We start from the raw sequence: 72089 nt of genomic DNA, 5'->3' as shown, positions 1-72089 counted from the left end.
GCAGGTTTCTCAATCGGCCTTTCTGCTACTTTTGTGCAAAGGAAGTTTAAGACTGTTTGAGGGCTCTAAACATCATAAAAGAGTCAGAGATAAAGTATGAAATATTCCTAGTAAAATCTTCTGAAAAAGAGTGTCTTGATAGGTCAGCTCTAACCACTTTTACAGATTTGACAGAAGTCGCAGTTTGGAATAACTGAAGTCAGGAGATCTGGTTTGAATCTTAGTGTTATTGCTTATCATCTTTGTGACTTTGTAAAATATTCCTCAATCTGTCTGACTCCTTCTTTTTCTAATTGGAGTAATGTTGTTTGTGAGCATCAAATATGTTAATGCTTGCACTCATTCCTAGATTTAGTTAATATTTTTTGAGTCAAGTCCTAAACTAATTGCTGGGAACACAACAGGAAGAAGATGCCATAGTCTTGCCTTATGAAAGTAGAAATGTTTGAGAAACTATAAAGCAATCCACATATGCTGGACACTATGGTAAGACTACATGTGTGTTTGAGATAAACAGAAAAGACCAATTCCATTTCAGACAATAAATAACAAAAAGGGTTTTTCAACATTGAGTTAATTAAAAGAAAAATGCATATAGACATAAGCTTAAGAGGCTTTTTTAAAAAATATATGAGATTCACATATAAAGTAAAATTCTAGGTGATAGAGAAATTTTCTTGATTCCACCTGCTAGACTTTGATCCATCCTTTTCAGTTTGGGTTGCTATCTGCTTCAGTGCAAAGACACAGTTAAGACAATGGCCTTACTAGCAGTAAAATTTGGATAGGACTTCAAAAGCCTGATGCTGAAACTCCATCATGCATCAAATTAGATTGCTGATGAAGTATGCCAAAACATATTCAAGGAAACAGTATAGCAAAACTTAATCATATATCAAATATTTTAAAATTATTCCTACCAAAAAAGTAAAGGAACAGTTTATCTATTAAAGAAATGTGGAATTGAGATATTTTAAGCCTTAATTTAAATCATCAATTACTTTTCAAAATCATAAACAATACAGATTGTTACATTTGGATTTATATATTTATATCAAACCCAGTGTGAACACCTTATTTTTTGTCCTCTTTTGACTTAACAGATTTATTCACTAACATGATTTAAACGTGTTCCATATTCCTGTGTTGGAAATTTAATCCCTGAACCTTTGGAAGGTGACTTGAGTCATGGGAGTTCTGACCTCTAAATGGATCCATCCGTCATAGGTTAATGTATTAATAGGTTATTATGGGAGCAGCTTTGATATACACGTGAACTCTCTCTGTGGATGTCTTGTCCTCTGCGCAACTATGGTGTAGCAAGCAAACTTCATCAAATGAAGATGTCAGGTCCATGCTCTCAGACTCCCCAGACTCCAGGATTGTGAACTATATAAGTCTCTATTCTTTATAATTCACCCCTTCTGTGACATTCAGTTTTAGCAGTAGAAAATAGACTAAGATACCCAGGATGGGCCCACAGTAGTGCCAATTTTTCCCCCCTGGGGATTGACCCTAGGGCTTTATGCATGGTAAGCAAGTGCTCTACCACTCAGCTAGATCTCCAGCCCCTTTCTTTAAATTTTATTTTGAGACAGGGTCTCACCAAGCTGCGCAGGCTGGCCTTGACCTTGCAATCCTCCTGTTTCAGCCTTCCAAGTAGCTAGGATTACAGGCATGCTCCACCATGTCCAGCTAGTACTGCCTTATTCTGTGCCCAAATTAGACTTGTATATCCTGATCCTTTTGTTTCCTATTATTAATATTACATGGGTAGGATGAAGTCTTAGGTTACCTTGTTCAGTATCTGCCATCTTTTTTAATGTATATTTTTAGATGTTTATGGGCTTCATTTTATTCATTTATTTATATGTGGTGCTGAGATAGAACCGAATACCTCACACATGCTGGGCAAGTGCCTTAACACTGAGCCACAACCCCAGCCCCATGTGCTACATGTTTTATTGCTGATAATTATATTGATTTTCTTTCAAATTGAGAAAAAAAAACTATATCATGATTCTGTGATTTAAAAATATGCAAACATGGACTAGGGGCATAGATCAATAGTAGAGTGTGAGCCTATCAAATTAGAGGCCCTGTGTTCAGTCCCTACCACCACGCTACACATACACACCAATATGCAAAGAATTTGATGTTAATTCCCATGTATTTTTTAAATAGCTATTGCTATTTGACTATTTCTTTATATTAAGTTTTGTTTTCCTTTTTTAATGTAACCCTAATTTTTCTTCATTCAATCTATTTGTTTCATAAGTACTTTTGGATGTGTTTTTCTAGTTTTGGTCTCTATCAGATTACTTACATACCTGACCATTTTTTCTAATAACCATATAATCATAGGAAAGTACATGTGCCAAAATATTACATTATTAAATATTTTTTCTTGCCAAAGTCAATGCCTAAATGTCAAGACAGTATGAGGTTAATGAAAAAAGCTTTGAAAGCTTCAAACATGAGGTATATCTCATGTCACCAGGAGGGAAATGTGGATTAAAGGCCAGGGAGTGTGGGATAAGAAGCAGGAGAGATTAATGAAACATATTTGGGCTTTAGTTTTTAATATAAATACTTTCCATTACTGAGAACAGATAAGAAAAGAGCAGTTCATTTACACTAAATTCTTTTTTTAAAAAAGAACACACACAAAAGGTATTCTAATTTCTTTCAGTTTTAATAAAGTTTAAAATCATTATAGGTAAAAGTACTAGAAATAAAATTCATACAAATGAAATAGAAGGCACAATTATGTTATATAGCTATTATATTCTGAAATGTTCAAGTTCTTAGTGAATCATTTAAGTGTGAACATCAAGGTTTAACAAGTATAGACACTGACAAAATAAGCATGCTATAGAAAAGCCATTTGCAATTGTAAAATACAGAGAGAAGACAGAGGACTCTAAAACATACTCAGAAAAAAAAAGTGTGCAGTTAGTAATACTCAGAAATAATGCAAAAGAAAAATGAGGCTGATGTGAAAATTATGAAAGCTTTTGGACAAAAGAAAGCAAGCATGTATCAAATACAACATCACACTAGAAACTGCTACCAGAACAGAGAGTTAAGAGCAAGGATAAACTATTCAAAAAAACTATTAATATGATGGAGGACTCATAAAGTAAGCAAGCTGAATAAAGATGTAAATATGTTCAGGGGAAATAAGCTATAGTGAACAAGAATATAATGTGATTTTAGTTCCACTATATTAAGAAAACACAGTACATTATATACTTTGAGAAAATAACATACCTTATTCCTGAATTCTGTTAGAGTTTTTAAGTACCTACGTTTACCTTGTGAAAGCACCTATTCTCCTTGCATAAAACCACTGCTGTCAATAAAAGGTGTGTCTTTTTAGATTACTTTAAGCTTAACTGAGTTCACTAATGAGGGTTGAGTTTTGCAGCCTCATGGTGAAATATTACAACATTTATTCAAGGTAGGACACTGTAGTTGAAAGATAAGTTAGAACCTAGGTTCTTAGGGCTGATATATACTTGCTTTTGCTTTTTCCGCCAGATCCTGTAGGATTTACTTTTACTCCACAATTTCATCACTGGGCTACATAATAAACAAAACAGCACTTAGTAGTATGTATGGTGAGTAAATATGTTAATGACAAAAAAACTTAGCCAAAAAGTGGTAATATCATTTTTCATCAGTTTCCTTCAGGGACTGTTCACAGAAAAAAAAAAAACTCTAACCTTAGTTAGCTGGCAGCAATGGACAGTATTGCTTGCAATCAGAGATAAGCTCAGTGTGAACAAAAACTTGTAATGATTTGGAAGCAGAAATAGGACAGTAAACATTATGCAGAGTACAGCGCCATGCCCCCTGTGGCCACTCAAAAATATAATCCATGGTGATTATGACAATGATGAACAAGACCAGGGCCTGCAATCAGTGTCTAGAGCCATTAACAAAATGCCATGCACTTTGGAGGAGGGTGGCTGCTTCGCCTTTGTGGCACTGACTGAGTAGTTTCCACACACTGGGTTACAGGGCAGTGATTTGAGAAGTGTAGGGCTTTGAGAAGACAGGAAATAGCCTGTTTTGTGACCCAAATAAAATGCTGACAGTCTGTCATGAAACCATTTTCAATTTCTGCTCTGAAATCTTATTTACATTTTTTTTCTTAAAGATTCTGTCTTATAGATACTAAATTCTCCTAGGAAAAATATTTTCTGCAATTTATTTGTATCAGAAAGCTTGAATGTAAAAACATAGAAGTTGTTTTATGTACATGAGATATGCCCAATACAGGTTCTATTTTCAAATAAGGTATTGACTACAAGAAAGATGGGGCTGCTGCTATAACAAAAAGGATAATTTATAAACAACAGAAATTCATTGCATATAGCTCTGAAGGCTGAGTAGTCCAAGATTAAGATATCTGTAGATTTGATGTCTGGTGAAGGCCTGTTCCTCATAGATGGTACTTTCTAAAATCTTCACATAGCAGAACAAACAAACAAACATTCTTGAGTGGGAATTAAGTTTCTACATTTGCAAATAAAATGTGGGATGTATACACAATGAAGTTTTATTCAACCATAAAGAAAACTTAAATTATGTCATTTGCAGGAAAATGGATGGAACCATTTTGTTAAGCAAAATAAGCCAAACTCAGAAAGCCAAGGGTTGTATGTTTTCTCTCATTTGTGAAAGCTAGAGAGGAAAAAGGAAAAGAAAAGTGATGTGGGGACTCAAAAAACTTAACATGAAGAAAACAAATAACTCAATCAATTAATGGGCACATTAATTGAACAGGCACTTCACAGAAGAAGAAATACTATCAGTCAACAAATGTATGAAAAAAATTTTCAACATAATTTGGCAATTAGAGAAATGCAAATGAAAACTATAGTCCAAATGGCAATTATCAAGAATACAAGTAACAATAAATCTTAGCAAGGATGTAAGGAATAAGGTACACTCATCCATTGCTGGTAGGACTGCAAATTGGTAAAACCACTTTTGAAATCAGTATGGAGATCCCTCAGAAAACTTGGAATGGAACCACCATTTTACCTAGCTATCCCACTCTTCAGCATATACCCAAAGGACTTAAAATCAGCATACTGTAGTGACATAGCCACATCAATGTTTATAGCAGCTCAATTCACAATAGATAACCTATGGAAACAACCTAGGACCCTTTGACAGATAAATGGATAAAGAAAATGTAGTATAAATACATAATGAAACATTACTTACCGATAAAGAGGAATGAAATTATGGCATTTGCCAGTAAATGGATGGAATTAGAGACTATCATACTAAGTGAAATAAGCCAGAAAAACCAAAGGTTGATTGTTCTGATATGCAGATGCTAACACATAATAAGGAGGGGGGACAGAAATTACTTGAATTATAGAAAGGGGAATGAAAGGAAGAAAGTGCAAATGAGAATAGGAAAGACAGTAGAATGAATCAGACATAACTTTGCTATGTTTATATATGAATACACGACCAGTGTAACTCCACATCATGTACAGCCACAAGAATGAGAAGTTATACTCTATTTATGTACACTATGTCAAAATACATTCTACTGTCATGTGCAACTAAAAAGAACAAATAAAAATGTTTTTAAAAATTAAAAAGAAGGGGGCCGGTCATTGTGAAAATCAAAGGGAGATCAGTAGAGGAAAGGAACCAAGGGATTGAGGTAGAAGGGTAGCAGGGGTGAGTCCTGGTAATGATATTGGTCAAATTATATTATTATATTGTATGCACTTTTGAATGTGTAACAACAAATCGTATCATTATGTACAACTATGAACCAAGTAAAAAATGTGGAAAGAAAGAAAGAAGTTTCTACATATGAATTTGGTGATGCCACAAATATTCAGACCCTAGCAACCACAAAGTCTACATACTGAGGAAGATAGAGAGGTAGAAGAAATTTGATTTCTTGATGACTTTCAGCCACAGCAGCTCTCAACTAACTATTGACACAACACTCCATTCATGAGAAAAATTATCACTTTCTGTGTTTATGCCACTGTTTGCCAGATTTTCTATAGCTCAAAGACATGATGTTATGTACAATATATATTACTGGCAGAATGTGTATAAGTTTAAACTATAAGAGACTTAGTAACCTGACAGGGATTGGTTAAACCCTTAAAGGAGCTTTTATTTTGTCAAGAATCTGGTGAAAGGAGACTGCTCAGCAAGAACAAGATAAAGAGAAGTTTAAGGACCCCAGGAATCCACCCTTACTTATCCCAGAAGTAACTCTGGGTTCAAATTTTACCTAAAGGAGAGTGTTGCCTGCTCAGGCAGATTGCCTTGAAAATGCTGTCTCGTAAATAAATAAATAAATAAATAAATAAATAAATAAATAAAGTCTTCCTGGACCTCACTGGAGAAAAACATTTTTGAAACACCAATTAGAAAAAGAAGAGGCTTTGCTTCAATAACAAAGCAGAATATTAAGACTCAGATTGTCCCTGGAGTTGGGTGCTGAAACCCATGTGTGATTCAAGTCCTACTATGATTAAATGTATGTCAACCCTGCCATATGTACTCATCTTGCCTTGACATTCCTCCTGGAAAAGTCTGCACTGATGATTTTCTCCACTAGCCTTGATCCTTGCCTGTGTATCTCCTACTCAACCACTTAACCATTTAAACCTCGCTGTGCCTCTAAGGCTTCAAGCTCCCAATTAGGTAATCTTATCTTCCCTGCCTTATTCAGCTAAATGAGGAAAAAAATACAGTACAGCCAAGGCAACACAATTGTCTTAGTAGATAAATATGGAAAAGGACAAATTAAGAGCTTTTGAAAAATTAGGTAGATATTCTGCTAACTGCATTAAATAATCACAAGGCTTAATGCTTATGATTCCAAAATAGTTTTTCCAGAATGTGTTTCCTGACACAATTTTCAGTGATCAAAGAGAACTGGGAAACAGAATTTCATGTTTCTCCTGTGGAGGTCCACAAAGAACAACAGCTTAGTAAGACCCTTATTACTACACACAGAATAAATAAATCAATTTTATCTTTATTTAACTCAGTGTTTCCTAAAAATTTGTTTATTGTAGAATGCTATTTTCAAAGAGCAATTGTGGAACATGATTTGGGAAATGCTAACCTAAAGAATATGTTCAAATCTTTAGGCTAACTGAAGGGAGGGTATATCTTAATTGCAAGTGGGAGTCAAAATATCTTAACGCCACAGTGTAATGCCAAACAATGCCTAGATTGGACTAAATAAATTCAAAGTTTATAATAAATATTCTGAACTAGACCAGAGGTACTTGTTTTCCTTATACTTTAAAAACTTGAGGCTTAAAACAAAGTATTATTTGATGCCATTTAATTCTAATGAGTTAAATATCATTTTTATTGTCGGATTAAGAAAATTCAATGCTTACAAATCTCTTTTTCAGAAGACTAGTAGCTTTGTCCTTATAGTGAATATTTCTCTGTAACCTGACATTATTCTAATAGCAAAAGTAGTTATAAAGAAAACGTCAGCTTTTTCAGAAGGAAGCTATACAAAATCTGTCAAAAAAAAGTTACATTATTACCCTAGTAATATTTGTCAGTCTATACACATGCACACATATATTTATATACACATACTACATATTTACATTTATGTGTACATATTTCTAGATATTTGCTAGACACTTGCATATGCATAAACACTTAGGTTTATTGATTTGTTTTCACTATAAAGAGATTATTTTTAAAATAAGAAAAGAACACTGTAAGATTAGCAATGCAAATATGAAACATTAAATAAAAACATCAAGAAGTTAGAGATCCATAGATAACATGTGAATCATAAAATAGAGGGTAACTGGGTTTTTTTAAGATCAAAAGCTTGCCAAACAAACTCACTGTCTTTAATTTCATGCTCTTAATTCCATTACATAGAATAATTTAAGGCTATATTTGTCAAACCTCTTTAGTTCATGGTAATAGACATTTAAAGTCATAGAGTTCTATGGGGCCTGAGAAATAACCTTTTCCAAACCCTCTGATTTCATGGATAATGAACTAGAGACTCCAAAATACAGGTGACTTATCCTGTGCTGAGATCAATAACTGACTAGAATCAAAACCATTTTTTCATATTTCTCAGTCAGGGCTCTTGGTTACCATACAGACACAAATCAGTGGATTTTCCAGGCTCAGAATCCCTCTCCTGTAATGCGGTTCATTGCATGTGTTGGCACCCACATGGGCCCTTTGGGTCACCCCTATAGGATTTGAGATGGAGGGGAATAAAACAAACATGTTGATTATCTTGTTGCTTGCTACCTATAAGTAATAAAAATCCTTTATCTGTGATCCAGGAGTCTCAAGACTTCTGCCAGACTTTATGAAACAGTACAGGCTAGTATATTAGTTTGTAAGTAGGGTAAATCAAATCCTAGGTTTGACATACAAGGCCTCATAGAAAAAGCTGGAAATTATTTCCTCTTCCATTTTATGTGAAAATATTTGTAAGAGTTACACTGTTTCTTTCTTAAATATTTGGGTCTGGGGCTTGGGCTCACCAGTAATGCACTTGCCTGGCATGTGTGAGGCACTGGGTTCTATTCTCAGCATCACATATAAATAAAGGCATATCAGCAACTAAAAAATATTTTTAAAAAATGTTTAAATATTTGACAGAATTTACCACTAAAGTCATTTGAGACTCAAGTTCTTTTTGTGGAACAATTATGATGATAAATACAACTTAGTTATTATGAGGTTATTCAGATTTTCTGTTTTGGTAACTTGTGTTTTTTAAAGATCTTTAATACCCACACTATTGAAAAAAAGATCCTCATTTACTCCTGAAAGTAACATTTTTATATTTTTAAACTATTTTGTCCTTGTCAATATAGCTATAATTTTATCAATTTTATTAATGTTTTCAGAGAATCAACTGTTCCCTTTGTTAATTTTTCCATTGTTTGTTTTATATTTCTTCTTTTACACTCTTAATCTTTATTTTTTTCCTTTTATATATGAGTTTATATGTTTGCTTCTTTCTACCTTCTGAAGGTAAATGGTAGGTAATCTTAAGTCTTTTTTCTAATTTTAGAATCATTCTTTGAGTACTGCATTAGCAACATGGGTTGTGTTTTCATTATAATTTTACTCAAATTAAGTCTCATTTCTCTGTGATTTTTTTCTTTGATTCATTTGATATTTAGAAGGGAGTTCTTAAATTTCCAATGTTTGGGATTTTCTAAGTAAGTTAGTAATTTCTAATTTATTTCTGTATTACCAGTTAACACTTGTTAACATCCAGTCTTTTAAATTTATTGAATATTTCCCAACATATAGTTTATCTTGGAAATGAATCATATTCACTTGATTAAAGGTGTTAAAAATCTCCATTGGATTTGTCTATTTCTTTTCCAGTTCTTCTACCACTTTTTACTTTGGTATTTGGGGTATCAACATATCATATCCATTAGGCTTCCTAGCCTTTCTGCATGTAATAATTAGATTTTCATTATTGTTCTGGGCACTTCAGAGAAAGTAACTCTTCAGCAACAAGCTCTCAGGATGACATTATTCCTTGATATCATCAAATCTGTGCACTAAAGCTATTTTGCACAAAATCTAATTCTAACCAAGCAAAACATGGATAAGAAGGTATGAATTATGAAACTAAAAACAATTAATATGTTACAGGTGCCTGCCAAAATTCATAATGGATACTGGATAATATATTGAAGTAATAGTGGTAGAATATGTTGAGTCCCTAGTCAATATCCATTCTCATCTTATTTTTATTTTATTTTTAATGGCAATACAACCAAAACCAACACAAAACCCAACACATATTTATCAGGTTGTACTAAGCAAAGGTTACCCATATGCCATGGTTTGGGTAATGAAATTAGCCGAAATTTGTTAGGAACTCCTATATAATCTTGCTTTCCTGACATAGGCAATAGCCTACCTCATAACATCCTTTATTCCTCCTGTGTGAAACTGAGAAAAGAGGCTAGTGTTAGGTAGAGGATTCTATCTTATAACCATGAAGAAAACTCTAGGATTAAAGAGTAAAAAACAAATTATATTCAGGATGTTTTTGTTCTTTTTTTTTTTTTTTTTGGTACTAAGATATGAACTCAGGGACATTCAACCACTGAGCCACATCCCAACCCTATTTTGTATTTTATTTAGAGATAGGGTCTCACTGAGTTGCTTAGCACCTCACTAAATTGCTGAGGCTGGCTTTGAACTCGCAATCCTCCTGCCTCAGAGACTCCCAAACTTCTGGGATTATGTTCAGGATGTTGATACCATGAAACCACTACACCAACCTTGACTACCCATGTCGCAACTTAATATATGAGAAAATGGTTTTAAAATATTTTTTAAAGACACCATCGTCATTTTTTACAATATATTAAGTTGAACATAACCCCTAGTCCTAAAAGTCAGGAAATTCATAAGTCTCTGAGAAACTAGATTCAATCTTCTGCCCAAGAGTTACCATTTCACCCTTCTACAAGTTTCCATAAAGAATAAACTTTAAAAGTTTCTGTGTTATCATGCAAAGAACTCATTGTGGAACTTTCTCCCATTATGCACTATTTTGGTAATCAGGAATCCTCCCAAGTAGTGGTTTTCTCTCTTTGAAATATCACTACTTTTTCTAAAATGAAACATTAAGTCCAGGCTTTACTGAGGGAGATTGTTGACTGCCCTTCTGTAAAACAATTCAACTTCCTACAGAGTTTGAAAGACATTACCAAGGTGAAATTTGTACAAAATTATTTTCATATCTGAAATCTCTGTAAATGTGTTTCTGTAAATGCCTTGGCCTTTTCTGAGTTGATGTTATGCTTAACCCTTCTCTTAGAGGGAGTTTCGAATTCCCAATGTGCGGTGCTAATCCCTTTCACATCAGCACTCAACCTCAGAAGCAAGTTCTAACATGCGTGTGCTGAGGAATTAATCAAAACCATTTATAATCAAGCTGTCACATAAATGTCTACTGACACAAACTTCCACATCTAAGATAGACAGTAATTCCAGCCGGCATTTAGGATATGCCTCACGATGCCCTATTTGAGAGTTAATACACGAATAGGATGAAGTATTTCTCCACTTTGCTAATCTAAATTAGAATATTTTGCAAAGGTAAGTGCTTATCCCTTAAGGACTCCAAAGCATGTGTGTACCTACAGGTAGGCACGCAAACACATACACGCTACCATTTCCAATTGCTTCACAAATGAAATCAGTGGAACAGAAAAAACCCAGGTGTTAAGATTTAGCAAATAGGCAAAAAGTCCAGAATTTTGAAATACTACAAAAGTTTGAGTCTGATAAACTTGTCAAGCACCAGAGATTAATAATGGAAAATAAAACTTATTGTGGTTTAATCACTAGTTCAAATTAGGCCCAAGCTAATCATAATTAGATAAGAAATTCCAAGGAATCCTTGTTGAGGTTTAGCAAATGAACCCTGAACCCTTTCTGCATAGGATCAGAAATTTCAAAATATTGTTTGTCTTTTTTGGAATAACTGCCAAGACATCTATAAATTACATATGACTGAGTTTTTCTGTTGACTTTGGTCACTGATTAAAATTGTATGCTCAAAGTTTAAACAAGGAGTGATCTTTTCTTTGGCTGCTGAAACTGACCCTTTTATTAGGAATATAAATCCACTTTACTATATTCTAACAACTACATTCTCATTAAGACAACACAATAGATTGGACCTGATTGCCACCTCTTAAGATTTCTACTTGTGCTAATACATAGGTAAAGATGGATACACATATAGCTGACAAGTTATCTCCCAGGTATAGAAATGTGATTGAGAAGGAAACAAGCTCACTACATTTATATCTGACCTCTAGTTAATGATATAACCTGCTATTATATGGTCTGTCAAGCTCAGGATGGAGTATTTTTGCTTAAACTTTTCACATCCCTTTGATCACTTCATGCTAGGAAGGTCCATCTGTTGCTGTCATTTCACCGCTATCAATTTCAGTGCTACCTTGCCTCAAACAATACCTCAGTACAATCAAGCTGAACTTAGAATGTCCACAGAGTTGATAATGTGGCATAATGATATGATTCAAGAATTTCTGGTTTAAAAACCCCAGGCCCATTCCTAGATACAAGACCTTTTCTGCATGTTTTCTTCTTTGTAGTATCCAGAAGGAATTAACTTAGTTTCTACCCTTCCTGCTATCTATCACCTCCTACTGTGTCCCTTGCTTCCACTTCTGCAAATGCATTGCTGTCTCTAACAACCAGCACACAGGTTGTTTATGTCTTCAGAGCTTTCTAGCTATTTGTTATATCAAAGTAGCAATCATTAAAAATGGCAATGGGTGTGCACGTAAAAAAGATTTCAGGACTGGGGGTGTGAGGTTAAGTGGTAGAATGCTTGCTTAGCATGCACAAGGCCCTGTGTTCAATCCACAATACAAAAAAAAAAAAAAAAAATTGCAAACCTCTTGCAGTTTTGGTCCTTGGTCTAAAGTGATTATGACCCTGACTAAAATGCTAGCTGAAATCTAGTAAGATTTCTGTTTTCAGCCTCATTTCTTAAGGGGAGCTATTCATGAAAATTAAGCACTTCCCCCCACATTCAGACTTAATTAAGGAAGATAACACTTGCCCCTTTGCCTCAAGTGGGAATTCTCATTTTTAAAGAATGATTATTTTCATGTATCTTCTAAGTGTAACAATTGTGGCCCCCACCAGAAATCTAATCTTCATAGTAATTGCCTTCTGGGTCCTGACCCCTTTTAGTCTTTCAATTCCACCCCCACTTGGCCCCAAAATATAGCTTGTATTGACATTGTTATTTAAATTCTTTGCATTAATAATTTGACAGGAATTGTGGGGGAAACTGTCATCTAAAATGGCTGGCAACCAAAACAACAATGTCAAAGGGGGCAAGTACACAAAAACACTAATGTTCTTAATCTCTTCCCAAATTGCCAAATACTATGAATTTTAAAGTTCTGTTGTGAAATTTTAAAGCTCATTTATCTTATGATGAATTACAGAAAATATTTAACTGACTAAATCAGCTTCCACAAGAAAATGCCACAACGTATTTGGTATGCCTCATTTTTGTCCTTGCTAATTAAATACCTTATACTTAAGTTAAAATAGGGTCCTTTAAAGGTTCATAAGTCAAACATTTAGAAGCAGACAATATTTATCTTATAAAAGCTCTTTTTATGAGCCTAGTACCTTGATATTAAAATTGGATAAGAACAATTTAAAAAAGAAAGAAAAAACAGTCTTAGTTCACTTTTGAACACAGATAAAAAAGTACTAAATAAAATATTAGCCAAATAAATTAAAAATATATTAATAATACAACATGAATAGGTAGGAATTATTGCAGAAATGTTACAATGGTTTACTGATCAAAATTTCACTCGTTATAATACAGGTTAAATTATCTCAACAGATGTAGAAAGTTTTAATAAAATTGTACATTTATTTAATTATGAAAACTGGAAATATATGTGAATTTCTTTTCTTGTGATCTGAATTCATACATAGAACACTTCTGACACCAAATGGGGGGTGGGGGCATGGGGGTTGTTGTTTTTCTCACACCAATGAATAATCTGAATCTCTGAACACCAACTGAGTGTTCAAATTTCAATTCAATTCTGACACTTATCTGGAGTTAGTTGTGTACCCCACAGCTTAAGACTTGGTTCTATAAGACTGCCCCTGACTCCAGATGCCAGTTGCAAGTCCCAGGCCTCATGTACTTTCAACAGCAGTAAGAAGGGAGTTCTTTTTCTTTTTTCTTTTTCTTTCTTTCTTTTCTTTTTTTTTTTTTTTTTTTTTGTGTGTGTGTGTGTGCGTGTGTGGTCCTGGGGTTTGAACCCAGAACGTTGTGCATGCAAAACAAGCACTGTACCAACTGAGCTGTATCGCCAGCCCCAAGAAGGGAGTTCTTATAACCTACCTCCTAATGTTCAATATTTGCTAGAAGGGCTCACAGAACTGAGCAAGACAGTCTACTTGTATTAACTGATTTAGTACAAAAGATACAACTCTGGAATAGCTAAAGGACTGCATAAGCAATTAACATAGACCAATGAAACAGAAGAGACAAAACAGATTTATGTGAAAGTGTGAACTTTGCAAATGATAGCAATTGTCAAATCTTTTTAGTTATGCTACATGATAGACCATCCCAAGTTTCAGTGGCTTCTAACAATAAAGATATTATTTCTCACTTGCAAACTCATCACCAGACAAAAGAATTCACATTCATTGACCGAAGGTAGTCAAAGAGCCTGTCCTGACAATAGTATGGTCAAGTCTATCCTTTAAAGGAAGACATGGCAAAGATGGAGTTAATAACACTGCTATAACAAAGCAAGTAGATAAGTGAAAAACAAAACTCAGACTAGCACAATAAAACTATAAGTTCACAGAAAAAAAGTCAGAAGATATTTTATGATATTGGGAAGACCATGGATTTTGGAAGAAATTATAAATCATAATATAAAATACTAATATGTTTAAATAAACCAAATTAAAAATTTTTATTCAGGACAGAAAAAGGTTGTTAATATATGATGATGGATTTGGAAAGAAAATTAGCATTACAAAAATAACTATTTTCTAGAATATAACAAAAACTCATAAACAAATTGCTAGATTATAAATTTTGAGAGTGATAATTTTTTTTTTTCTGTCTTGGTCATATTGTGTTTCCAGTGTTCAGATAAGTGCCTGGCAACACTGTTAAATTCTCTCTGGTCAACCTCTTTCATGTTTATCCCTGTCAATATTTGCTTCCTGTCTATTCATCCTCCAAACCAGATAAATTAGTTTCCTATTGCTGCTGTAAAAAATTACCACAAATCCAGTACCCTAAAGAAAATGCATTTATTCTGTAACTGTTCTGGGGGTCAAAAGTCCAAAATCAGGGTCACTAAACAGAAGTTAAGGTGGCAGCTGGGCTGATTCCTTCTGTCAGCTATATTGAAGACTCTGTCACCTTGCCCTTTCTAGCTTCTAGAGGTCTCTGACATTTCTCAGATCAGGGCTCCTTCCACCATTTTCAAAGGTATCATTATAGCATCTCACATCTCTACTTACTCTGATCTGTCCTTACATTACCTTTTCTGCCATTGACCATCCTGCCTCCTTCTTTAAAAGACTCTTATCTTTTGGGCCCAACTACATAATGCAAGATAACCCCCTCATTTAAAAATTCTTAATTTAACTATACCTGCACAGTCCCTTTTATAATGCAAGGAAATATGTTCAAGGATTCCAGGGATTAGAACACAAACACATTTTGGGAGGCCACTGCTTAGCATACAACATTAGGGTTTCTCAATGTAGGTCAATTGATGTTTTTGGCCTGATAATTCTTGGCTATGGTGGTTTGTCCAGTGCACTGTATGATACTTAACAGCATCCCTGCCCTTGGCCCTTTAGATTAAGTAGCAGATTTCCTTCCCCTAGTTGGAATCAAATGTCACATGAGAGGCAAAATTGCCCCAAGCTGAGAATATTCATTCTATTCTGGTGATCTTTTCAAAAACCAATCTCTTTCAGGAAGAATTGGTTTATTGCATAGAATTTGTATTCATTTCCCATTATTTTTAAAATTATGACCACACCTCTTGGTATATCAGATTTCTCATCATCTGGCTGTACTTATGTCTCTTGGTTATTTCCCTGTCTTGCTTATTCTTCTATCCGACATCTGTCCCTGTTCTACTGTCCTCCAGATATACTTTTAGTTCCCCCCAAAGAAGAGGCTCTCACACCCTCCTTGTTTTATAAACATTTTTCTGCCTTCTACCTAGATACTCAAAATCTAGCTTTAATGTCTGGGAATGTACACTTAGAGCACTTGAAAAGTTACCTCTATTAAATTTAGTTGGTGTTTTTTTCCCTCTTTTCCTTGCATTAGTCTGTGAGTTGTATAGAACTTTGACCATTTTCTTCATCTAGGGTGTCTAGTGTTCTTCCTAGAATATACTATTATCCACAAATGTCCTTTGAATGACCAAGTTAATGATGGAATTCAGTCCTCAACCTGAATACATTCTCCAGTGTCTGAGGCTGATGAAGACCGTTGCTCTGAGATCATGACAGAAAATAACTCCCTTGCTTTCTATTTCAAACAGAAAAGAAATTAATTCTTCCATTCTTTGTCCTGAACAGAATCTCGCAAAGAGATTATATCAGCTGTTTTGTATTTAATAATTTTTCAGTTATTTGATTCAAAATTAAGGTTGATACTCAGAAACTATTTACTTATTTAATATGTTTAAACTTTAAATTAGAAAAAAAAACAATTCCTTTCATGAGAATTTGGCAAAACAAAGCTAAAATTAAAACACACACAACAATCATTGGTTTTACAACACTACGGAAAGGCTAAGTATGTCAAAGCAGTTTCCTTATCAGAAGAGCATGGTTGATTTTGCAATTTCAATTTTGACTTTGCAGGTAGAAAACTGTCACCTGGGTATTCCCAGCCTTCACACTGTAACAAAACCAACTGATTTGCAAAGTTCCAACATTAGGTATATGTTTCAAACAATAAAAGTGTTAAAATGGTTTCTGTTGCTGTGCATTTTATTATTCTTCTGGTAGTCTAATGTTAAAAGTTTCTCTTAATGTTTAGAAAATGGAGACGCTTTAGTAAGTACTACTGAAAACACCTGCATGTAATGCTCACTGAAGACACTTTCCTTGATCCAAAGCTCAAATTAAGAGGGCTTTGTGAGAGACTGGATCTCTGTACTTGTTAAAAATATTCAGGTAATTTATGTAAAACACAGAAATTAAAGAAATTCCTCCTATAGTATACTTTTATCATTCCAACTAAATATCATCTGCCCACAGACCTTATAAGGAAAGGGTACCAACAAAGTTTTATAATCCAAAGTATGTCATAATATACTGGGTTGAAGGAAGACTTTTAATCCCCATACAAGGCTAAAAGGTTTTCTTTTCCTCTAATCCATAATTTCTTAAACTTTTTAAAATACTTGGATGAGAGTCAGTGTAACATGATTGATCTTGGTGAAAATATTTGACAAAGGCTGTGTCTTCCTTAGTTGACTCCTGTATCTATAACCTTGAGCAAGTTACCCATCCTCTCTGTGCCTCAGTTCCTTCACTGAAAAAATGAGAATAACAATAGTTTCAACCTCAGAGGATTGCTATGAGGATGAAGAGTCAGTATTTGTAAAGCACCTTGAGCAATGCCTGGCACAGAGAAGCACTAGTATCTGGGATAATTACTACATTTTGTAAGAAGGACTTTTTGAAGCAATATCAACTTGGCATCCTGCAGGAAACTCTACCCGACAACCATCAGTAACTACCCTTAATGAATAATAAACAAATAGGGATGCAAACTACCCTTGAGTTCTTCTCCACAGCCGGAATGGACCTCTGAATTTCAGTTTAGCAACTTTAATAAAAGTCATTTACCAAATTTGGTTTTGATATCCGGTAAATAAGTTTTGTGAATTCATGACTCAGATCCCTATACTTGTTCAAAAACTTCATTCAGCTGCCTACTATCCCAAGAAAATGAATTCTACTTTTCCTTACCCTTTATTTTTTTGCAATATAGTTCCTAGGAATGTTTTCAATATTGTCTACCATTGTTTCCCAGCTTGACACTGTATCATTAATCATTGTCTCTCAAATCACATATCTTCTCATATTTGCCTTACAAAAATTTCCCTTAATTTTCCTTTCTATTGGTCTAGCACCCCTAAATCTTAAGGTAGCCACTCAATTCCCATTTCTTTCTGAACATATTCTAAACTACTATTTTTTTCACTGAATTTCCCTACGATCTATGTCTTTTTTTGTACCAAGCATGAGATTTGTTTGTTATATTTTAAAATACCAGTATCTCTAACTACATTGTAATATCTATGTGCACAAAGATTCCTTTGTGTCACTGTGTACCCCAGAGCCTGAATTTGTGCCTCAGAGAGAATAATCATTATGTTTATTACTAATGAGAAGCTTTGGAAGTAAAATTCACACTTATTTTTAGTTCCTATCACATCCTTTTGGCAATTTCTTCCACTCATCAATAATTTTCCTTAGTATTATGTACCTATATACTGTATATTGGCTACTTGAGGACATAAAGAAAGCTGTTTTATCTAATGTTTTGGACATTTCTGTTTCATTAACACTTAACTATGTTGTTAGTGAAAATAATACTGATAAGGAGTTAGAAAACTTGGGTTTTTTGATATTTGTGTTAGTCCCTACATGTAATCATAAAAAACTCTGTTTCTTCATCTATAAAATATTAATAAAAAATGTCTTCTAACTACAAGATGATAAATATATATAAAATTTACACAAATGATACCCATACACATATATATAGTTGGTCCAATTTCCTCAGGAAAACACAGGTTACTAAAAAAGAAATTTAACAAATTACCCAATTTTGATAACATTTATTTTAGAAGGGTCTTCTAAAAGCATTTAATTTTAATTCAAAAGAATTATATATGTACATATATATGTATGTATTACATACTCATATATGTAACTAACAGAAAAGGTATTTAAGGACTAAAATGTCCAACCTTTTCAATTTCAGTCAATATTTGTTGAATATATTATGTGCAAAAAGAGCACCCTGGGAGCTATGGAAAGTAGTGTCATATATTTATATGTGTATTCGTCTTTGCTGTGGGTAAATCTGAAAAGCTATGCATTGCTTTCAAATTTACAGTCTTACCCTTTACAAAACAATTTTAAACAGCATTCACCTCAGGACATCCAGGAACAAAATGGATGCATGGATTTGGGTAAGGCTCACTTCACTATATGAAGGTTTTAAAAACAGATACAAATATATATTTGACATATAAAGCTGTTTTTTTTTTTTTTCTAAAACATAATAAACCTATAGGAGAAAAAAAAAATCAAAACTGTCTGCCCTATGAACTCCCCTCAGTTCTTCTTATCCCACTTACATTAGGACAGGTATACAACAACACAGGCCTGCCAGACAGTGACAGCTTTGGATTTTAGGGCAGATTATAGGGTCAGGCCAGAAAATGTGTGTCAACAGGACAGTTCAAACACAGGGGCAAAACCTTAAAGAAAAAAAGGTAAGTGTGGAGGTTCTCAAGTCCTGATTTCCGCTGTTCTTTCGGTTCATTCAGCCTAGTTCCACAGTACACACTCACCTCACTGGCATTTCCTCAAAAATGCACAGGGCGAGCCTGGGGCGCATGCGCCACAAGGGACCGTCTCGCGCCCAACCGCGAGGGGGTGCCCTCCGCGGGGCCTGGCGGGGCCGGGGCCTGGGCGGGGCTTGGGCCGGGGCCTGGGCGGGGCTTGGGCCGGGGCCTGGGCGGGGCTTGGGCCGGGGCCTGGGGCGGGGCCGGGCCGGGGGCTGGATGTGCGCGGGAGATTTGAACTTCCTTTCCAAGCAGTCAGGCCCCGCGCGGAAATAAAGTTGCGCAGCTGTTTTCTCTTCAGGCCCTACAATAGGGGCCAAAGTGCAGACTACAGAGATGGTGGAAGGACCAGGATGTACTCTGAACGGAGAGAAAATTCGGGCGCGAGTGCTCCCAGGCCAGGCGGTGATAGATGTGCGGGGAAGTGCTGTGCCGAACCTGGAGAGCCCCGCATTGTTACAGGTAGCCTCAAGGGTCCAGATCTCTTCACAGGTGAGCTACTCCAATTACTGACCATGGAGCATGCAGAGAGAAATGGAATAAAATCCCTCCCAGGTTTCCAGCATCAGTAGTGCCGTATCTTTTTCTCCTGGTCCAAGTTCCCTGGAGACTCGCGTTTTCCAACGTTTATCTTTATGGGAAGGAGAAGTTGGTCCTAGCTAGAGCGCCCAGACTGTTATGCCTGAGCGGATAGAATCGATTTGAAGGTGTTTTATTCAAAGTCACCTTGCGTAACTTTTTAACAACCCAGGAAAAAAAATGGTTTATTTAGGTCTACAGCTGCCTTTTCCACTATTAATACTATTCAGCAACCTCTCATGCTTTTTCTTCACATTTTTAAGATAATAAGCTTTTAACATAAAATCCGAGCTTCTTACCTGACTAATATTCTGCAGTTGGTTCATAATGTGACAAATAACAAATAATTATAAAATTACACATAGGAAATTTAGCACTAACTTGTTACTCAATATTGCCATCTAATGAAGGAGCAGTCAAACCCAGTTCTGGATCCCTTAAATGAATTTTTTTTTTTCTTCTTAAAGTAAATTGTAGCACAACTTCTTGCCACTCAGGTATTCATTGCAGATGGTGGAGTATTCATTTGGTAAGAACTTAGAACTGTACTGAAAACATTCTGATTAAGCCATCATACTTTTAAAGCCCTTCAGATGTGTGGATGATTGTATTTCATGGATACATGCATATTGTGCTGTACTTCAATTTCTCCTGCAAAGCTTCCCCATAGCCTTTGGTCCTAGAAAGAAAAAAGTTGCCAGCTATGAAATTAGCATATGCTTCTGACTTGAAAAAAAATGAGATTTTAAAACTGAGGAAATACTTTTTCAAACTTTGAAAAAGTTTTGCATCTTCTTCCAGTTCCCCTTCTATTTACTCTGACTTGTTATATCAGTAAGTACTCTGTACTTTTTTTTTTTTTTAATTATCACGTTTCTCAAAATCATTTCAGGATGCTGTAGAGATGAAATTTCATGGTTCTTAAAAATATTAATGTTTATAAAAATCATTCAACAAAATTTTGAATACTGAAGGCACATTGGAGAGTGAAAACAAACACTTCCCCTGTGTATCATGTATTTTAGTTGGGAAGATACATAAATGTTCATTGAAGAACAGCATAAAGAAATATATGTTGATAAGTTCTCTGTAGGAGAGAGACATGCTTCTAAAAGGACTTAGTTCATGGAAGGCTTTCTTGGGAATGAAACCAAGTTGAGGCATGAAGGGGTGAGTGGAAGATAGACAGCACCTTTGCTGAAGGGAGGCCTCAGAACAAAGAAAAAGAGCTTCTAGCATATGAAGCAATAAAAGAAAACCAGTGTGGATGGAAAAAGGAGAATGAAGCAGGGATAGTGGTTTGATATAATATTGATTGGTGGGTAGAAGGCAGACCACAGAGAACACTATAGATGAGACTAGGGACTCTGTGTTTGTCCTAAGAGCCATTGGAGTCCTTGAAGTGTGACAAGATTCATTTACACTTTGAAAAGAAAGAAAAAAAACTGGAGAAAAGCCAGAGCAGACAATGCAGTAGTCTACTGCAGTGATTCAGGTGAGGAACTGGGACTGGGTGCTGATGGTAAAGATTAAATGAGAGGAAAAAAAAATCACTCTTTCAAAAGTACAGGCCATAATGCTTAGCAATGAATATGATATGAATATTCTTATCAATGTCATAATTTACATGATTCAACATTTTGTATTTTGTGTTAGGCCTTATGCTAGCTCATGGGGATTTAAGTATGAATAAGATAAGGTTCCTACTGTAAGAGTCTAATGTAATGTTTTAAATAATCACCTCATTATAATTTAGGCAAAAAGAAAGAACATTTCCTTTTAAATTTATTATGAATTTTTCTGGTTGCAAGGCATGAGGTGCTTTTAAATATCATTTAGTCATGAGAAAGAATACCTAAAAGGATTAACCTGATTCTACTGAGAAGAATTGTGAGGCTCCGAGTAAGTTTAAACCCATTGCCCAAGATCACATGAGTAGTAAAGGAATGAGCCAGGGTTTGATCTTTCTCACTCCAAAACCTGTACTCTTAATTATGCTGCAGACTTGCATTTGTAGCTATTATATTTTATACTTTAATAGAGGAATCTACAAATTGGAAGAGATCTTTGTGATTAGAATTAGAAGTCTGGTTCTATTAAATGGAATTAATAATATCCTTATGAGTCTTGATAAACTTCTAAGTATTCTGCCATCGCTTCACATTCTAGGACTTTGATCTAAAAAATAATAGCCAGGCACAGTGACAGGCCTATAGTGCCAGCTACTCAAGAAGATGAGGCAGAAGGACTACAAGTTCCAGATCAGTCTGGGCAACTTAGACCCTGTCCCAAAATGAAAAAAAAAGGGAAGAGGGTAGAAGTGTAGCTCAGTGGAGAGCTCTCCAGGTTCAATCTCTAATACCCCAAATAACAATGATAGTAATAACCCTTGTAAATCTGAAGAGTCTTTTGCATTTGAGAGGGATGTTGGATCCATTCATTAAAACATGGTAGGTTGTCACAAACTTCTTGCAAGATCATTATTGTACAGATGAGCCTGTTTTCTATGCATATATGCCAAAAAATTAAAGCTATTAAATGTTTTCTGCTACTGGCTTGGAATGATTCATTTTCTCAAACATCGTTTTAAAATAACAACTATATGCTATATTTTTTACAGTGAACATGAAAAACTTACAAATTGAGTACTTAAAATCAAATATTTAAATTTTAGATAATCATCACTCCAAAACCCCACCAAACAATAAAATGCAAACCCTGTACCACAGTAGATAACTGTCATCATGACCAGTTACTATTTGTCTTATAGCATTTCTCTTTGTTCTAATTTAAAGTTCATAGAAAACACACTTTAATGTATCTCTGCCTATGACAACTATTCCTCATTTTGAAGAAGAAAGCCTAGCTATACAAGATCCCAGCATCTGCCAGTCATGTATGTACTCTATTATTCTCTGAGTTTTGATCCACTGTCTTGTCAGCATAAAAATTATGCAACTGTGTAAGCACATTGCATAAAACTCTGCTGGAGCTTGTAGAACCGTATGGTAAGAAACAATCTTGGAATGTAAATGAATGTGTTTGGCTAATGAGCTTTGAAGAGTCAATCCTCCTATTTTAATTGTTGGGTGGATACAATATTTTAGTGAAATCAGTGTGTAATCTGCATGTGTTTTCAATCTCCTTTCACAAAGTAGGATATGAAACAGTTTATTTATAAGCATTCATTTCATTTGAAACATGATTTCCTGGTTATTCCTATGACTTCTTAACATTTGATGCATGCATTTAACATTCTATCTATTTTCATCTTTATACATCAGAGTATCATGAACAGATTAAGATTTAATAAAAGTGAATATATGGAGAAGAACAAAGTTTTTAATAGTGCAAAATGATTACAGATTTAAAAATAAATTTCATATTCCTTATGAGTATGTTTTTGTTTTGGGAATGCCTACTACATGAAAATAATGAAACCTCATAATAAGTTTTTCTCCTACCTTTCCCTTCTCCAAAGTGGAAAAAAAATCATAGCCCATTCTACTGCCATTATTTAAAGGAATGAATTAATTCACAGAAATTCATTTTCCAGCTAAATGAAGCTAATTTTTTTAAGTAGCCAAAGGAATTTCCAAATATTGTCTATATACATTTTGCCTTCTTAGGGGGATTATTGGTAATTATTTCTCCTTGGTGACTTAGAATCATCATTATCAGTATCCAGAATTATAATGGATCATGAAATGGGGGATAACAGAGAGCACATATCATCGCATTATTTCACAGATAAGCAATCTAAAGGAGTCATTTTCTGAGGTCATTGTAGCTTTTTATCCAATATTGTTCAGTGTGCTGTAGAGAAACAAACATCTGATCAACTTGGTTTTTAATTTATACTCTTTTTTACTTCCAATTTGAAGATTCGTATAGCCCCATCTTAGTTTTTGTGGTTGGGATTAAATTAGAGGACATATTAAACTCTTAGTGCCTTGCAAAGTAAATATCCTGGAACTTGTTCCTTTCTCAGCTACATCAGGGCTTCCCACCAGACCCATTTACCTCAGGAACACCTTCTACCCTTATAAAGGGTCTGTACTCAGTTGATGTCTCTGGATAAGTGCTCAAAGGACCTGGTCTTTAAAAACTATAGAGTATACAGACCTAATGACCTTCAGTTTGGAGCTTAGAGACCATTTTAAAATTAGGTTTTCTGATGGTTTAGATTGGCAGATAATCGATCTCTGATTAAAAGAATTGTTATATTATGGGAGAAAAGATCATGTGAGGAAGGACGAGGAGAGAATATGAAATTATATGACATTTTCTTCTCTGTGGGGAAAATATGTAACTGTAGTAAAGTTGAAACATTTATCTCTGAAAAAGTCTTATTCTGCTCTGAAAAGTTCATCTTCCTTGTTCACCCATGGATAGGCAGGATAAATGGTAATCAGCGCAATAAATCATGTGCTGTCTCTGAAAATATATGTTGTTTTGAAGATTTCATATTATTAAGCCACTTGAAAATGGGAAGGTGAACCCTACTCAATCATACTTAAAATTGTGGCAAAGGATTTTCATCTCTTTCAGAAAATAAAAAGGTTGAAATGTTCAAATAATACAGTAACAAGATTATAAGGGTCAACATGAGAAAGTCAAGTATATATTGGGCAATTGTGTATAGTTACAGAAAAGATAATAGGCTTGTGGAAATTAATTTTTGAATTTGTCTAGGCATCAGGAGCTTGTAGAATGAGGTGATAACCCTAGATTCCATAGTAGGACAAGGGAATAGCCTGTAAATCTTAGGTTTATTGTAAAAGCCTCACCCTGTTTGTACACAGTAGCTCACAAAATAAGTGAAACAAGCCATCACTGATATATCAGAATTTTCCATTAAAATGGAATTTTTTTAAAGTGAAGAGTATATTGATTGGCAAAATTTTTATTTTGTCCCAAGTGGTATGTGGAACTCATTTTAGAAATAATAGTATCTAAGTGAAGCTCCTGAATAATGGACAACTAAATTAAATAATCTTTACCTGTAATTTTCCAGTTTTTCTCCAAACAAAAATGTAGTATTAAAAACATTGTTTTTAAAGCAGCTGTTTAGTGCTAAATAAACATCTCTCTCTCTCTCTTACACACACACACACACACACACACACACACACACACACACACAGCGGGTGCTTTGAGACTCATTGCTGCACATGCCTCAATCTCTTTTCATTAAACATTTTAATTTATGGGAAATTCTGGTAAATGCAGTATTTTACTTCCATGTAGCATTCAACAGTTATGAGAATTTTGTCCTCTTACATTTAAATCTTACTCCATTGCAGATCACGTGAAAATAAGGGACTGAGAGATGTTAATAGATTTTTTTTAAAGGACGAAACGCAAACGCATGGTTCCAGTAGAATTTTTTTTTTGCTGTGAAGTCTTAGAACAGGTCAAGCAAGATGGGTATGGTAGGGGGAGACAGTGAGCCTGTTTTTTAAAGCTACACTGAGTTTTAGGAGAGAAGAGAGAAGGGATCTGTTTAATCCTACATACATTTGCTGACCCCCAGGCATTGTGTAAAGCCCTTGAAGATACTAGCTAAACATAAGTTGCAGCCCCCAATGTGCTTTTACAGATAGGGAAGAAATACAAGTCACACACAAATAATAATTCAGAGTAGTAAATACCATGACCATGGTTTAGAAAATGCTATGCTAAGAGTGACGAGTAGAATGTCTCAATATTATTCAGCTGCCCAGGAGGGAAAACCCTAGAACCAGAGAGAATTACAAACTATATATGTAAGCAAGGATGAGGTTATACCAGCATTTCATTTCAATTCCCAAACACCTCATCAGGTATTTAAAAAACTAATTCTTGAACATATTTAAGCCAAGGTCACACAGCATATTTGGCTTGAAGAGCTTCTGCTGCACAGAATTGATTTGATAGATTCAGGTAAAGTGAAACACAAGTATTTCTCCACCTATAACCATTCTTCCATTTGTCCTTCTGCCAATAGCTGTGTTATAATATTCATATTCATTGGGCCATAAACATCTTTTTCAGCATTTGTATGCCCTTAATTTCATGACTTTCAATTTTTCTTTTTTGATGTCATATTTATGTTGTTTTCAATTATGGAACACAGGTGAAACACCAGTAGAACAGGTAAGGCAATTTTATACCTTTATAGATTAGGTTTGAGGTTCTCTTTGAGGCTCTGTCAGGCAGGACAGCATATTTCACTTTTCACTGGCAGCTGTATAAAGATATATAATGGTCTCATGCATTTTAAGTATATTGGCCTTTATATCTTTGGACTATTCCTTCCAAGCACAACAGGATTTATTTACAAGGACAGTTATTCTCCTTTGTCTTGTTAATAAGTGGCTTGTAACCATAAAGGTTTTAAGGACCATCCACTGAGATTTTCTTTTACTAAATGGCCAAATTTTCCATGTTTAGATCTTTATAAAATTTCTGATAGTTAACAGTGTAGATAAATGCTTCAAGACAGTCTTTGATGGCTTGAGGGCTTAATCCTGCCAGGAGGTTTGAAAACTACTCCTCAGCATCAGCTATGGGTGAAGTTTCAACTCTGTTCTTGATAAATTAAACCTTGGCATTTTGATAATGGGACCCCCCAACCAGGCTTCTTCCCACCAGGGCTTCTCTAAAACTCTAGTCACTAATTATTACTACATTGCTAAATCCAGTAGTCTAGTCTCAGCCTTGTCTCACTTGATTTGTTGGCAGCCCTTGACATACCCTCTTACGTGGAACATGATTTTCACTTGCTTCTAAGTTACTGACTTGCTTAGTTTTGCTTCTACCTTGCAGTCTGCCTTCTCAGTCACCTTTGCTGCTTCCTCCTCCTTCCTTCTGACTTCATAGTGTTCTTTTGCTGATTCTCCCCCTGGAGAGCCCTAGACCTAGTTCCCGTGACCCTCTTTATCTACATATACTCCCTGCCTCATCCAGTGTTGCAGCTTTAGATACCATTTCTCTGCTGATCATTGAACAAATCCATGTCTTCAGCTCAGACTCTTCCCCTAAACTCCAGACTCCTATATCTGTTTACTGGACTTTTTTTTTTAACAGATCTTTATTTTTATTTATTTGTATGTGGTGCTGAGAATCAAGCCCAGTGCTTCATGCATGCTAGGCAAGCACACTATCACTTAGCCATAACCCCAGCCCTGGACAGTTCTTTTTAATAAACCTCTCAACTTTAACATGTCTAAAACTGCTATTTTTCCCTTCCTAATGTGTTCTACTCAAATCTTCCCCATCTCATTGAATGGCATTTCTCTTTTAAGCTGTTCAGGCTAAAAGTAGATTATTCTGAACCCATGTCTCTCTCCTCCCACATGAAATTCACTAGCAAGTACTTTTTGTCTTATCTTCAAAATATGTTTAAAAATCTGACCAATTTTCACTGTCTCCATTGATTCAGATCTCCATCTCTTAGCTGGATTTTTCAGTAGTATTTGAAGTATTTTCTTGGCTTTTAGCCCCTCAACCAAAATTCTAGTCAGAAGCCAGGGAGTATATATAAAATAATAATGTAGATCATATTTTTCTTCTGTTTGACTACTATCAGAGAAAAAGTGACTGCTTAGATTGTATCCTTTTGGCTACTCACTCTTATCCTATTGTGAAAGCTAATCTAGCTCTCAATTTATGAGATTAAAAAAATAATAACATGCCAAAAAATCAGAAGTTAAAATGTAGACCAGACTTTAGGGCTATGGAATTAAGAACATACCTGGAGTCCGAAGGTTGGTACATCAGTTAAACCTTCAAAGACTATGTATGTGGTCAGCAGAGATAATAAGAAGTGAAAGCCAAGAACAAGTTCATTAAAATCAACCCAGTGAGAGAGGATAATAGTTTGTTCTGTTCTGAGAATAATATTGGAGACTCTCTCAGATGGTAAGGAGCAAATTCAGGTGTTAAGGGGCAAATGCATGCATAAGATGGTCACTAAAGTAACCTGTAGTTACCTTTATTAGCATAGTAAAAATCACACCCCCAAGTAGAAATCACACTCCCAGGTAGAGACTTAAGATGGTACTGAGACACATGGAGAAACATGTAGAAGAGCACATATGCAACTAAAACTCAACTTCTACCTGTGACATCAGCAAGAAATCAGGTTTCTGCCTACCCCTATATGCCATAAAAGCTGTGTACCATTTTCCTTCATTTGAACCAGTCTGAGATTGATCTCCCACATAAGAATAAAAAACATTGTTCCTGTGCTAATGTGGCTTTATCTGGTTGTTCTGGTAGAGAGCCCAAGAACCCATGGGAGTCCATAACCCATAAGTCAAATCTCTAATATTGCTCTTATTGTCTGTGCTATGGCCACACTGGCCCACAGGATTTCAGGTCCTTCACACTGCCAATTCTGCCATTTCAGAATTATGGCTCTCTCTCTCTCAGCTCATGTAAAACTTGCTCAAATGCCAATTTCCCAATGAAATTGTGACTGCCCTTCCAAACTGCTCACTGTTTCCCCTTCCCAATCTTGATCTCTTTCTCATCTGGATTTCTTTTCAGATGTTCTGACATATTGTGTTCTTAAGTTTGTTGCTTTCTCTTCACCTGTTAGAAGATAACCTTCCTAAGGGTAGGATGAATTTAATTGTTTATTGACATCCTCAGCTCCTAGAACAAAACCTCACACAGTAGAAAATCAATAAATTTTTCTAAAATGAATTACTCTAATTAAACAGCCATGAATTGTTTGTGTGATTTACTATGGCTTGTCCCAGGGGCACTGTACCATTGAAAACTATATTTCTAACCCTTTTTATTTTTAATTTTGAGATAGGGTCATGCTAAGTTCCTGAGGCTGGCCTTGAATTTTTGATCCTTCTGTCTCAGCCTCCCAGGTCGCTGGGATTACAGGCATATGCTACCATACTTGGTTTTGATCCATTTTTAATGGGAATGATTGTGGTCAGAGAATGTCTGTGTTGTAGACACAGTAAATAACATGAACTGTTATAGCTATTGGCTTCTAGAGATTTTATTAAAATGATGTATAGTCTTATCAGCTGTTAATTTAGTAATGAGACAGTTGGGACTCAATTTACTGTTTTAGTAGGTGTTGTGACAGCACTGTTTATTTCAAGGGTACCTTATCTGTCTCTTTGCCAGGGATCATCCTAAAACATGGTAAAGTCAGAACTGAGTAGAGGACAGCAGGTCTGTCTGGGCAGGAAGCCAGCAAGAAGTAAGAGCAAACTAGTCATGTGGTTTTCCATGTTGGGAGGAAGGGAAGAAGGGCAGTCAGGCATAGGGCTGGATGATCATGTAACAGCTGAAAGAAAACCTTTTTTAATCAGCCAATCAGATATGGGATAGATGTTGAGTTTGTGATGTGAATTGGAAAACTAAAAGACTAAAGGAAAATAAAACACAATAATAAAAGTAGTAGCTAATTCCCTTCTAACCAAGGACTAGGGAAAGCTATGTGTGAGTGTGAATGTGTGTGTGTGTGTGGAGGAGGCGGGGTGGGGGGAAGGTGGCTACACATACTAAAAATGGTAAAATTCATCTCACAGTCTTTTCTGGGAGCCCTGACAGAAGCTAAGGGCATGATTAAAACCACTAGCTAATAAATAATATTGGGGGAGGCTAAGAAGTTGCTGACATTGTAGTGGTAGAGAAACAAGATTCTGAGCTATTAATTCATAAATCAATGTAGAAGACCTTCAATCTAAGGTCCCCAAAATATAAAACTTAATCTTATACCAAGGCAAAGTTTACTTATGATAGATCTGCACCAACTCTGTATAATCATTTTATAAGTGTCCTGTTTAGTTTTATAATAACTTTGTGCATGCTAATTGGTTGTCATGGAAACCTACCTTGAAACCTGCTATTGTAATCTATACTTGGCTTGAAGTGTATGTTAAGTGGCTTAAAGTCCCTTGTGAGGCAGAAAAGCATCATGACTCTTGTTGCTTCTCAAGTCAGGGCTCTAACAGGTTCATTTATAGAAGCAAGGCAGATGTGGAATTATGTTTTCCCTCACCAAATACACAGCCTGCCTTGCCAGTGCTTGATGTTCATTGATGGGCTCTCAAGTTCACGAGAGAAAGAGAAATCAGAGGCAGAAGTTCTGAGGATATGCTAGACTCCCCCACAGATTCTTATGATTTGAGCAGAAATGGAAGGCTGCCACTTTTGATTATTCTTGCATAGTTACTGGTTATTGTAAACCTGTGATTAATTCTACAGTACTTATGCAAAGGAGGGATACAAAGCCCTTTAAAGTTCCCTGAACTTTAGGCAGCTGGAAAATTCTGGCATTGGTGTCACTATTATAATCCCAAGTAGGTTTGTGGAAGAATAATGTTTACTCTCAATCCTTAAATATATATAATCAGCCTGTTATTTCTCTGAATTAAACACTATCTATCATCATATCTTTTTTTTAAACAAGGGCTGACTTATAAAATAAGGAACAGACTAGATATATCATCTCAAGCACATACAATAACAGTTGCTTTTAAATCAAATGTTTGAGAATTCCTGAGCAATATCATTCCACCTTAAGCTAAGGAATAGTCATGACTTTCTTCTGGACTCTCTATCCAAAGCTCTTTTATAATAATCTCCTTGACATTGCCCCCACCCCTTCCTACCTTCCACGATTTCATTTAGAATCTTCAGGATTCTTAGGCCCATTGAGAAAAAGGGTAAAGAAGTTAAGAGATGAGGATTTCCTTGGATAAAGAGTTACTGTATGGATATATTTACATAAATAAGTTTTTGTATAGTAGCTATAAATTTATAAGTTTTAAATTTTGAATGAATATTAAATGTTTATAAAACATAGCTAAAACATAAAAAGTTATATACAGAACACTGGTCTACATATGCCCTATTAAGAACATGACCAATATCTAAGCTAAATCCCATTCCTGTCCTTCCTCCATAGAAGAACTTATATTCTATATTTATGTTTATAATTTCCTTGATTTTTTTATAGTATTCAGTACATATATTGTAACCCTTACAATATATTGTTTGGTTTTGCAAGACTGACGAAGAAAAGCAAAAGTGAGTTTATTTCCCTTCATTTTTAACATTGTGGTTAAAGTGGGGTAGGTGTCCAATTAGATTACCCTTCTCAGGAGACCTGTGGCAGAAAGCTGTGGACACTGAAGCTGTCACATTCCTTAGGTCTAATGATTGCCCTTATGGCAAAGCTGGCTTCAGGCCTCTGCTTACCTTGTTTGCAAGGTTCTCTCCTACTTTTATTTTGCTTTCAGCTCCTTATGATTCCTTACTTGCTTCAAAATTCATCAGTGCTATTAAAAATACTTTGTTTTCGTATTTTACATCACTTTGGCAGTGTATATTCAAATACTCTTTCTGAGAATTTGGCTGTCCTTCTGGAAATGGAAGACTCTATATTTCACTCACTGATTATACAACATTCACATTGTTTTCCTGTGCTTTATTTTCATATACACACAGCTATATGATCCTGGAAGCAACTCCTTTTGATTGTCTGCCAATTACCGTTTTTCACTTAATGTTTTTGGCCGCTCTCTTTAAATGACTGCATAGTAATTTGACAAAAAGTATGTAAACAGCTGATTACATTACTTGACTTGTTGGAACTTATTCTTCTCATTGGAATGCACCTGGGTATGAAGTAATATAAATACATTTAAGAATTAAATGATAATTTTGTTTAGAGTTCAAACACGTGTGTGCATTTATGTGTATATTTTCTTCTAGGCTGTTGCACTGAATAGTAATAAGGATTCCAGACAGAATTTTTTGCGAGTGTTTAATGGATGTGTTTACAGTGGTGTGGAAACTTTGGGGAAGGAGCTCTTTATGTACTTTGGCCCAAAAGCTTTACGGTAAGATAAACCTGTACAATACATCTTATCACTCTTATTTAAAGGATGTGTAGAAGGCTTTTCTTACAGTTTGCCAGGTGTCACATTTAATCATGTAGAAAGTACTCTATGTTTAAGAGAGCTCTAATATAAGAGGTTGAGATTCTATCTTGGAAAGCAATAAGCAGAAGAAGAATAAATTGTGATGTCATCATTACTTGGAGGCTAGTCAATTTATTTCTTTTAAAAAAATGGATAGGCTAGCAGGGCTTCCCAAGATGCATTAGTGCAGCACATCTCTGTTTTGCTATTCTCCAAATTCCCTGCACTGCTATCTCCCCTCTTGTCATCAAATGTTCATTGCATTCAGTAGCATCAGTTATTTTATATTTGTGACAGGCCCTACTTTGGCTTAAATGTATCACTAGATTTTTTTGTATTTTTCTGTCTTCCTTCTTTTTCTGAAACCTTCAACAGAACTTGGGAACTTATTGAATTCAAAAACTTTCTCAGAAATAACAGGTTCTCCATTGTTTCAGAGTTCTTATGGAAATTCATGGCTACTGTGTTGGCAAAGGATAAGCAGTCTACTGCTTGATTAACTTAAAGATGATAAGTGTCAAAATGTATGTAATTGCAATGCATGGTCACCTACTTAATTTTTGCAGGAAAATGAAAAAGGTCTATGAGTTAATATGTCTATTGAATCTAAGTCTGTCTTTTCTGGATTTAGCCTAAGCTATTGCAAACTATAAAGATGGGTCCTGCTTCCTTAAATCCTCTTTAGTGTTTTTTTTTTAAAGGTATTGAACTGTTATCACCTTCTCTAAAGAAAAGAGTTGTTATTAGACCCTGTACTTTTAACTGAAGGTGAATAAAGCTTACAAAGAGATGGTGTGACTCTATGATTGTTATTTATTGCATCTCATCTACCACATATTTAGAGTACTTCAGGTTTATGTAATTGCTTTTCCTTTGAGGTGTTCTCTCTTCGTTGTCAGCAGCTGCTGTCCTTGGACAACATTGTCACTTCATAGTTTTTCTTAGTCTGGGATTGATAACATCAGCATATGCCTACTGGTTCATGCAGTAATGATATATTGCAGGTTACATTACTGCTGTTGTAGATTGATGTGATTGAAAACCCTTAGCTCTGGACAGAGTAGGACACAATGGAATCCATGCACCATAGTTGAAAACATTGATATGTTATTGATTCTCTGATGGTAGGTGCAGATTTATTTCTGTAAGATGAAAAGGAGGCTTTATCAAGTGTTCTCCACCAGACTGATAAGGAAGGAATCATTTCTCAGTGCAGAGCTGTCAGTAAGTGTCCCATGAAGTTCCAAACAAGGGCAATCACTTCCTCAAACTACATGAACGGAGTACCATCTCTGGAGAGTACCTATCTCCAGATGAAGATAGAAAGAGAATGCAATGGTTTGCCTCTGGTTTCTTGCAACCTTAACAGCTATTTTATGTAACAATTCAAGGTCAGTGGCAGATCAGCTGTTGGAATCTAAACTCAACAACATAAAATCAGCTGAATCCCCTTTCACAGCATAACATAAGCTTAAAACCTGTGCTCCCAACCTATGCTTTTTAGGTGAATGGATGACTGTCAAGTAAATGTGATCCTTTTATGAGGCTGCAGGTCTGTGAGCCTGACGTAGAAATTTAGTGTTCATTTATTACTTATTTTCTACCCAGAACACTGGTCTGCATTTTAGAGAGCATGTAGCAGGAAACATGCTTACAGATTTCTTACAGTTTTCCCTTAATATCAAGCTATTCATGATGAAAATTGCCCATGGATTTTAATCATAAGACATGTGTATTTCACTGTGCAGGCTGTGAATACTCTGGGATTCATTTGTTTATAAAGTAGAATACAGGTACAGTCCACTCTAAGGAAATCTGTCATGTAAAAATCCATACTTCAGAAAAATACAAATTAGAATGTGATTGCTTCTGTTAACAGATGAGGTATCTAAGTATTCATAATAGTGCCATAGAATACTAAAAATTATTTTATACACATTTATTTTATGGGCACAGTTGTGGTGTTAGTAGTGTCTATACTTTTTTGGGATGAGGGTAGGTACCAGGGACTGAACTCAGGGGCGCTTAACCACTGACTAGCTTAGTGCCTCGCCATTGCTGAGGCCGGGTTTGAACTCTACGTCCACCTGCCGCAGCTTCCCAAGCTGCTAAGATTACAGGCATACACCACCCCACTTGGCTTTCCTGTTTTTGAACAGTAACTCTTCAGCTAAAGCAAGGCAAAAATCATTTTCAATTTTTTGTTATAAACATAACAAATACTAGAACAAACTGAAAAAGTATACAATAATGCATTCAGGATTCCACTGCCAAATATAATCTTTATTGACTTTGGGCACATATATTGCCGGTACAATGAACATATATCTATCTATATGTCTACTCATCTAGACCTACCAACTCTGCAAGCTGTTATTTTTTTTTTTTTTAGAGAGAGAGAGAGAATTTTTTTAATATTTATTTTTTAGTTTTTCGGCGGACACAACATCTTTGTTTGTATGTGGTGCTGAGGATCGAACTCGGGCCTCAGGCATGTAAGGCAAGCGCTCTACCGCTTGAGCCACATCCCCAGCCCAACAAGCTATTATTTTTCAATCAAAATGGGTACAGCTGTTACATTTTGGCCTATTATTTTATAAGATATTTTTAATGAATATCTCTCCAAAATACTTTTGTAATTTTGTGATTTATAACGGATTATAATTTAGTATTCATACTCAAACCAGAAGCTATACCTGAAATATTTTGTAGGCTTTGCCATTCTAGAAAAACTTTATATTTAATCTCTTTTATAGTTCATTGAAGTTTAAATGGTATGAACCTTTAATATGATATGCAAGAGATGATACAACAATTCTTAGTTTGCTAAGATGTCTTTATGAGACCTATCATAAACTAATTATAAAAGGGTTTTACAGCTTAGATATATTTTTTTGTAATCTGTTAAACAACTTTTTAGGAAGGACTGAAGTGTGATAAAGATTCTAAATTAAATACTTTAGGGTAATAAATACCTTCTGTGTGCCACTTGTACACTTTGCCTATTCTCAGTGATTTTTTTATGGTTGTCCTTTATTAGATTGGAAAAGTTTTCTTTTATTTCTGCTTTGTTGAAAATTTAAATCATGAATGAATATTACATTTTTTTCAAGTATTTTTTCTGCATCTATTATGATCAGTACATGGCTGTTCTTATTTATTTCTATGGTATTTCAGTCAGCTTTTTCACCATTGTGACTAAAAGATCTGACCAGAATAATTGAAGAGGAGGAAAAGTTTGAGGGCTCATGGTTTCAAAGGTCTCAATCCACAGACAGCAGACTTCATTCCTTAGAGTTCAAGATGAGGCTGAACATCATGGCAGAAAATTATGGTAGAGGGAAGCAACTCATATGGTGATCAGGAAGCAGAGAGAGAGTCTCCACTCTTCAGATACAAAATATATCCCCCATAGCCACACTCCTAATGAACCACTTCCTCCAGCCAAACCCCACCTGCCTCCAGTTACCACTCAGTTAATCTCATTAGGGATTAATTCACTGATTAGGTTAAGGCTGTAACCCAATCATTTCTCCTCTGAACATTCTTGAATTGTTTCACACAAGAGCTTTTGGGGAACACCTCGCATCCAAACTGTAATATATGCTGAATTATACTGTTTGATTTTTGAATTTTAAATGACTTGCATTCTCAGGACACATTCTACCTTTTTATGATATATTACCCTTTCTATATTTTGCTGGATTTATTTTATTGAGGACTTTTGTATTTGTCTTCATGAGCAATATTGGCCTGTGGATTTATTTTCTTCTCAGTATCTTTGTCTAATTTTGACATTATGATAATGCTGGTCTCCAAATGAATTGGGAATTTTCCCCTCCTGATTTTCTCAAAGAGCACGTGGAGATCTAATATTGGTACAGTATTAAATGTTCTAATGTATTTGGAGGCCCAGGAAGAAAACAGAAGAAGTAATGACCAAGAATTGTACAGAATTAATGAAGATGTGGAACAAGGTCAAATGGTCTAACATACTTTTAACTAGAATTGCAAAAGAAAGAAATAATTGGGCAGAAGACATCTTTTGAAGAGTTCAGTGACCTGAAATTTTCCTTATCCAATCCTGGACTCAAAAACTCAAAAGAACTTCAAATAAAAACAAATATCTCTCACATATACCCAACCAACGTGCTAAAAACCAAAGATCAAAAGAAATCCAGGAAGCAACCAGATAAAAATAAACATCATATACAAAAGAACAAAGTTAAAAAATACATTAGACTTCTCATCAGAAACTCCGCAAGACACGAACAAGAACAACCTCTTCAAATTGCCGAATAGACAATAAGCCTTTCAACTGAGAATTCTAAGCCCACTGAAAATATCTGTTAAGAATGAAGGTACAATAAAAACTTTCAAACAAACAGACACACACACACACACACACACACACACACACACACACCCCAAAATAAAGAAAGATAAGAGAATCCAACACCAGCAGACCTGCAACACAGAAAAGTAAAAGGAAGTCTATCTCACATAAAGAATGTAGTCGTGGGTTGAATTTGAATCCACAGAAAGCAAAAGGGAAATTGGAAACTTTGGAGTAAACATTAAGGATATTTTTCATGTCTAAAGAATACCTGTCTTTTTGTTTGGATAATTTCTGTTCATCTATTTTCAAGCTTTTGTGTTTTCCTCTGCTGTGTGAAGTCTGCTGATCTGCTCCTTGAAGGAATTCTGTTTTTTATTTCTCTGACAGGAATTTCTCATCTCTTCATGTGCCTTTATACTAGATCATCTCATATATTAGTCACTAGTATATTAATGACTGATATATAAAATAGGATTGTCTATAATGCATATCTTAATTTAAATTTAATGTTACTCTTTCACTACATGTCTCATAGTTCCAACATTTGGGACATTTTTTAATCTATTTCCAGTGACTGTGTTCTCTCTTGATATTGGAGTTTTCAGTGTGTGCATATATATATAGACATATATGTATTCTTTGAATCCCAGACAGGATGTATAGAAAAACAAGAGCAGAATCCCAGAAATTACTTCTAGGAGAGACTGAATCCCAGAATGCCTCTTCTGTCAGCTCATTAGTTTGGGAAACTGAGTGGATCTCCTAAGGAATTGGTGGAACTTGGTTTGGGTTTTGGTGGGCTATCGTTGCCTCCTGAAGTTCACCAAGGACTTCAAAGCTCCAGCTGCTTCTGCTGCTCAGTGTGTTGTTTCTCTGCATTTCTGCTCTGCTCCCAACTCTCAACAGATCCTGCATATTCCTGTCATGTGGGGAGTCTCTCTACTCTTGCCACTTCCTTAGTGGAGACCACTGTTGATTGTTACTCAGTGAGAGGCTCATGGTTGTGACCATGGAGGTTCTTATTTCTTCCGGATGAGCATGAGTCTTGGTCAGGTCCTGTACATGTGTGTGTAAGGGTTGCAGTGTTCTAGTAGTTACTGTCCCTTTTCTCACAAACTCTACCTTACCTCTGTGTGTGTTCTTGGGTCCTAGGGTTTCCTACCTCTTTCTCAGTGGAAGCAGATTTTTCTTCAATAATTGCAAGATTCTGTGCCAATGCTGATTCCCTGTCTCACCCCTAAGGACAGGTGGCTTTTGCTGCCCCCTCACTCTCACCAGAGAATCATCTTTGCCTGGGCCAGGTTGCAGGAGTTTCCTACTCTTCCCCTTTGCAGACTGCTGAAACTTGTAAAACCAGTGTAAATTGATTATATGAGCAGTGGAGATGTCCTGGCAGCTTTCTCTTTCTACCTCTCCTTTTGCTACAGCAGCTTAAGACTTTCTAAGACTTTGTATTAGAGAAGTGTTCAAGAAGCAGACAGAGCTTCATGAAGACAGGTGTCATGCCACAAAAGGCAGCTCTTTCAGGTCTCCTTCCCTGACTCTTCCTCCTCTTGCCCATCTCAGCAATGGATGCCATGAGTGCAGACTCTCTTGTGGGACTCGGGGATTCTGAACTGTCATGCTTGCTCACACTCAGTGTGTTTCCTTACCCATTTTCAGGGTGGTCTTCTCTTCTTCCTATGTCCTGCCATAGATATAATAATTTGTGTTTTCTGACTTTCCTCACAATGGGACTTGTCATTTTGGAATTTTGCCTACCTGATTGACTTGCAACCTCATGTCGGTTATAGATTTCAGTAAATGTTTGGCTTTGTAAATAATGTAAGTTTTCCTCTCCATGTTTGGGCGGAGCTGTGTTCACTTCTGTATCCTAAATAAAAGTAAAACTCACTTTTTTCATCATCACATGGTTAAAACCCTATCTTTTTACAATCTTTTTAGAATGTTTACTACAGGTTTTATATGTTTATACTTAACATTCTTTATTACCTTTAGGACAGTTCTGACCATTTGCTAATTTTACTAAGCAACTGCCTTATTTGCAAGGTATGGTTGTTATTGACATGAACTGTGACAGTGCTATTGTCTATGTTGCTTTGTGTGCTTCATAATGTTCAGACTATTCCGGTAATGATAGCCTAGAAGAGAGTGATGTTTGAAATAGGATCAGGGCTTATTTATCAATTTGTTTTAGGAGGCTATTTCTAGCAGAGATTTTCTTACTATCATTTCAGTTTTAGTTTGGGCGTGATTTTATGTTACAGCTTTGACTATACATGACAAAAATACAGTGCAAACAAGTTCGATAATTACTTATTGTAAGAATATGGAGTATCTATGAAAGCTGAAGATAATACAGATGGGTTGAGGGAGAACTAGAAGCAAAGACTGAAAGCTATTAGGACTCTCTTCATTTCTTGAGTCTGTTCCTCACTAAAATCTGTTGTAGACTTCCTCTCTGCAGACAGGTCTTCCTTGGCTTCTCTGGTACTCATTCCCACATGGAAACATTCCCACAGACAGCTCCCATCGTTGCTTTTCCAAAACTAAGAAGAAACTTATCTCTATGTGTCTAAAATCCATGAATCCAGCTTAAGACAGGAGCTCATTACTTAATTGTATCAAAGTCACAGGATCAGATGAAGGGCTAGAGACCAGTTCAGGTTTGGCCTAAAACCCATCCTTGGGCCAGACAACTGCAGTTGGTAGACAGAGTTACATTATGCAGAGTCTCCTGTGACCTTTGGATGGGATGAAGGAACAGCGATCTGGGAATATTTTTCTTAAGTACATTAATTAAATATATGAAATACTGAAAACCAAATGAAACTTAAAAATCTCATTGTTGTCGTGTGGACCTATGTACTGGTTTATAAAAACTAATATATCAGTTGTTAAAACAATGTAGATACTTACTATGTCTTGAAAATTTTCATGATACTGATATATTCTTAGTCTAAGATAAAAGGTAATTAACACAACACTAAACATAAAATTTGTTATCAGGGCTTCATTATTATAACATTTGGCTATTTAATAAAATAAAAATATAAGATAAAAATAGTTATTTTTATGCACATTTTTCCCTCAAATTGAACAGGTTTACAAGAAAAAGGCACATTTACTTTATTTACAGTTCTTATTGAGGCTTTTCGTGCATTTGAATTGGGTCTTAACCTTTGAAATTTTTGATGTGGATGTGGTTTCATTATGGAAAGTGATTTAGAATCCACTTTATGAGGCATGCAGCTGAAAAGATTTTAGATATGATGGCTTCTGGGCATGACAGTTGCACACCTTTCACTGGGGCTGAACCTCCATAAGCTAAATTATGGAGTACTTACAGGCACACATTTTTCCTGTCAAGAACTATGGGGCATGTAAAATGCATTTATGATTGATAGTAGGGCACACAGAGTTTAAAACCCACATTTTTAAAGTTAGACTGGTTAACCTTGTACAATACTATAACATGGTGCTTTGGAATTAGAAGCACAGAGCAGTAACATTTGCTGCCAAAAGAACCATATTTATTAACTCAACAAAGCTACAAGAAGATGGATTTGAAAGGCAGAACACAGTATTTCATCTTGAGAATCATTTTTGATCTTCATCATCAGAGGCCTCACAAAACCACTTCTTTTTTTTTCTTATGTTACTGGACATGCTAATCAATCCTATAAAATCTGAAAGGTTATGAATTTTTCATCACTGCATTGTAACTTTAAAGTTAACCGTAAATATTTATAAATCCCTTCTTCCCAATACATGTAAAGGTAAAAGAAAATGAAAAGAATTGAAGACAATAGCATTTTCACTTGTGTTCTCTCTCTCTCTCTCTCTCTCTCTCTCTCTCTCTCTCTCTCTCCTTTCTGTTGCTCTTTCTCTTTTCTTTATATACAAGATTTTGCAAGAAATTGTTTCATTGCTGAGCGCAAAGCAATGGGAAAGAAAAATATCTTAAACTGTAAATCTTATTTTGCAGTAGGTAAACATTTCCAATCCACTGTGGGTAGAAATAGGGAATTTGAATGTTAGTGGCTTTGTAGAATTTATAAACACAAACTATTGGCATTTTAAATTTAGCTTTATCTTAAGCCTTTGAATCAGAAAACACCAAGAGATGCTAGACTGTTCTATGAATAAAAGATATTTCATCTGATAAGAAGGACAGGGGTATGTTTTCTTGGGCTTATTGTTGGGACCTTGTTATTCTCTAGGAACTTATGTGTAGGTTGAAACACTGTCACATCTTCTAGCTTTATAAGGATACAAAGCTATAAGGAAAAAATATATAATATTAGTGACAATATTTTGCCCTTTAAAAGTGCCCATGATGACTAACATTTATTTTATTTTATTCCAAAAAACATGAAAGGGAAAGTTTGATGCATGATATATTTCTATTTAAAAATGGGTTTGACTTTGTTTCAGGATTCACTTTGGAATGAAAGGCTCCATCATGATTAATCCACTTGAGTGTAAAAGAAAAAATGGTGTTTCTCCTGTTTTTGAAGTGCAACTCACCAAAGATTTGATTTGTTTCTTTGACTCATCTGTAGAACTCAGGTAAAAAATAAAATAAAAATACTTACCTGCAAAACTATGGAGCTTAGATTTGCGGTTTACTTTGGGACATCACCTGTGTTTTTAAATAGTTTATATTTGATGAAACCTCATGATAAAGGAGGCTTCAAATAGAATAATTTGTTAGGGTCTTCATTGTTCACCCAAATAACCTTTGTGCCATGATTATCATAAAGTGTTTATATCAAAGCTCATTTTTAAATGACACTGTAAAATTATAAGCCAGTCTTAACAATTAATGTGTTTTTTATTCCTTTCTATAGGAACTCAATGGAAAGCCAACAGAAAATAAGAATGATGGCAGAATTAGACATATGTTCACCTAAATTTAGTTTCTCAAGAGCAGAAAGTGAAGTTAAAAAACAGACAGGTCGGATGCTATGTGATGTGTTACTGGATCAAAGAGTGTTGCCCGGGGTAGGCAACATCATCAAAAATGAAGCACTCTTTGACAGTGGTCTCCATCCAGCTGTTAAAGTAAATTTTAAGTATTTTTAAAATTGTTTTTTTTTTTTAAATACTATTAAGGGACCCATGTGGAACACTTACACTTGGGTTGCAGTAGCACATTCTCCTCATACTTCAAGTGTCCTTCAAGTCTTGGGTCATGTCGAGTTCTCTTTGTAACCAAATCTGACCACCTCCTTAAAACTGCAGCAAGCATCCCCTTCTCCTGCTTCACTGTCTCAATCTTCCTTAACTTGCTTTGCTTTTTAATTTTTCTTCACCATGTATTTCTCTTAAACACAATATATTTACTTATTACATTTATTATTCAACAAATCTGCCTTGTACTAACCAGAATGTAATCTCTGATTAGGACAAGTCTGCTTTGTTCAGGGATGTATCCATGCATCTAGGACACAGTTGTTGACATTTGATGGGCTTAAAGTGAATTTTGTAGGATATGTGAATCATTTAAGCTCACAACTTTCTTTTTCTATCTGGCATATTCAACACATACTCTACACATACTTATGTATTCATATTTATATGTGTTGGTTAAGATAGAAAATGTAGTTTCAGTACAATGATAAGAATGGAATTCAGATGACAGGGACTAAGCAATGAGTGATCAGTGAGCAAGTGGAAACAAAATACAGAGTTCTTGTTCCTTCCAGTAGCTTAGATTAACATGAAGAGAAAAATATTAGACTGCTAGAAGGGAATACCAGGATAGGGATGGATCTAGTTTTTGTTTTTCTGTATCTGAAGAGATTTGAACCTATTTCTAAATTGGGATAAAAAAGAACTGGCAGAGAGAAATGCTAAAACTATAGAAAAGAGGATGCTGGTCAATACTAGAGCAAGGTTGTGAAAGTTCAGAGAGATTGGAACTCAAACCTCTCACTTAGAAGTCAGAGAGATTGGAATGCATGTGTTTCAGTTTCCAGAGAAGAATTCTGCATTAGAACTTTATCCAGTTCTGTTACTACTTAAATTATTTGTAACTCTATTAATTAAATCATTTCTATCAACTGTTATTTTTACATAATAATTAATTCTGTTAACTAAACTATTTTATGTAAGTCCAAAGTCACCTTTTTGTTTTATGCAGATACATTCTAGATGGTTTGGTAAAATCCAAATCAGTAGGAATAGTTTTAAAAGAAACCAGGTAGTGATAATTTTAGATTAAGTTCTGTTTTTTGACACTAGGCACAAATTAGTTCAATGTGGCAATAATGAAAAAAATTTTAAGCAGAAGGAGCTGTTTTAAATCACACAGATCTCAATGGAAAATGTTAAGAACAAAGGGTATTGTGATGAACTGAGAATTTGCTTTTTATCTTACATCCAGCCAGGCATTCACTTAGTAATAAGTCCATTACCCATAATTCCTGTGGGTTTAAAACTTACTGGCATTTCTGAAGTTTAGTTATTCAGAGTATAGACATAATTATTGAAATAGTACAGGTAAGCATACAAAGGGTTGTCTTAATATGTTTTTAGATATGGTAAGGAGTAAATATTCTTAAAATGTATAAATTTTAAATTTAAAAAATGAGGAACATTTATAATACTTTTGGAAGATTATGTTGATTAGACAATTTTCATTTTTATAATCACTGATAATTTTTTTGTGTGTGTGTGTGTGTGCATATGTATGTATTCAGGCACATACAACAAGAGTAAGGTATCAGAATTTCTTTTGGATTTACTATTGAAAGCACATGTACCAAATGAAAATTAATTCTGCATTGGTAACACTGAGATTAATGCCACTTTATCACACAAAAAACATTCTCCAGTAAGGTCTATCTGAGTTATTCCATGTGTCAACGAGTACTTTGATATTAATGCATGTAAATATATTCATATCTTTTTAAAACCTATTATGACTTTGATGGTCACCTACTCCTATGCCTAGTTTTCCTTCCTCCTTTCTTTCTTTCTTCCTTTTAAATTTTTAGTTTTTTAAAACCAGGAAGGCTTTGCAAGTAGCTGAGAGAAAATGTTGGGACTTTGAAGATGTCTGATAAGAACATTCAATAAATACTTGAATTTAGAATTAAAACACATGGTACCACTATCAAGTAAAAATAAAGCTACAGTTTAGTGAATGACACTAAAAAGATATAATAAACAGAGTTCTAGAAGATATGCATATATTTTAAATCTATTTACAGTTCTTTCAAAGAACTATAAGTGTTTTTTTCCCAATAGTGAATAAATTATGAAATTACACTCAATGATTTTTTCATTTTAAGGTTTGTCAGTTAACAGATCAACAGACCCGTCACCTTGTGAAGATGACTCGCAACTTCAGCATTTTCTTTTACAGGGTAAGAGTTGAAACTTTCAGCTATGTAAAATGTCAATGGTTTCCCGTTTTGATTGCATCAGAAATGCTAAGGTTATATATAGCCACCTAGTGGTAAGAGTATAGAGATACAAAAAGAGAGAGAGACATTTTATGAGCCTAATTAATATTTTAAAATACTAGGTCAGAGGTCATTCTAAGTTTGTCTAACCATGATTATATTGAATTCTTCTAAGTTGGGAGCAGCTATGTTAGCTGTTAGTCTATGCATTGTGCATAGACTCTTTTGGATATGTGAAACAGAACATATAAAAAGATAGACTACTTTGTAGATGCTGATTCATAATGGCAGGGAGGGCATGGGAAAACTGGAGGAACTGTGATTGGGCAAAGGGGGGTAGGCATGGGGGCCAGAAAGATGGCAGAATGAAATGGACATGATTATCCTAGGTACATGTGTGATTGTACATATAGTGTGATGCTACATTGTGTACAATCAGAGAAATGAAAAGTTGTGCTGCAATGGTGTACCATGAATCAAAATGCATTATGCTGACATATATATATATATATATATATATATATATATATATATATATATATTTAGAATAAATTAATTAATTAAGAAAAAGACTACTTTGGGTAAATAAATCTTAAGTGTAGTTTCTTTATATGTAAAATAATATTTCTCTGTCTCCCACAAAAACTATTCCAGGAATGAAATAAGTACTTGCTAACATGTAAATTTTAAAAGTTAAATATATGTATACATAAAATTCAATAAAGGCATTTTATCTTTTAAACAACGTGTTTCAAATAAATCTGTTTTTCTGCCAGTCTTTTCTATACTCAAATTCTTGTATTTACTATATTTAGAAAAGAAAGTATTGTAGCATTCTTCATTAATTAACTTAAAGTGTCAATGAACATTTTGCTTTACATATTTGCCTTGAGTAACTAGGGCTATTTTAAACCAGCCCATTTTCTGCCCATATTAAATTTAGTATTTTCAGTACCTTGTTTAAATTAATATATATTGTTTGTGCAATTTTCAGCTCATATGGTGAACCTTATTTCTGGGCTTTTAAATTTTCACACAACTGATGAAAATTATTTTAATTGTATGTGAAGAGCATAAAACCTTCACAGAAAATAGCAAAATATCTTTTGAAATTGTATTTATTCTGAAATGGAACATATTATCTGCTAGGATGGTATTTGATTTTTATTTTCCAATGAGTCTCTAAGGTAAAAAGGAAAAAAAAAAATACTCTTGTTAAATTTTTTCCCCTAGAAATAAGGTTTTTGGCTATTGTAACTAAGTGAGCAGCTTCAGTGTTCCAAAAGTAATCATATTTAAAACTAATCCAGTCTTTTTCTTCTAACCACATAATTATATTCAATTAAAAAAATCATAAAAATCATAAAAACATTTTAATATATAAAACTTTTATGTCCCATTTAGATAAGAGGATAAAGATATGCAAAGAACAATTTTGAATACTAATAAGTTAAAATGATTGAATTATGTCACACAAATCTTATTTAACAAACATTACTGAAGCTTGTCAATACATTTTCCTTAGAAAAAAGAAAGGACCATATGGAACTATGTTCAAATATATGTAAATTTTTAACAGACTGTTTTCAGAGATGACTTAAAGAATTTATCTTTGACTCCTTAGCAACACTGTTTAAACATATATTTATTTTTCTTTTAACTTTTATTTATTTATTTATTTTTGTTAGTGCTGTAAAACAGGATCTGGTGTCTCTAAACACTGCAAGGTTTACAGGCGTCCTAATTGTGGTCATTGCCACTGCAAAATAACTGTATGTCGCTTCGGGGAGAATAACAGAATGACATATTTCTGTCCTCAATGTCAAAAAGAAAATCCTCAACATGTTGACATATGGTAAGAAACCTCATTTAAAGGGATACTGTTTGCTTCAGTTGTTTAACTAAAAGGTTAATAATCATAAAACATAACTAAGTATATATCAGGCTATTCTTAAGAGTACATAATTCAAAAGTATTTGAACCTTTGGAAGAAAACAGTAAATAATGTCATCAGAGAACAAGAAGGAACCAAATCTGATTATGGATCACTTCTCAATTCAGGAAGAAATCCTCTAACTCAGGTGATAATATCCCACCCTTGAGTGCAATCTAATTTGTAAAGTGAATATCCCAGTCAATAATTGGGAAAAAATGCAACTATCTTCAGAAGTCTTTGCTTTATTTAGAAATATGTCATAAAACTTAAGCAGGATCTTATTTCAGAATTTGTCTTCTTAATTAAACAACAATTATACTCAGCAAAAAACAAAATCATTACACTTATTAAACATGTGTAATGATTTTATTCTTTGCTGAGTATAATTATGCATTCAAGAACTGGGGTAGTAAGCACAGGATGGGTTTGAAGACCCTTTATAAGATGAAAAGGACTATGGCTCAGAGGTATAGTGTTCGCCTAGCACGTGCGAGGGCCTCAGCACCACATAAAAATAAATAAAATAAAGATATTGTGTCCAACTACAACTAAAAAATAAATATTAAAAAAAAAGATGAAAATGACTAAAGCTTCTGACCTAACTGGTGGCCCACAGTAATATTTTAGGTCTCCTGGAATCTCCTAGTATCAGTTCAGAGTCATTATCTAGTAATCCCAACAAAATCTGATTATCTCCTTTTTGCCAACACACACTCACCTTAGTAGAAGATAGTAGATGAGTGTGCCTTGGCAATGCCAAAAGAAAGATTAACAGCTACTGTGTGTGGGATTATGAACCAAAAGTACCAGTACATGAAATGCTATGAGTTCAGGGATTTTAGAGGTTTATACATACAGAAAGGTTGGAAGATCTCATAAAGTCAATTTGAATTTTACTTTTAAAAAATGGAATTTTGGTTAAGTAAATGAGAAAGTACACATTATTTAATTTAAAAAAGCAGCATGGGGGGCTGGGGATGTGGCTCAAGCAGTAGCACGCTCGCCTGGCATGCCTGCGGCCCGGGTTCGATCCTCAGCACCAAATACAAAACAAAGATGTTGTGTCCGCCGATAACTAAAAAATAAATATTAAAAAATTCCCTCTCTCTCTCTCTCTCTCTCTCTCTCTCTCTCTCTCTCTCTCTCTCTCAAAAAAAAAAAAAAAAAAAGCAGCATGGGGGCTGGGGATGTAGCTCAGTTGGTAGAGCACTTGCCTAGCATGCACAGGGCCCTGGGTTCAATCCCAACGACCACTCCCAAAAAAGGGCAGCATGGCCACCAAACTTGAATCATTAATAAGCAGGCATGCTGGAGAATGAAAAAATATCAGCCAAGGCTTTGAAGGCTCCATTGAAGGCTAGTGTTACAGGTTGGATGAAATCAAATAATAGGGATCATTAGTAGTTCTGGGAATGGTTAATGGGATTAAGTAATTTTGAGTGTAGCATGTAGTTAACATGGAAAACGAAAAGATAGGAAATGCATATGAAGAAGACAATGCAGAGTAAAGGATGAGAGATGGTTACCAGGCATCTGATGTTAGGAAGATCAAAACACTGGAAAAGCACCTTATATAAACTTTAAAAAGTCAACAAATTAGTGACATATTTGATATGAAGAATAATGCAGGTAATATCAGAACCAAATAATAGACATTTGTGCTTTATGGGTCTGAGAAAGTTGGGATATAGTGATAAAGATACAGCAAGTGTTGGGTATGTGAAGTAACAGAGTATCTAGGAAGATTGTCTTATGGGCCCATAGAAGTGTTAGAGTTCATGGCTGGAGGGTTATTACCACACTCTTGTTAGGGGAAACATTAAAACTTTTTCAGTTCACTGAGAACAAATGAAGATGTTCTCTATTGAGTAGGAGGAAAACTAAACAAAGGGAACAAAATGATATGACTGCAGATTGAAAGAGAAGCATGGCATTCTTTGGCTGTGCAGAAGCTGGGGAGGAGAGAGAGGGCATCGGGTATGTAGAGAGCTCTGCGCCACAGCATGGAGACATGGAGATCCTGGCTTCTTTCTTCATAAATATACCTGAAGCTTCTTTCTTTCTCTCTCTCTCTCTCTCTCTCTCTCTCTCTCTCTCTCTCTCTCTCTCTCTCTCCTCGTTTTATTTTCTGCATTACCCCTTCTATTGTTCTCAACTGCTTCTAAGTCACTCTATATCCCCTTCCTCTCAGCTTTTTCACCTGATTTTACCATCTGAGACATCTGAAATAGTTAAATAATTAATTATATTTGTTGTACAGGTTTATGGTTTTTTTTATTTTTTATGAGCAAGAAACTATTTTTCATAATATGGGTATACATTTGGCTACACGTATTCAACACAGTGTCTGGCAAACAGAGACCTCCTTTATATATTTGACTAGGTGATTAATGTTCTATATTTATTTTTCATGAATTGATAGCTTTTCAGATTTAAAAAATTTCTTATTCTTCCAAATCATCAAATATTATTTATCATCTAAATAAGGTAATTAATTGTCATTAACTGGCAGCCTTTTTTTTTAAGATGAATATTAAATACTTTCAATTTTAACCAAATTTTTTTATTTTATTTTAAAGTCACTTTAGGTTATCTTGAAGTCTGGAAGGCCCAATAGCAGTGACCTAAATATTCCTTCAATTGCTAAAAGTTTTACTTAACTCCATCATAAATTCTGCCCAAATTTTCAGTTTTTATTAATCATACCACATTTTAAATGCCTGCATCATTTATTATTGAGTCTTAATTGCATGCTAGTTGTCATAATTTATGTATGTAAGTATTGTTTCTTTCAGAGAAGATAAGAATTTTTTTATAATCTTTAAAAAATTTTCTTATAATTTTTAAAATGTATTATTTAATTTATTATGGTTCACTATATACCAGCTACAGGAATACAATGTAAAATTGAATAGTCTCCACCTTGCTCAAGATCTGAAGTGAAAAGTAAATGATTAAATAGATAAATAAAACCTGTGGATGGGTATGGATACACTAATGACAGTGGAGGAATAGAGCAGAAAACACAAAAATCTACCTGGGAAGGACGAGGAAATCTTTCTGAGAGGTAAAATTAGAGCTTCCTGTTGAAGGAAGTAGGAATTCATCAAAGATGAGGAAGGAAAAGGATTTCCTGGGAGAGAAAGGGCAGAGGGAAAACACTGAATTTGGAGAGCTATGCATAGGTGGAGAGGATATTTTGTTCCTTTAAAAAGACATATTTAGGTCTTAAAAACCATCTAGTTTGGAAATGTGTTGATTGTTGGTTGCCAGTTAATGAGAATTTAGTGTTGTTTGCAAGCCAAATCTTTTTTTTTTTTAAGTTTTTTATTTTCTTTTTAGATAGAATGTATTTTGACATATTATACATACATGAAATACAACTTCCCATTCTTGTGATTGTATGTATTGTAGGGTTACACTGGTGGTATATTCATGTATGAACATAGGATTCAAGCCAAATCTTAACACAGGCCTGCCTGCAGAGATATTTGAAGGGATGGAGCAAAGAGAGGGCACAAAAGAAATGAAACAACCTGTGATGGCTTAGTCTTGATAGAGTAAGCTTGCTTTGGGAAGAAAGTTTAACAGCATAGTTGTCATCTTTAGAACATAGTTGAAAAGGGTCATGTGACCAAATGAATAGTGGGGTAATTCAGAGAATAAATCAAAAGCTGTAAGAGCCAGAGCCTCAGGGACAGGAAACCACGAAGGTGACTTTACCTAGGCTCTACATATATATAAGAAGTAAAAACAGGACATGCTGCTTCCGGCTTAAGCTTCTTAACTTCAACCTTAGGATAATAAGGTGTTTGTGTTTGTGATTTTTTGTGTTTTTTTCCCCTGATTTTAGCAGAAGAAATATATTCTGGAGAGCTCCCAGGAAGTGTTGGTGTTATAAGAGTAAAAATGTAGAGTAGAAGGAATGAAGTAGCATATGATTCAGTTGAAACAGAAGTTGAGTAGCAAGTTCTTTTTATACAAACCTTTAAATATACAAACCTTTTGTATATTTATACAAACCTTTTGTACAAACCTTTATACCAACCTTTTGCATAACTTTCTTTTAGTTTTATTAGCATTTATATTGGCATTTTTTAAAAATCTATTTTGTTTGGACAAAGAAAAATCAGTTGCTACCCATGCTAGTATCTTCTCTCCCTTGAGGAATGCAAAGATCCTCCACTTGTACTTTATGTCCCTCCCATTTCCCACTTGGGGGTAATCTGAGGTAACAGTGAACCTGTTAATATTTGCAAAGCACAAAGAAGAGGCAAAAAGGTCCAATAGAAATCCTTGTGAATAACTCTTTGTGATTACCTTAATTATCTTGGTGATCAAAAGAAAAAAAGGATCTCATGAAAGAGATAGAAGAATAAATGCTATAGCAACAAAGTGGTGAAGTGCTTGAGAGAGTTATTCAACTGAGTTAGAGAGGATGGTACCCTCTATAATCCATTTGATTTGATAGCTGGAAAATTAAGATGATCTTGAAAAAAGCTCTTTCTGTGGAATATATAGTTTACTATATTCCAAGGGGAGATCATTCTAAGAAAATCCTGTCCACATGTGTGTATAATATGAGGCAATGATAAGTAGTGATCACTGGTCTCAAGAAATACCAAACACAATAGAGAACAGATAATAAAAAGGAAAGTTCATTCTAGATGGGATAAGCAGATTAAGTCCCTGAGGAAGAGATTGTTGAAAAGATCTAATGACTTGTAAAGATAGGGGGATAGGAGAAAAGTTTTTAAAGAAGGTAGCCTAGAAATCAAGAACCTCTGACTTAAGGGAGAGAAAGAAGGCAAGGATGATTCACCAAAGCAGAAGGAACGAGACACAGACCAGATATCATGCATAGCCTGCTTGGGCATGGAAATAAGTTTCCATTTCATTTTGAGTATAACATGAAGTCTTTGGAATGTTTTGAACAGGCATGAACTCATTTAGATTTTAGAGTATCCCTAACTTGAAAAGTATTGACTGAGTGAGCTCAGAAACCTGCTGAAAGACTTCAAGCAGAGGGGCCATATGAACTGACTTGTGTTCTTTGGGAATCACTCAAGCTGCTCTGAAAAAGTGACTGCAGGGTTATTGGAATGAAGCAGCAGCATCAGGAGCTTTCAATAACAGTGCAGGTGGTAAATGGTGACTGGTAAAAAGTGGTTGTATTTAAGATATTTTTGGAATTTGAGGAAGGCTTAAAACTTATACAGTTTAGGGGGACTACTCTATGAAAAATAAAAAAAAAATATGAATAGAGTTAGGTCCAGGACTAAGGATGTAGCTCAGTAGTAGAGCATTTGCATAGCATACCTGAGGCCCAGATTTATTCTTCCCCAGCACAGACATCACAGGGGGAAAAAAAAAAAAAAAAAGGTTAGGTTCTCATGTGAATATTTAGAATACGAAGTCATAACAGATTACAATATTTAAGTACCAGAAACTTCAGAAAAATAAGAGCATTATTCCTTCACTGCCTGACTCAGCATGTAATTGCCCTCTTCCATGTTTGAGCTACAGACTCCTTGATTGCTCTGTCACATGACCACCAATCATATTGAATTTTTATTATCAGTGAATTAGAAAACTTTCTTTTATCCCACAGTTAGCTAATGAAAGTAATGTGTCTCTAATGTTTCTTGTAATATTTTCCTCAAGCGCTCTTTCTTTTCTGCAAGGATACTTCGAATCTGTGGTTCCCAAACTTTAGGGCGCATCAGAATCTCTGAGTCCTTGTCAAAATACAGATTGCTGGACCATCCCCACAGTTTCTGATTCAGTAGGTCTGAACTGGAGAGCGGCCCAAAAATCTGCATGTCCCACTTGCCATGTGGTGCTATCGCTGCTGGCCTGAGGACCTTACTTTAAGAACTTCAGCCCTTTTTTCCTCCCTCTTGCCTCGGATTTCCTTCTCTACCCTGCTGTTTGGGGGCTAAGGGTAGGGCACTGGAGTGGTATGTGGGTTGAGGGACCTTGCAGACTGGGTAAAGATGGCTCATGAGCAAGGAGTGAAGCAGCATTTTTTTTGTTCAGATCCTGGTACTCAAGGATAAAGACAGAATCTACCTGCTCCTTGACATGACCAGGGCACATTGTTCCTGGATGATGAACAGATGTGAGGTGACACTGGCAGCACATAAGCCTCACCTGGAATCCCCAGGATTACCACCACTGGTAGCATCTTGGACGCCAGCATGCAGTTAGAGTTACTGGTTCCATTCTCCCTGTTCCCTACTTTTGATCGGTAGAAAACAACCCACTAAGCCATGAAAGGATAAGCTTCATTACCTTTATGGTAAATTTGACTCTGCAGCCAACTGTAGGATTTGCTGATGGGTTGAATGTGGAATATAAAATAAATAAATATTAAGGATGACGTCTAGGTTTGGGGCCTGATTGATTAGGGCATGCTCATGCCATTTACTGGGAGTTACCGATTGGAAGATCCATGAATTTTATTTGTACTAGTTTTTTTGTGACTGTTATGCCAGATTACCACAAATTTAGTGAATTAAAGCAACAGAAATTGATTTGCTCATGCTCTACATGCCAGAAGCTTAACAGCAGCATCATTGGGACAATGATAAGGTGTGTGTAGGGATGTGCTCCTTCTAAAGACTCAAGAGGAGAATCAACCTGTTGGTGGCTGCCCAAGGTCCTTGACTATAGTTGCACCACAACGTTTTCTGCCTATTTTTACATTTCTCCTATGTAAATCAAATCATATCCCTCTGCCTCTCATAAGGATATTTATGAATAGGTTAAGGAATCGTCCAGATAATTTCCCTAAGTCAAGATCCTTCATTGCATCTGCAAAGGATCTTTTTCTTTAAAAAATAACAGTTTATAGTTTCCTGGGATATAACCTCATACAATTAAGAGGCCATTATTCATCCTACTACCACATGTGAGTTTGAGATTCCTGATACATTCCAAAGTGGAGATTGGGATGAATTTAATAGTGGGTGATTAAGAAATGGGGCAGTATAGGAAAGAATACTTCCGTAAGAAAAGGTGAAAATAATGAAAAGTTGAAAGCATACTGAAAGTCTGAAGGGCATTAAAATTGTGTTTACTTAATTATGAACAAATGCAACATACTGTCTTTCAGTGTAAATTAGTAGAGGGCAGGGATAAGGTGAGGTAAGCAAACTCTGTAGAAGGTCTGGTGTTCCATAGGAATAAGAAATACTGAGTGCATTAAAAGTCAAAGTAAGTAAAGATAAAAGAATCATAATGAGATGTATCTTTCAGATTTTCTCATGCTATTTATTATTTTACCAGACAAGCTTGAATTTAAAAACTTGGTATAATTATATGTAAGGAGGAAAATGCTACAGAAGTCAAGGTCACCTTGGAAAGTCAAAGAACTCATGTTCTGAAATGTAAGATACATAGACTTTACCTGGAAGAGAGTTTTCAATATTAATGCTTGGAATAATGAGACAAATCCCTGATTCTGCTGTGGTTGCTTAACCACATGATGTGTTCTATAGACCTACACCTGTGAATTTGAGAGTGGAACTGTATCAGAGCTGTAGAAAGGCATTTTATATAACAACATATATTGTTATATTAATAGTCAATGAAGAATTCCATTTAGAAAATCATGATTTACATTTGTGGTTAAAAAAATCAGGGTTGGTTTTATTACTTCTGTACTATTCTAATAATAATTAAGTTGAAAATATAAAGTGGTTTTATATGAAGAAAAATAACACAAAGTTAAATATCTCTTTTCATTATTATAGATCAACTAACCCATATCTTAGCAGATACCAAAAATAAATTCTAGAGTTTCTAGAATTTTCTTTTTAGGGTACATGAGGTAATGTAAAATTTCTCACTAAATGTTTAGTGCTCTAATTTCTGCATGATATTTCTTTTTCTGATTTACTTGAATAACATTTTAGTTTTGCCTTGAAAAGTATTACTTAAAATATTTGTGAAATACTTCCTACTGGTTCAAAAAATAGCTCTTTGGCTCTAAATAAAAACTTTTATTTCTGACTTAAATGGCTAATCAGCATGGTTCAAGGAGTAGTTATGACATCTAGCTCTCAGTTATGAATTCTAAGCAATGAAAGAATTGGGTATTCATACTTTTGTAATTGATTCTAAAATACCCAGAATGTATAAGAATAAGGCAATGATAATGTTAGTAATTAATTTTTAAAATTTTTATAGCAAACTGCCAACTAGAAATACTGTAGTCAGTTGGACATCTAGCAGAAGGGATCATCTTATTGACTTGGTGGCTCAGAAGTCCGAAGAGCAATGGACATGTTCAGTCTGTACGCTAATAAATAAGCCCTCTGCTAAGGCATGTGATGCTTGCTTGACCTCAAGGCCTATTGGTAAGACCGAATTTTGACTTCTAATTCATTGCATTTCCAAAAGGGTCATTTATACAAAGTTAGGTACATATCTCACTTCATCTTGATATTCCATCACTAAGTCAAATGCTTTCTTTCTCAAAGGTTTAAAGGAATTGCCATCCTCTGCATGTAAACCATACCAATATTCTGTTGAATATTTTTTATAGGGAGGGAAAACATGCTTGTGCTAAAACAGTATGTGCCTTTGTATCTCAAAAAACTGAGATGATCACATCTGTTCTCTACTGTTTCTAATGAATTATTCAATAAAGCTTTGTTTTATGCAGATTTCAGCAACTTTCGAGTTTGTTATTCAGTCCAAGTGTTTCATAAATTGAAAGGGAGGATTTCTGTAAGAATATCTTTGCAGGTGGAATAGAAAAATGCTGAATTTTTTCTCTTCTTTATCCTTCCTACCCTTGTTATTAAAATCTTTACCCAGACAATTGTACTGATTTCATTGAAATCCTTCAAAATAACTCTTTATAGCTCACAATTTCATGCGTTCAGAGAATGTAAAACCTCAGAGGAAACCTGTGATTAAGAACCATCTCATTGATGCAGCTTCTATTGTGTTCTCAAAGTGTTATTTCTTTCTTTCAATTAGAGATGAGAAAGTTCATTCTTGACTTAAAGACCTCTACATTGTGTTAGCTGTCATATTGTGTTTTGTTCCCTGGGCCTGCAAGGCGGGCATCACCCCTTGCACAGCTTTGCTAATAGCTGAAGGGACTGCGCCTCCTATTTCCATCCCTCCTTCTTCAGTATCATTCAGCAGAGCACCCTCAGAAATCCAGTCTTAGATCTCCACATTATTTCAACATTCTCAAATGCCTTTACATATCTCACTGTTTTTGTGTTAATTTTTTCTGAGTATGAAAGACATATATCCTTAGCTACAATTTAGAATATAGTACAAATTCCAGAATCCCAGGATATTTTGTTGAAATGTTTTATTTGATAAATATTAAGTCTGTGTGATTCATGTTTACTTATTCTAAATAAGCCTTTTACTTGGCCTTGTCATTCACAGAAACATTACTGGTAGTCCATACTACAGAGTCTTCTGTTAACCTAAAGCTTTATGAGACATCTTCTCTTAATTACTACTGCTTTAATGCTTCATCTAATATTAACAAAACTGAGAGCTGTATAACCTTTAAATGATTAAATATAAAACACTGCAAACAAAAATCTTTGTTAACTCCATATCTGGGTCCCTATAGGTTGTTAATATTTTGCATTTTAGATAAAACTTCACTTCCTAACCAGAAAACGATTATAACTTGCCCAACCTAACTTTGCCTTATTAGTTCTAATATAAGTTCACTGCAATAAAGTGAATGAAATTTTCTAATCAAATGAAAAAAAGATGTTTCAAATAGTCAATATATTATATTTTTAGGAATACTGCAGAATTACTTATCTCTTCTTTCAGATTCAGTGCTCAAGAATGAAGAAAATACCATTGTCTTTAGCAACTTGATTAAGTATCCTTGTAATAGTTTTGGAAATGCACATACAGAAGTAAAGATCAACAGGAAAACTGTATTTGGAACTACAACTCTTGTCTTAACTGATTTTAGCAATAAATCCAGTACTTTGGAAAGAAAAAGAAGCCAAAACCAGGTACTAGACGGGGAATTTCAAAACTCTCTTCCTACAAACGTTTGTCTTAGTGATACACAGCACCCCTCAAAGGAGAGAACAAACTATATAACTCAACTATCTAACAAAGTAAACATATCACCTTTGGTCTGCTATCAGTCTGAATTATTTAGTCCAGCACATAAAAAATTGAAAACAACCCACCACTCGGAACCAGATCTCAAAAGTTGCAACCCTGGATTTTCTAACAGGTATGATGCTTCTAACCTTTGTCTTTAAGATATTTGAATTCAGCTTTGTTTAAGGTATTTTTGAGATCTTTAAGGTATTTGTACTGCATTAAGTTTTTAGAAGGCAGAAAAATCATCCATTGCTAAGAAAGTTGAATTGATTTTGGTAATATAAGTCAAACACTGAAAAACCACTGTAGTAATTTGCCTGCTTTCACTTCTCTCATTTATAATGCTAGAGAAGGAAAGGAAATAAACAGATTTCCAACACCTATAAAAAGGTTTTTTTTTTTACCATAACCATGTGCATGCTTAATACAGAATATTCAGAAAATATCATAAGTATAAAGAAAAATGCTTAAATTGCCCATAATAATACCAGTTACCAATAACCCCTTTAACATCTTTTTATATAGAATACTTCTCAACTGACAGTGAGTTACATCCTGCTATCCCCAGCATAAGTTGAAAATGTCTTAAGTCAAAAATGCAGTTAATATACCTGCTAAACATCAATCATAGCCTAGCAGCATAAGGACACTGAGTATTGGTTGTTTCCCCTCGCGGTTGTATAGCTGACTGGGAGCCGTGGCTCATTGCTGATGTCCAGCGTCAAAAGAAATTGTCTTGCTACATAGCACCAGCCCAGAAAAAGATCAAAATTCCAAATTTGAAGTATAGCTCCTCCTGAGAGCCCACTGCTTTCACACCATGGAAAAGTTGAAAAATTCTAAGTGCAACCATCATAAGTTGAAGACCATCTAAATTTCCCTACAGTGAAAAAGTAGTACTGGAAAAGACACTTTTGTAAAAGTTTAGTAAGTGGCCTCTATTTTAGAAACAGAAATCTGAGATACTAAAGAGTGATGTTTCTGTTAAAGAACATAGTTGTATCTCACTCATCTATGTGGGATGATATTCTCTATTTCATCCAAAAAGTCCCAAAAAGTATTCATGCTGTTTTTATATCTGAAATGAAAATTGTAATTCCCTTTTATAAATACTACCTGATTAAATGTGTTTTATGAGACTACCAGCTCCATTTCCAGAAAACTTCAATTGCTGTTAACCAAGATGCAGAAACATGAATCAATAGTGTCATCTCTTTTCTCAATAGTGGCAGCTTCTTAATATTGGGACAATCTTCTGTTGGCCCTCCTTCCCCCATCTCATTTCCTCCCTTTATCTGGGATTCCTAATCACCATGATATGAATTTATACCTCCATCAGAAAGAGATATTTGCCCACAATTTTGTTTTCCAAACTGCTTCTTTTTCATCAGGTACCATATATCCAGCATTTTGTGAATGCAGGATATTCTTCGCATGCAATGGGAGACAGAATTACTTTGGGGTGAATCTAAAGTAAATCTGGGTGGAATTCTGATTGCTAGCTTTTCCTAAGATTGTGCTTTGCTAGTAGGAAGATTACCTCCACAGGGCAGTGGATAAGTGGTTCTCCTAGACCAAAGTCTGGGAATTCTTAAAGCTTATTTCATAATATTTCTGAGACAGCTTTTGCTCAATACATGCATTCAGATCAAGTTTCCTATCACAACTTTAAATTTATAGCACTTAATCCCAATGATTTATTCTTGACTTTTTTTTCAAAATACTTTCATTCATAATCTCTTATGATAACTGATTTAACTTCTGTCCATGATACTTACATTTGAATTAAGCTATAGTGGGCAAATTTTTAACTTGCTGGGTAAATACAATATCTTTTCACTTTAACCTTTATTAGTGCCTCAATGATGGAAATTGTGGAGGAATTAGTTAAGAATATCTGAATTGAGAAGCTATTCTGAAGGAGAAAATCATTTTGTACAGCTTTTCTGTTCTGTGACTTAAGTGAAAAGAAGTAGAAGTGATCATTTTAAAATATTGTGTCATTCGTTGTACCCAGATGAAATATCTTGGCTTATTTTTATTTCCTTAGTGCTTTAAAAAAATCTTAAACAATTTAGCTAATGAATCATGGATTTAAAAAAAAACATTAATATAACCTTAAATTTAAATGATATCTTCATAAGCCATTAGTAATAGAATTACATGATTAATCACAGTACACAGTATTACTTAGAAATGCTGCAGCCATGTGAATCTATTGAATATAGGAACACCAGGACTGAGACTCCACAATCAATCAAGATCAACTAGCAGAATAAATGTCAAGTGATGAAATAAATACACCCAGCAGCCCTTCTGCACCCAGCTACTTTACAAGGAATAAATTGCAAATTACTGTCATTTATTTCATTTTTCTCCTTGTCTGGCAACTACAGTGTTCATCTTGTGGACAAGACACCTAGCAGAAGCTCACAACATAATACTATTAAAGCAGGTGGTCCACTCAGAATTTATACCAAGTTAAATTTTTTGTTAATAATTACAGGGCAATTAATTTGGCTTTTGTTCTCTTAATTACTAGTCTCATCACCGCCCTATGCATGCCATGTTGATGAGGCATATTTTTGGATCGGTCTTTAAATGTACTTGAATGTTATCCAGCTCCTGGATTATAAATTAGATAATTGACCAATTTTTAAGCAGTTAAGAATAACTACTATAAACAGTTCTAAATCTTTGATGCAATTATTGTAAATAGAGAGCAAAATACAGTGATATATTCCCAAAGTCACCATGTGTTCTAGGTTGGAATTTTTCCTGAACTGATGCAAAGGATGATTTAGAAGAGTGAAATGACATTGTCAAAATTATTAGCATTTTCTCACTGCCATCAGTGGTGTGGAAGGTCTATCTCTAATCACCGGTGCTAGCACTAACACCTCGTTCTAGATTCCAGGTCATCCTTTGAAGTTTTCTCTCCCTAAGGATTGCAGAATCACAGACAACTCAGGATAAGTCATTTACTTATTTTCTGTTTGTTTTAATCCTTGAAATAATCTCAGATGACAACATCTACATTCAATTGCACTGATTAATTGTAAATTTTTCAAATAGCATCTTTATTTATATATAATTTTATATATAAATAAAGTTTATATATAAATAAAGATGCTATTTGAAAAAGATCTCCAGGTTAAAGCAAGTAGATTAGAAAATGTTGAATAAATTGTTGTTAAAGATGTCTGCCTTTAAAATTATATATAAAACTAAGGATTTTTTAAAAATCAACATAAATTTAAATGAATTTTATATTCAGCAAATGAATTTTAAAAGAATTGAGTAGTTGCAACAGAGAACACAAGACCCACCAGCCTAAAATGTTTTACCAGAAAAGGTTTGCCACTCCTGATATATTATGCCATTTAGACATCTATATTCAAAATGATAGACTTAATCATCAAAATCAACTATTCTCTATGTTAAACTTACCTATGAAAATGCTTAGCTACATTTTAGAAAGTTTTAAAATAATGCTTGAAGCAAAGAGGAACCAAGATGTCCTCAATTAAGCAGAATATTTAATTATCCTAGATAATGTTTTCTATCATAAAATTAAGATTAACTGTGCATATTTAGAGCCCATGTGATTGTGATTGCAGGTGGCATCCAGGATGTTGGTTACATTAACTCCATGCTTGAAACTTAATGTGCATATGAATCACCTGGGAAACTTGTTAACATGTAGATTCTGATTCCTTAGGGTTCTGGAATAGGGGCAGTTAATTCTGGTAAATCTAAGGAGCTCCAGGTGAGGCTGATGTTTCTGGGCAGTGAAACACACTCTGAGTATCAAGGCTAGGATAGCATATGACTAGTTTTTCCTTCAACTTGATACCAAGGAGGAAACAAAATGGAAGACAGAAATGAACCAGAGGTAAGACTTTGAGGCCCCTCTTTCCCCCTCAATCCTACCCTCCACTTTTGCCCCTCTCCTCAGAGAAGCTTTAAGAGTAAACAATGTCAGCCTTTCCTTGGGTGTGTGGAACCCTGGAGATCTCCAGGTTAAAGCAAGTAGATTAGAAAATGTTGAATTAATTGTTGTTAAAGATGTCTGCCTTTAAAATTATATATAAAACTATGTTTTACATGTGTATATTTTAATAAGCATCATTTCACTCATTGCTAGTAATCTTAATTGTTTTTCTTTTTAAATTTAAAGAAAAACACTATGAAATCATTTTGATTTTTAAATCTCTCGACTTTTCTTACACTGTCTAGATATTCACCCTCTCTTTGTGTTAAAATTTTAATGTCACCTCTTTTGGAGGCATTTTGTCAAATGGAAGGTTATGGAAAAGAAAAGCTCATTACTTCTCAGCTTTGTTTTTGTTGTTGTTGTTGTTTGTTTGTTTCTTTCTTTCCATACTGGGCATTGAACTCAGCTGTGCTCTTTCTAATTTGATATTATATATAAGCCACCACCCCTACCCTGGAAAATATGCCAGCAAAGTAGTGACTGGTTAAATATCTGTAATGGTTTCCTTAGTATTACCCATAGTTACTTTCAGTTTACAAATGACTGCCATAGGAACACCTTCAAAAACTGCTCTCAGAACGTTTAAGTCCATCCCAGCAAACATTTTTAAAGCAATATATTTAAGCATCAGTTTTAAAAGTAGGTTTAAACAAATTTTATCCCAAATACAATATCATATTCTCTGAACATTTCAATTAGGATGCCTTGAGGCACTATTATAAAATCAGGTATCTGAAAAATGCAGTTTAGGAAGCAGGTAAAAAAGAAAACTGATTTTTTATTTTTTTTAAATAATTTAAGAATGATATTTGTTTTTCTTTAGAAATTTCCTTCCAAATAAGAAAGGATGTACTGTTTAACCTTAAAAAGTTAAAAACTTTTAGTTTTGTTGGATTATTTGTTTTGTTTTGGGTGCTGGAATGAACCTAGGGCTTTGCACATGCTAAGCATCGACACTACTTCTGAGCTATACCCCGAACTCCTGGTTTTTATCAATGTGAACACTTTTTCTTTTCAACTGGCTTATTAAAAGTCTATTATAAAGGCATGACGTAAAATATGCAAAACATAGAAAATTAAAAATAGTGAAGCTCTTTTTCAGAGAGAAAATTCTGCTTATACAGCTAGAGTACAAGGTCAACTCCTCAGCTTTGTTCAGCGAATACAGGAATGACCTCCAAATACTCTTGATTCTAATTGTGGGGGAGATAAAGCTTCCCTACTAGCTTCACAAAATACACATTTCTGCTCTTCTAGGCAGCCTGTTTCTTGCTAGAATATGATTGCAACTATTATAGTAGCCTTGATCAAAGAAAAGCATAGAAAATTGTCTTTAAAGTGGACAATAGAAAGAGTGTCTCTTTGGCCTTGTCAGAGCCATTGATGAGAGTTTCTACCAATGAGAAAATAATTAGAGAAGATTGTGACTCTGCTTGCTTTATGGGGCAAGGGCCAGCTAGACCTGAGAATATTTTAGAGGAAATAAAACTGTCCACACTGAATACTGGGTAAAAGAAAACTGAATATCAGAAAGAGAACTTAAAATTTAATGTAATGGATACACAACAATTCAGCTGTCTTTATTCTTCAGAAATTTAATTTCTGTGCTTTAGATACATAGGTAGCTTGAGAAGTGAATTAGAATTACCTTGGAAAACAATTTAAAAGGCAGTTTGTGCAATTACCTAAAGTTCATGGTGACCTACTTTTTGATAGAACTCTGCTTATAGGAAAAAATGATAACAGGTACAAGTAGAATGGTGTGAATGATCCCCCTACCACTTTTGCTGTAATTATTTCATGACCTGTGATTACAGTGAACTCCAAACAAATACGACAGCTGGTCCTTGTACCTTAAATAATGGCGGCCCTCGATGCAGTAAACACAACCTCCGCTGTGTTCTGCGAGTTGTGAGGAAGGATGGTGCAAACAAGGGAAGACAGTTTTATGCTTGTCCTCTGCCTGGAAAAACACAATGTGGATTTTTTGAAGTAGGTGTAAGATTTATCAAGCTTACTATGTGTGTCATTGAATTTTGGTTATTAAAATGTAACAAACAGCAATGCTCTTTCAGTTTTACCTTTATATTTTAGCCATATTAGTATTCAGTCTAAAACCTGAATGTTGAATAATTTAAAATTCAAAGAGGTTCAGAAAATAATAATAATAGACAAATAATAGCTATTAGACTATCAGAGTATATCATATTTGTAATCACTAGCATAAAAATTTTGTCCTTGGTTCACAAAGATGGAAACGTATTGACTAACAAGTACTGGTATACTCATGTGGTTAATAATCCAAAATAAGAATTTGCTCTTTCTAACATCAGTGTTCTATCAAACTTTTGGATTCATTGGACAGAGGTACATGAGGAAAACAATGTATATGCCATGAATTTACAATAACCTTAGTGAACACCACTACATAAGTTTTTGACCAAGGGGGAAAAAAAGAAAAAGATGATAGCACTAAAATAATTTTGTTGTATTCCTTATGACTTTCCAGTCTATGATTGTGTCCTTGAAAATGAATCTGAATAGGAGACACTAATCTGGATTTCCTTCAGTCAAAGTCTCACTTTCTGCATTTCTCTCATTATGAGACTCACAGGCATAGTGTGAATCTAAAACTTAAAGGCACACACTTTTCCAAGTTACACTTCATCTGATATATAACTGAAAAATGAAAATACTGACCTATTTCAGTGCTGGAGCAAAAATTTTCTAGTTGGCTTATTAAAAGATAAAATATCTGTCTTCAATATCTTTCCTTCTTAAGAATTTCCTAGGAAAATTTGATAGTGATTTTACACCTCTGAACAGGATGTAACTCTATCCTCCTAAATCCATAAATTTTCTCCTCAAGAAGCTTTTAATAGATATAATGGAAAAAATAATAATAATATTAGCAGTAATATAACATTCCTTCATATCCCTCTTGAGGCCCAAATAAGAATAATACAATGGAACCTGCCTAATTTGGGTATGTTCCTATTGCAGTCTTTCTTTTCCTAAGAGACTCAGGAAGTTTAGCATTAGTGTTATGACAAATATTGGATCTTGTGATTTTTAACTTCAACTATAAGAGGGAACTCTAGTGATTACTTTATTACAAGATTCTGATAGTTTTAAATTATTCTAATAAAGGGAAAGAGTTTCTATATCTTCAGATATTTAGCAACAACTGTAAGCTCATAATTAAGACAATTTTCTGTGTGATTCAAACACGTGTAAAAGAGATGCTTCTTATAGGATAGAAACTTTATTTAAGGGCAACAAGTAATGGTTTATGTCTGTTTTACAATCAAATTAATAGCAATAGGAGTGAAGCCAATATGACACCAATCAAATGAGCCTCCACCTGGTCTGTACATCACAGTAACTTGCTCATAAAGTTTACACTCCTGTGTTTTTGTTGTTGTTGTTTCTCTAGTGGGCAGATTTGTCCTTCCCATTCTGCAACCATGGCAGGCGCTCCATCATGAGAACAGTGCTGAAGATTGGACCAAATAATGGAAAGAATTTTTTTGTGTGTCCTTTTGAGAAAGAAAAACAGTGCAATTTTTTCCAGTGGGCAGAAAATGGTCCAGGAATAAAAATTATTCCAGGATGCTAATATTTTCTCTTTCTGTAGAATATCTGACACTTAATCCTTTGAAACTTTTTTCTTTATTCTGATTTCTTTTTTTATATTGTCATAAAAAATGCACTTATATACTTTGATATATCATACATAGATGGGATATAATTTCTCATTTTTCTGAGTATACATATTATAGAATCACATTGGTCATATAGTCACATACATACATACGGTAATAATGTCTGTTTCATTCTACTATCTTTCTTATCCCCACATCCCCTGCCTTCCCCTTCTTTCACTTCCCTCTACCTAATCTAAGGTAAAGCTATTTTTTTTTGCATTATAATTCTTAGTATACATATATACCACAATTTTTGTATTTCTGTTTGTATATAAAGTATGTTGACACCCAATTCAAGTCTTCATACATATACTTTGTATAATGATGTCCATCACATTCCATCATCCTTGCTAATCCCCTGCCTACTCCCTTTCCCTCCCATCCCTCTTCTCTATCTAGAATTTATCTATTCCTTCCATGCTCTCCATCCCAATCCCACTATGAGTCAACCTCCCTATATCAGAGAAAACATTCGATATTTGTGGGTTTTGGGGATTGGCTGGCTTCACTTAGCATTATCTTCTCCAACACCATCCATTTACCTGCAAATGCCATGGTTTTGTTCCTTTTTAATGCTGAGTAAAATTCCATTGTGTATATATGCCACAATTTTTATCCATTTAATCACTGAAGGACATCTAGTACATACAATCAATCAATAAATATATGAAAAAATGCTCATCATCTCTAGCAATCAGAGAAATGCAAATCAAAATCACTCTAAGATATCATCTCACTCTAGTCAGAATGGCAGCTATTATGAAAACAAACAACAATAAGTGTTGTCGAGGATGTGGGGGAAAAGTTATATTCATACATTGCTGGTGAGACTGCAAATTGGCGCAGCCAATTTGGAAAGCAGTATGGAGATTCCTTGGAAAACTGGGTGTGGAACCACCATTTCACCCAGCTATTCCTTTCCTGGGTCTATACCCAAGGGACTTAAAAATAACATATTACAGGGACACAGCTATATATCAATGTTTATAGCAGCACAATTCCTAGTAGCTAAACTATGGAGCCATCTTTTCAAACTTTTTTAATAAGAAATGTTGTAAAATACCTGTGACATATGTAAATTAAGTATTTGCAGTATTTGAGAAGAGTTTTTTTTTTAATGTGTATCTCCATCTATTCTGTGACTTTTTATTCTTTTATCTTAATGAATGTACTCTGTTCCATCAGGTGGGCAGCATATTCCATTTATAATGTATATTTAATGCATGTAATAATCACAATAAAGTTATCTTTAGTAGGCTCTTGGTCTCTTGAAACTTCTTTGAGGAAGCCTTTATTTTTAGTATAAGACTGTGGAGCACAATGAAATAATAAAATACTACATAATATTTTTCCCAGGTATTACCAGTATTTCTTAAAATGATTAAAATAATTTTTTGTTTTTTTTTAAACAAAAATCTAAGATTTCACATCTTCTCTATGAAAAAGAACATTTTATTCTGTTCAACAAACATTAGGTTCCTCTAAGATGCAAGGAAAATGCCAAACCCCTTTCTACCTTCAGGTGTGTTTTCATGGGAAGTCATTAGATGATAAAAGCAACATTTAAGAACAGAAGTTGCTTATACACGTTTAAAAGAGAAGTAGATTTATATTTTTCTAATCTTTTAACATTTCTACTAGAAATAAGTCAATTTCATATTGTTAATGTATTACAGTTTGTGGATCTAAAGTGCCACCCACAGACTCATGTGTTAAGGCTTGGTCACCTGCCAGTGCTGCTATTGAGAGGTGGTGGAACATTTGGGATGTGGGGCTTAGTGGTAGGAAGTTAGGTCATAGGCATACCCTTGAAAGGGATGCTGGGATCCTGGCCCCTTCCTTCTCTTTCCTTCCTTCTGCCATAAGGTGAGCTGCTTTGCTCCACCATGAGCTCCCCTCCATGATGTACTTACTGCCTTGCCATTGACCCCAAAACAATGGAACCAACAGGCACTGTAGACCGGAACTTATGAAACCATGAGCAAAAATGTTGATAGGAATTGCTGAAGTAGTCTCTCACATTGTGAAAGAGACTTTGGGCTTACTCTGGGTATAGTATGAGCAAGTGAGAATTTATAGCCACAGCAGTGCAGGAAACAGTGAATATACTCAGAAGAAACATCAAGGGTAAGGATTCTTGCTAAAACTGTTTAACAGGATTCCTAATGAAGTCTGGGTAGGGTGATCAAACATCATGGGGTGGGTGGGGAAATGTGGAGGAGAAAGATGGTGGGTGGAGTATGTACAAGCTGATCAAATAACAAAGGATGAAAGTGTTAGCTAAACTGACTTTGCAGAGTTTTTTGCTAAAACAACAACAAAAGTGAAGAAATGTATAGTTGGGCCTATTAGAAGATTCAGAAGCCTGATTAAAGTTAGGCCAAGCAAAGAATCTCTATCATATGTGACCAATATTAGTAAAATTGACAGGAAATAAAAGAGCAAACGTTCTATTTAGTTTTCCTCACAATGCCACAAAAAAATGAAACCTCTTTTCTCTTTGGATATCATTACAGAACTTCATATCTTTTCTTTGGCTTATACCCACAGTCTGCCTATGATTGCTATAATCTACTATATCTCCTATCTGTATTTTTTTTAATATTTATTTTTTAGTTGTAATTGGACACAATAAACATTTATTTTATGTGGTGCTGAGGATCAAACTCAAGGCCTCGCATGTGCTAGGCAAGCACTCCACTGCTGAGCCACAACCTTAGCCCCACTTTCTGTATTGTTCAGTGTTCTCTTTCTAAAGCATTATATATAATTTATTCTCCACATAATCCTACCAAGTATTATGCCTTACACAGCAAAAAGTTGGTATACATTTGTTGACTTCTGTAGTAGGTAAGGGTTTAATATGTCAGTCTATTGAATATTTTTAACCTCTTTACTACTGTTTGAGCGTGAATGCACTTAAATGTCTTTGAAAAGAGCATGGCTGGTTTATTATGAAAGTGAAAGAAATTGCTCCATATCTAAAAAGCTGTTAAATTTTTCTAATTTAAATAAAAGTCTTCTTTTGTCATTTTATAGAAATTTGCTTACAAATGGACAGGTCAAAATCAAAGGAAAGGGTATGCCTTCACTGAAAAGCAAGATATGAAAATCATGCTGCATTACATCTACACTGATAGCATGTTTAGATAGTTATTCCTCACAATGCCATAAATTTGAACCTCTTCATTTTGTATGAAACAATGGAATTGGTTTAAATAAGCTTTTAATCAATTGATCTCTATTGAGGACCTACTATGTGAAAAATTCAGTGAAAGTATTTTTGTAAAAAGATCTTACAAATAAATAAAGTTGAAGTGATAATGGATAATAGCACTACAAACAAAGCGCTAAAGGATACAAGAATGAAAGCATGTCTAACCCATAAACTAGAAGAGCTTCAGGAAAGACAGCCATTGGAATTTCACCTTGGTGAAGATTTGCATATGCAGAAGGGCATTTCAGGCAGTAGGCACAGCATAAGCAAAGATATCTGAGAGCAGCAGCATGGGTGATGTGTGGGGAATAGCAAACAGTCCTATTTAGCTATATCATAGGGTATGTGAAGGAAAATACCGGAAGATAAATGTGTAAAGAAAGAATCAATTCCCATTTCATGGCTATAAATGGAGTTCCTAAGATGGGCTAGTTCTGTTTTCTGAGGCTATAAAAATAAATAAATCACTCTCTCCCCTTAAGGAGCCCATTGGCAGATAAGCAAGCCAATGCACACTGGGACACACTCTAAACTAATGATGCAAACACAGGGCCATTTGAACAAATGAAAAGAGAAACTATTCTGCTAGAATTGTGGGAGATGGTATGCAGAGTGGTTAATTGCTCAGACCCTGAGATATGAACTCTGACGTCAGACTGCTGTTTCAAAGACCTACACAGCTAGCCATTAACTTGACCTTGACCATATGACCTTGAACTCAATATTTTACAAAGTTTTGGCTATTGTGTTGTTATGGTTTAGATTCGGTGTTCCCCAAAAGCTCATGTGTGAGACAATGCAAGAAAGTTTGGAGGAGAAATGATAAGGTGATAGCCTCAACCTAATACTGAATTAAACCCTGATAGGATTAACTGAGTGACAACTGGAGGCAAGTGGGATGTGGCTGGAGGAAGTGGTTCTTTGGGGCCGTGGCTATGGGGTGTATATTTTGCATCTGGAGAATGGAGTCTCTTTCTGCTTTCTGATCATAATGTGAGCCTCTTCCCTCTGCCACATTCTCCAGCCATGATGTTCAGCCTCACCTCAAGCCTCAAGGAATGGAGCTGGCTTTCTATGGACTAAGACCTCTGAAACTATGAGCCATTAATAAACCTTATCTCCTCTGCAATTTTTCTACTTGGGTCTTTTAGTCACAGCAGCAAAAAATGTGTGGTAAACCTTAGTCATCTCATCTGTTAGATAGTAACAAACATAGTACAAATATCACAGAACCATCATGATGACCAAATGTAATATCCATGTAAAGGGTTTATTACAATCTCTGGCAGTTAAAGCGTTTGAATTAATTTGATTATCTTTATTAGTGATGGTACTACTACTATGGTCTATCCACAACTCTTTCCAAGGAATGTGTTAGTTTTGTAGGGTGTTTTTTGTTTTTGTGGCACTATGAATCAAACCCAGGTGCACTCACCACTGAGCTATGTCCTCAACCCTCTTTATTTTTTATTTTGAGATTAGGTGTCCTTAAGTTGCTGAGGGCCTCACTAAGTTGCTGAGGCTGGCCTCAAGCTTGCAATCTTCCTGCCTCAGCCTCCTGAGTTGCTGAGATCACAGGTGAGCACTACTGTGCCCAGCCTTTGTGGAATGTTTTGGAGAAGAAACAGCCATGGTTAAAAAAAAAACAAAAACAAAAACCTTAGAATAAGTACTTAAATTTCACCAGAGCAGGAACAATTGAGGGAAGCAATATAAAAGCATGGGAGCATGAGGAAGCACATATATTTGGGGAACAGAGAGTCCCGGAACTTTGAAACAAAGTCATTAGGAAGAAGATGCTGGAGTTTTATGGTTTCAGTGATACATCAAATTGAAAACATGAAAAAGAACAGAAAATATAAAAACTAAAATAAAAAGCCCTTCGTGAAAAATTGAAAGAGCCAAAGCTTTAAGCTTTGCATTTTAGATACAAGTCATATGTTGGAAAAAGGAGTAAAAATCATCATCAATTAAAATTATTCTAATTCCATTCTCTCGATACTTCTCTCATTGCCACTTATGGCTCTAAGTGCATGGAAACAGTATATAATGTTACCAGAGAAGCAAATTGTAGGATCACATTGCACTGTATCACCCAGTGATGGACTCAAGCAGACCCACTGGACCTGTTCATTGAAATCTATTCAAAAAGAAGTGAGAACAATGCTAAGAGACAGCAAAGCCTGCCTGGGGACCAGCAGGGAATGAAAGATCTCTGTTCCTAGAAGTTGCAGAAAGAAATCTAGGATATTTATTTATTAAATACCTATTAGTTATTTGAATAGTATTGACTTCTCTAATAAAAGTAATAAGGGAAGGAAGGCATGAAAAAGTGATAACAAAAAAGTAGATCTTTGTGAACGACAGGGAAGGATGAAAAGGAAATATCTGTCCAGGTGCTCTGCATCCATTTTCAGTAATAGAAACACAAATACACAGAGAGTCAATAAAAGAACAGCCTTCTAAATTTTTTAAACTACAAAGGAGTTTTTTTTGTACTAAATGCTATCACAGAATGCAAAACAGCAAAACAAATTAATGGTCTCATTACACAATTCTATACCTACCTTCCATACTAGCATATCTGTGTTACTCCCAATTGTTAGTATGAGAATCTTGGTTTACATATTAATAAATACTTGTCTGTTTTTAATATGCATTTATTTTTCTCATTATTATGGTATCACATTCAGCTTGTTTGGCACTATTTAAAATAATTTATTTTGCTATCAATCGCAGAAAACAATTTAGGAAACTGAACAGAACAGGCAAATGTTAAAATCTATGTATTTGAGTAGGTTATTGACTCATTAGTTTAATAACTCGTTTTCTCAAACTTGAATAATTTAAATGCATTAGAAATGATACAGCATTAAAAAGTGCATTCTTAAAATGGTAAACACTGGATCTAGGATCTGAGTTTGTAGTTATTACTTATTTAAAATAAACAAGCAAATTCTGTTGAGATATGGTCTCATTTTCAGGAATGGTCTATTAGCAGGCAGCAGTGAGCACAACAATTAACCATATCAGCACATTAAAGCCTAATGTGTAAACTCAACATAGCAGCAAACACAGATCCTACCATGGCCTATTAAGTAATCAGAAATGATTGCAGATAATTAGCTCATGAACAGCTGCATAAACTCAACTATTCCATTTTTTATCAGACATGGAGACTTCAAGTGGAAGGGAGGTTTATTCCCTATGTCTTGAACCAGGGGGGAGTGTCACCATGAAACAAAATTAGAGTTTTGTTGGATTACATCTTGTTATTTGAAACTTCCTTCTGATAATACTTCAAATGTTCACATAAATACAGTTCTGTAAGGGAAAAATATAGAAACAAGAATATTATCAATAACCAAAAAAAACCCCTGTAAAATTGGAAATAAAATAGAATTAGTAGAAATCAATCAGTATATTTCTTTTAATGAGGGTGCATCATTCAAACTCGTTTGTATTTTTAGTTCAGATTTGATTTGCATATTCCTACACAGTCTTTCTGAATAACATTCTAAACAGCACCAATGGTAAATATTGCATTTGAGTTAATAAATGTACTTGATTGGTATTTTTTGATTAAATGTGTGGTTCTCCTTTTTTTCTATCTTCTCACTAAGGAAGATATGCTAAATAGAACATGACAACTATATTTAGAAATCTAAAGGACTGCTATGAAAAAGAAAGGATTATATTTGCTCCATGTATGTCCAGAAAGACAACTAAAGAAAATAGATTTGTTTTTTAAAAGAAACAAAATTCCAAAAACTAACATCCTTACAACTAAAATAGGTACACTGTAAGGTACTGAGCTCTTGCCAGGGATGTCATCAAGCAAATTCAGAGACCAACCTCCTGAGGATGTGGTTAGAAGGGAAGGGACCTCAGTGTCTTTCAAAGATTCCTTCCCACTTAAAGTTTCTAAGAACTGGAACTCTAAAGGAAATGACTCAGGAACGAATGAATATTCTATCTTTAATGACGCTAAACTTTTGGAGGGTGATTTCTAAATATTTGAGTTATCACTGGGGTGTCCCGGTCCTTGGTGTTCCAAACAAAGAGTTGGGCAAGACACACTGAAGTAGCAGGCAAAGTACAGATTTATTGAAAGCAAAGGCAACAGCAGCATGCTGTAAGGTAGAGCAGAGTGGGCTTAGAGAGAAAGAAAGGGTTAAAGCCCCAATGTCTGGAAATTAATGTCTTTTCTGCTGAGCTATAAGGAGTTCTCTTTCCTATATGGACCAGATTGAAGGCCTTACCCCCATTTGATCCCATTGGTTACCTTATGATACCTGATTAGAATATTGTCCAATTTTGCCCCATTGGTTACTTTATAAATCCTAATTAGAATACTGTCCACTTTACCCCTATTGGTCATTTTAAACTATTAAACTTGTGGCTGGAGTTGTCATGATAATGAAATTTATCATAAACAAGGACATGATGATTCATGTCCCTGTCTTGTCCTCCAATGGCATCTTTCTTTATACCCTATCTCTGTCATCTTGGCATTCCTGAACTCCTACCTAACACTTGCATGAAAGATTTTTTTTTTATCATGACCTAACACTTAACACATGTTTACATTCTTCTCAAAGTTTGTTTGCATTTTATTTATAGATCCACCAAGAATAGAATGAAAATAGAGAGATAGATGGTAGAATTAAGAGCAATGCATTTCACTCACAGGGAATTAGTCAACTATAGTCAATTATATTTGTTTTCTCTCTAGTTATCTTCATGTTTATAAACATTCAACCAAATATTTATAAGGCTGGGGATATGCTAGGCACTAGGAAGGTATAAGTAAAGGTTAGTGCCTGGAGGAGTTTGAAGTCTTAAGTTTAAAGAAGCATGCAAAGCAGCAATTATAGATCAACATGGCAAGGGCCAGAGTGGAGAGATACAAAGTAAAAAGAACATAAGAAAAACGACTAGGAAAAGCAACCTGGAAAACACTAGAATTCTTCATGAAAAAGAGAATATTGGGGAGGTTGGTAGTTTTCCAGCTGCAAACAAGTAGAGTGTGGGAGGAGCCTTTAAACAGAGAGAATTTATAAAAGACTGGCAAGGAAATACAACAGCATCTAAAACCAACCAACTCCAATAATGGTTCATTTAGTTCATGCTTTTCCTTCATTGCAAATTATTAACCTCTCTCATCCGTTTTACCAAAAGTAGGATTAGTATAACTAGGGCCTGTTTCCTAGAGTAGTACTAGTAAAAGTTTGGACCAGCTGCATCAGTAACACCTCAGGCCCAGGAATGTTTGCTCCTGAAAGACCTACAGGTGATCCTTCTGCAATCTCATGCTTGAACACTGTTGTAGAGCAGAGTATTTGTGTTTCAGACAAGGTTTTATTATATTAGAATCCACATTAATACTTTTTTTTGAGACATGTTATAATAATTAGGTAAATTCGTTTTTAATGGAATAGGAATATAAGGTTGAGTGAATGGAAGGGGAGTCAGGTGACATGATTTCTGCTTTCAACTCTACCACCAAATATGAGTAAGACTCAGAAAAATAATTGCTATGAAATAATGAATTACTCGGTCAACAGACTAAACTTCTCTTAGACATCAGAGTCTTAAGTCATAAAACAAGGAGGTTGTATTAGAAGACTTCTGAGACC

At 34.8% G+C, this 72089-nt stretch overlaps 1 protein-coding gene across 1 annotated transcript; it reads left to right on the top strand.

The window, feature by feature from the left end:
* The first annotated feature begins 19538 nt into the window (after positions 1-19538).
* Positions 19539-63145, top strand: Neil3 (nei like DNA glycosylase 3). The gene is made up of 10 exons (XM_026415224.2): positions 19539-19694; positions 31518-31645; positions 40503-40637; positions 40919-41132; positions 43367-43441; positions 45169-45335; positions 53610-53779; positions 55239-55659; positions 61344-61518; positions 62963-63145. The coding sequence occupies exons 1-10, from the start codon at positions 19539-19541 to the stop codon at positions 63143-63145; spliced, it is 1824 nt and encodes a 607-aa protein (XP_026271009.2).
* Positions 63146-72089: the final 8944 nt, after the last annotated feature.

This window comes from Urocitellus parryii, chromosome 14, assembly GCF_045843805.1.
Source record: "Urocitellus parryii isolate mUroPar1 chromosome 14, mUroPar1.hap1, whole genome shotgun sequence".
NCBI lineage: Eukaryota > Metazoa > Chordata > Mammalia > Rodentia > Sciuridae > Urocitellus > Urocitellus parryii.
Note: the sequence above shows the minus strand (reverse complement) of the source record. Positions and strands in the feature narration are given on the sequence as shown.

Coding starts and splice junctions, on each gene's coding strand:
- Neil3 (XM_026415224.2), top strand. CDS start 19,539: ATGGTGGAAGGACCAGGATGTACTCTGAACGGAGAGAAAATTCGGGCG. Junction 19,695..31,517: donor GGGTCCAGATCTCTTCACAG/GTGAGCTACTCC, acceptor ATTTTCTTCTAG/GCTGTTGCACTGAATAGTAA. Junction 40,638..40,918: donor GACTCATCTGTAGAACTCAG/GTAAAAAATAAA, acceptor TCCTTTCTATAG/GAACTCAATGGAAAGCCAAC.